Below are 72,025 nucleotides of genomic sequence, written 5' to 3' on the forward strand. Positions count from 1 at the left end.
GACGAAAGATAGTCCTGCTGCCTTCCTGTCTTATCGGAACTGCTTGGAAATGTGTGCAGGCCTTAAGTAACGCCCCACCCTTATGATGGATTTGTATGCTTTTCTCAGGTCAAAAAAGGACCTGTAGAGAGCATGTGTTTGCCGCAACAACGGTGAAACACGAACCTAGAAAACTGATTTCATCATGTATTTGGGGCGAAGACGCATTCCCACAGGAAGTGGTCCAAGAAGTCATTGCCTCTCCAAAAGGTAAGGGCCCAAAAAGAGGATCCTCCGGAAACCCCCAAGGGTGGAGGAGGATGCGGTCACGGAAACAAGTCCTCAGGAACCTCTAAACAATGAGAAGTTTCTGGTAGGAGGCAGACTTTTCCTTTTTCGAGATCGTTGGACCTTTGATCCCTGGTCCACAGCCAAATTACGAATGGACTTGGTTGGGAATAGAACAAAAATCCACCCCACTTTTCCAAAATTCTTCCAACACTCCACCCCCTTAACGGAAGAATATACCTTAGAACTCTTGAATAAGAGGTAATGAGAAAAGTGAAGTCCAATCGAAATTCCAGGGAAGGCTGTTTTGTCTCCACTCAACATGTTCATTGAGAACAAGTTCCGGATGCTTACATTGCAACACATAAGGACCCTTCTACCAAAAAAGGGGCGTACACAGTCTTAATAGACCGGCATATGCTTACTGGCACCTACCAGTCAGTCGCCACCTCTCCTCCTACCTAGGATTCAGGCTACAGAAGACAAAATAGGTCTTCACAGCCATGCCCTTTGGACTAAACATAGCCCCAAAGGTATTCACAAAGCTAGCGGACACGATCGTCCAGCAACTAAGCTCCAAAGGAGTACAAGTAGTAGTATACCTGGACGATTGGCTGGTGCGGGCAGCATTCAAGACTACTTGTCTGCAAGCGGCCGGAAAGGTGATCCAGTTCCTGGAACATCTGGGCTTCATGTCCAATCGCTAGAAGTCTTGCCTTTCTCCAGCTCACAAGTTTCAATGGTTAGGAATCCATGGGAACTTGCAGTCACACCACCTCTCCATTCTATTAAAGAAGAGGAGAGAAATAGCAGCAACTGTCAAGAGACTAATCCAACGCAAGAAGATTTCAAGACGCCAACAGGAAAGAGTACTGGGCTCTCTCCAGTTAGCAGTAGTGACAGACCCGGTGCTAGAAGCACAGCTAAAGGATGCGTCAGGAGTCTGGAGAAGATACGCATCAAATGCTCGAAGAGATCAACAAGGTTGACACCGACCCGATTGCGCACGCTAATAAGGCCGTGGTCAACGAATAAGAGCCTACACAGACAATTCTTTTGCAACCACCACAAACATCAGTGGTGATACACACGGACGCCTCCCTGGAAGAATGGGGAGGCCATTCGCATGAAATGAAAGGCCAAGAAATTGATCAATCCAGTTCAAAAAACTTTCACATCAACATCTTGGAGGCTATGGCAGTCCTCCTGACGTTGAAGAGACTATCCCCTCGCAGAACAGTCCACATCAGACTGGCCCTCAATAACGAGGTGACAGTAACATGTCTAAATCAACAAGGCTTGAGTTCACCTCACAATAATCACGTGATGTTAGCCATCTTCCGCCTGGCAAGGATGAGTAGATGGCATTTATCAGCAGTTCACCTTCAAGGGTTCCCCGATGTGACGGCGGATGCTCTATCCAGGCGAATGCTGATAGAGACAGAATGGTCCCTAGACGCAGACTCATTCTCCTTTATTTTTTATAAAAGTCCCAGAACTGCAGATCGACCTCTTCACAACGAGCGACAAGAAGAAACTACCTCGTTATGTAGCCCCTTACGAGAACCTTAAGCAAAAGCGATAGACATCATGTCTCTCGACTGGAACGGATGGAATCGAATTTACCTGTTTCCACCAACCAATCTACTGCTAAAAGTCCTCGACAAGCTAAGATCCTTCAGAGGAACAGCTCCTGTAGTGGCCCCCAAATGGCCCAAAAACAATTGGTTTCCTCTAGTTCTAGAATTGAAACTGTAGCTGTTTCCTCTGCCGCACCAAGTTTTATCCAAACTGGTGCAGAGGTCGACTGTTACATTTCACCCTCGAGAACTAACAACCTACATCGCATGATTTTTTCGCCCTAGCAGCGAACAAAAAGTTTGGGATCTCGAAGAATGAAGCCGACTTCATTGTAGAGTACAAGTAAAGTCCAACCAGGAGACAATGTGAATTGTATTGGAAGAAAGGGGTAACCCTTGTGAAAACAAGGGGACCAACAGAAATTTCAACAGGTTTCTGTCTCTCTTCTTTTACCTACTTGAACAAGGCCTGACTTCCACTACGATAATCGCGTGTAAGTCAGCCCTGACTAGACCTCTTCTATATGCCTTTGAGACGGACCTCATAAGCGAAACCTTCTTTAAGGTGCCAAAGCATGCACTAGACCCAAGCCGGCAACCCCTCCAAAGCCCATTACATGGTCGTTGGTCAAAGTCTTGCACTATGCTTCGAACCTAAACAATGAGGATTGTACTCTAAAGGAATTAACACAGAAAGTCAATTTTCTGTTTGCAGTAGCCTCAGGGGCTAGGGTTAGTGAAATATTGGCCCTATCAGGGATGTAGGCCATATTCAGTTCACAGAAGAGGGAGAACTGAACCTTTTCCCCGATCCTACTTTTCTCGCCAAAAACGAGCTGCCCACCAAAAGGTGGGGTCCTTGGAGAATCTTCCCACTGAAGGAAGATGTCTCTCTATGCCCAGTAGAGTGTCTTAGGTCTATCTTCGTAGAACTTCAGACTTCAAGGAAGGACAGCTCTTCCGAGGTGAAACCTCAGGATCAAAATCTATCCCTTAAATAATTGAGAGCAATGCTCACCTACTTATTCGGAGAGCGGATCCTGACAGCTCACACGCAGGTCATAATCCTAAGAAAATTGCTTCTTCACAGAACTTCTTCCAACACTATATGAAGCAAGTACATGAAGTAAAACATGTTGTAGTGGCGGCGGGTAGTATTGAAAAACCCGTCGTCTAAGCACTGCGATGAACAGTGAACTGCTTTGGGACTTACCAGTGCATCGGGTGCATGGGTACATTTACCCTCAAGTGCAAATCACAACGATGATGAACACTGTTCCATACAGGTGCATATCTGACCGATAACACCAGGGCCGAGTGAACGTTGCGTCACGGTGTTCATGCATTTCCTAAATCTGTACGAATCAGTCAGATTTGGTTTCACGTCTCCATTGAGTGGCATCACTTCGATGAAATTACATATTTTTTCGACAAGAGAAAATATGTAATTTCATCGAAGTGATGCCACTCAATGGAGACGTGAAACCAAATCTGACTGATTCGTACAGATTTAGGAAATGCATGAACACCGTGACGCAACGTTCACTCGGCCCCGGTGTTATCGGTCAGATATGCACCTATATGGAACAGTGTGGTAATCATCGTTGTGATTTGCACTCGAGGGTAAATGTACCCATGCACCCGATGCACTGTCAAGTCCCAAAGCAGTTCACTGTTCATCGCAGCGCTAGACGACGGGTGTTTTAACACTACCCGCAGCCACCACAACATGTTTTATTTCATGTACTTGCTTCATACAGTGTTGGAATAAGTTCCGTGAAGAAGCAATTTTCTTAGGATCATGACCTGTGGGTGAGCTGTCAGGATCTGCTCTGCGAATAAGTAGGTGAGCATTGCTCTCAGTTATTTTAGGGATAGATTTTGATCCTGAGGTTTTACCTCGGAAGAGCTGTCCTTCCTTGAAGTCTGAAGTTCTACAAAGATAGACCTCAAGACACTCTATTGGGCATAGAGAGACATCTTCCTTCAGTGGGCAGATTCTCCAAGACCCCACCTTTTGGTGGGCAGCTCGTTTTTGGCGAGAAAAGTATTAATGGCATTTTCATCTCTTACAGGATCTCTAATCAATAACTCCTGGAAGTGTTTCCCGCCAATTAAGGATCTCTATTTCACCCTTGAGGATTCTAGTGCAATCTTCATTTCTTAATGGAGCTAGTCATTGTGAGATGGAACCATACAGTGCTCTTGCAGTGCTGAAAGTCAGAATTTTTTTTGTAGCATTTTTTCAGACTTGCTTATCCGCCACTCATTTTCATTTCTTCTTGTGGATCTTTGAACATCATCTTTCAGTTGTCTATGCTTTTGTCTTTTAGTTTCTGAGGTGAGATTGTTCAGTTGATCAATCAGAGCCTTTCTTTTTACATCTGTTGGCTTTGTGTCTTCCTCATCATTTTCATCAAACCAGTCCTCTTGTTTTTTATCTTTCATCCCAATTGTTTCTGAGCAGCTGTCCCTCACTCTTGTTTTGGGACTCTCTCAGTGTCCTCTAATATCTGGGGATATTCATCTGAAAGATTATTGCTAAGGCCATTCTGATGTAATTGTTTTCCAGAGAAGTCATACAGACATTCGTTCGTAAATCTGGTTCTCTTCATCATTCGTCTCTTCCTGACAGTCTTTTCAAGACTTATTTTTGTCACTGAGTAAACAAGACGATGGTCAGTCCAGCAGTCTGTGAAAGGGGCAGCTCTTGTGATCATTACATCTTTACGGGGTCTTACAATGATATAATCTTGTAAGTCCCAGTGTTTGGACCTTGGATGTTTCCAGTTAGTCTTATATTTGTTCCTTTACATAAAGATAGTATTTGTGATGCATATGTTGAATTCTCAACACTTGGATAGGAGAAGGGTTGCATTTGTATTGATCTTACCTACTCCATGTCTACCGATTGTATTTCACCATAAATGAGAGTCTGTTAACTCTGGTGTTTAAGTCACCAAGGAGGAACACTTTGACGTGGCTAGGGACTAATGTAAGTATTCTATCAAGGTCAGCATAGAAAGACCTACAATATCTTCAGCATCAAGAGTTGGAGCATAAGCACTGATCATTGTGGCATATGGTATTAAGATTCCCCTAATGAAGCCAGTGATAAATGTTGGACATAAACAAAACACTTTTTCAAAATGACTAAGTAAGGTCATCATCATAATCTCCTATTGACACTAGAGGCTTCGGTAAGATTTCACCAGTCGTCTCTATCTTGAGCTTTTAATTCAATCCTTCTCCATTCATCATTTCCTATTTTGCACTTCATAGTCCTCAGCCATGGAGTTCTGGGTCTTCCAACTCTTCTAGTGCCTTGTGGAGCCCAGCTGAACATTTGGTGAACTAATCTCTCTTGGAGTGCAAAGAGCATGCCCAAACCATCTCCATCTACCCCTCATCATTATCTCATCCACATATGGAACTTGAATAATCTCTTATCGTTTTGTTTCTAATCAAGTCCTGCCATTCAACTCCCAATATCCTTCTGAGGGCTTTGTTCACAAATCTACTAAATCTATTGGAGATTGTATCATTGTCATACCGTGACTCATGTCAATATAGTAACTCCAATCTCACTAAACTGATATATAGTCTGGTTTTTATATGTAATTTCAGGCGATTTGATTTCCAAATTTTACCTAACGTAGCCATTGTCCAATTTGCTCTTTTTTTTTTTTTAATTTCACTAAACTAATTCTAAAGACCCTGTATTGCAGATCATAGTTCCTAAATACTTAAATGATTCTACCTCATCAATCCTTTCTCCTTCCAATGATATTCCATCTTCTATTGCATTCTCAATTCTCATCATCTATGTCTTTCTTCTATTCATCTTCAGCCCTACCACATTTGATATTTCATGCATTCTGGTAAGCAAGCATTGCAAATCTTGTGGTGTTCTGCTAACAAGGACAGCATCATCTGCATACTCTAGGTCTGTTCAATTCCTATCTCCAATCCAGTCCAATCCTTCTCCACCATCTCAGACTGTTCTATGCATTATAAAATCCATGAGGGGGATAAACAACATAGATTGTTGTACAATCTAAGTAATGTGTTAATATTAATTCTTATGATTCTTTGTAACTTATTACATAATGAATATTGAAAAATTAACAATGATATCAGTGGGAAATCAAAAATTTTTATACAAATTAAAATATTAAAATGTAATTCACCAATTTGTTACTAAGCAATAAAGTAAATGAAAATATGAAGAAATATTTGGTATGCAGTATCTATAAAATCATCTTCATTGTATCGTTTCTGGTGTAAAAATTATATTGTTACATAGCTCCTCATTCCCTTCCTATACTCACAGATCTGCATGTGGTAAATCATGTGCTAAGCATTTGCATGGGGGATTACTGACTAAGGATATTAGGAGCACAAAACAGACACTTGGCAGTGTGTGTCCATTAATTATGTCCCATTCATGACCAATGGGGGAAGGTAGTGTTTGTTTTGCCTCAATAACCTTAATCCACATCATGACCTGATAATTTACTAAAGTAAAGGTTCTACAGCACTTTGTGTGCAGTAGCCTCTCCCTTGGTATTTGTTTCTTTGAAAACATACATCATTGAAGTTCTGCTAGTTTATCTATACTTGACCGTTGTTTGTAGATTTGACAAAAAAAATTTCAAGTTCCTTTTGAACTCCATCAGAGATTTCTTCACTTGTTCCAAGTATCACCAATTCTTCCAAGGGTTATTTACCTGCCATATTAAATGCCTTCCCGTAAGAGTGTGGCCCTACTGACCAAGGCACCAGGTGTGTCACAGCCTGAAAGACCGTGAATTGCAGGTAATGTAGATGCTTTCAAAGGGCTCAATGATTAAAATATCAGCAATGGAAATTTCAGCCCAAAATTTGGCTTAAAGAATGACAGATGTTAGTTTTGGTCATCGTCTTACTGCAAGTACCAGAACACCAGTGTCTGGAGTGAAGATAGCTTGTTAGCACCTCTTTCTGTAGCATTAACTTCATGAAGAATAATTTTTGTATCAGCTTTTTGTGTACTTTTAAGAACTAGGTCACAATGGACAGAAGTTACTTCTTTACGCCATGCTACCACAAGGTTTACATGTTTCTCTTCTGCATGGTGGATGACTTTTTGAGAAATATAGGCTAATAATTCATCTTTAGTATGAGAGATTAGTTCACCAAACATTTATGTGGGCTCCACAAGGCACTAGAGGAGTTGGAAGACCAAAGCCTACATGGCTGAGGACAATGAAAAGGGAAATAGGAGGTTGGGGGAATGTAGAAGTATTGAATTAAAAGCTCAAGATAGACACAACTGGCGAAATCTAACTGAGGCCCTTTGCGTCAATAGGCGTTGGAGGTGATGATGATGAGAGTGAGATAGTAACTTTTTTCATAGTCACATTTGTGATGACAATGGTGTTCATAATTTTTAGTTGCACTGGTGCAATACCATGAAGTCTCTTTTCTTGTTCAATGCTGTTTGTGGATTTTCCACACAACTATTAAAGACTTTCTGGAAATCGTATCGGTCTCTCGCACATTTGGAATGACAAATTTCCTGGTAACATTTTTCTTCGTTCTTCATTGTGACAACTTTCCCTGACTGTAAAGCTTCCAAAAAAGAATCAATAAATTCTACCTGCCATTCTTGGCAAATCCTCAGCTATTTTTTGTTTTTCTAATTACATTGCCGACATTTCTGCTTAAGCACTCCTTGTGGTGTGCAAAATCAGGCATGACAGTCTCTTGGGTCAATACATCCATTTGATTTAAGTTTCTTTTCTGTATTAGTCCCCTGGTTCACAGCATCATCCACCTTTTTCCTACTGATGATGTAGAAACTATGTAATGGATGGTTTCTAGTTTTAGGTTAAAAAAGAAACAAGTCATACTCTGAAATTGTGAGTGAAATATGGATCAAGTTGTGGGTCTTTTGTTCAAACTCTGAGGCAATACTGCTGTCATTCTCTTCATTTAATTTATTTTCCTTTTTACTGTATTGGAGTTTTTCTAGCATTCCTTTGTAGGTACATTTTTTATTGCAAGAAAGTTGCCCTTTTACATTGCTCTTCGGTAAGTCTTCATTGGATTCGTCCTTCAGATATTGAGAAACATGCATTTAATTTTCACCACCACAGTCACTTCGAATCTTTATACTGCCAACAAGTTTTGCTGCACATTTTGAATTCTCAACCAAGGTTTCTTTTGTTTGAGACTGACATAGTAAACATGAATTAACATTAAGACTGATTGTTTTCTTTTCTGATGAGGGTACACTTGCATCATCCAAATGTTCCATTTCCCTTCTATCAGAATTTCCTTCATTCACAATTCATTTCTAGCACAAAACAAAATTGAAGCTTCATTAGAAGAGGAGTAATTATGTTGTTTGTTATTTAAAAGTGATATCATGATGTATATTGTTTGAATTTAAAAAAATCATGTGTAAATATTTTTAAAGTTTTTCAATTGAAAAACACTTCACTATACAAAAAAAATTTTTAAACCATTTTCTATGTACTGTATATGAAATTTTTAAAAAAATGATTTAGATAATTGAAATTGGACCAAAAATAAGAAACTTCAATTGAATTATTTTTGCTAAGTGGCCATTTTAATGACATCATTATTATATACAACAGAATCGAGTTTTCTTTTAACTCCAAACTTGGTATTTGTATGATAAACTGGTTTTCAATCATTTCGCTTCGTAGAAGTTTCTGAACATTCTAGGGCTCTTTCTGTATATAGTATTTTGACTAGGTTAAGTTCTTCTTTTTTTTTTTTATTGTGATTAAAGAAGAGAAAGGAAAGTACAGTTGTTATAAATCTTTGACAGGAGTTTGCCATCAACCCAAAATGAAGACTAGACAGAAGAACTCTATAATTCTAAAGACCCTGTATTGGAGATCATAGTTTCTAAATACTTAAATGATTCTACCCTATTAATCCTTTCTCCTTCCAGCGATATTTCATCTTCCTTTGCATACTCCATTCTCATCATCCCGTGGGACGTGGCTCTGGAGCAAGCTGAGCAGCAGGAGTTAAACTGGCAGCGGTCTCAGGAAAAGAATTCAGCATACATCTGACGCAAGGGCTGATGTTTTCCGGCATCATCAACAAACAGCTAGAAGGATGGACCTCAAGAAATCTGATTAGTCAATCTGATTAGTCATTACTCTCACTGTCCCCTTCTCCTTGGTGAGTATCCTTAATCACTCATGTTATAACAAAGCCTTATTTACAGGAGGCAAATCCCAAGTTCTTATTTCATTGTCGTTTGATGAGGGGCAATAGGGGACAAACAACAGTACAGGTGTTATAGGTATTTCAGAAGTGTTTGCCTTTGGTTAAAGTAATTTAACCAAATTGGGTAATATTATTCCTAATCATGTTGTTGAATCGGTAAAAGTTCAAACTTGCAGCAAATGTTTTTATGTTGAACAGGCTGATATGTCTCTTTATAGTTTATATATGAAATTTGTTTTAATGTTGTTATTGTTTTTAAAATATTTTATTTTAATTGTTCATTACTTCTCATATTGTTTATTAAAGTCCTTATTTCCTTTCCTCACTGGGCTATTCTTCCCTGTTGGAGCCCTTGGGCTTGTAGCATCTTGTTTTTCCAACTTGGGTTGTAGCTTAGCTAGTAATAAAGATAATAATAATAATAATAATAACAACAACCAGATAAAAGTGATAATGCTCTGATAGTTTAACATTTTCCTTTTCTATTCTATTACAGAATGGTGGGTAAGGGAGGAACAATAGTACAGCGTAAGTTAGAGGTCTCTGCTGTCGCAGCTAACAATAAGGACAGAGCTCAAGAAGTCCTATTTCTCATTACTGCCACTGACCCTGTATTGGTGAGTTCTCATTAATGTTTGCGTAATAACACAGCTGTTTTTGCACAAAGTCCTCAACCTACAAACTTAATAGGTTCCAAGAAACTTTGAGTCATATTTTGTTAGATTTGTGCCTAGGGTAAGCATCATCTAACTCGCAAGCCTACAATTTTCAGCTGAATAGGTCAACAAATAGTCCTGTTTTATATTGCAAATGTCGACTTGCATAATTTATTAAATTATATTTTTCAATATTAAACTTAGCCGGTGATCATATAAGCTGCAACTCTGTTGCTCGACAGAAAAAACCTACGGTCAAAATACGCCAGCGATCGCTATGCAGGTGGGGGTGTACATCAACAGCGCCATCTGTCGAGCAGGTACTTAGTACTCCAAGCAAACAAAGAACCAATTTTCTCTCTGTCAGGCTACCGGCAAGACCTACTAATACGCTGTTACTAACTGGATTTGTTTTCACAACTATTTGGTGAAGTACACTACAGTATTCTAGTTTTGAGCTTTCGCTATGCAGGGGTTTTATCTTCATCTCAAAACTTGAACTCGTTTTGGATAGATTTAATTATGGTGACAAAGAGAGTATGGACTCTCTTTCACTTTTAAATGGCCGATCCTTCCCTTAGACGGAAGTGTGTTTAGGCTTTTAGTAATTTTGCTTAACACGTTATAGATCTATATATTTTATATCTCTCCGCCTTTATTAGGCCTCTTCGATTAACTTTCCATTTATTATAAACATATAAATAAATTTTTATGTTTTGTTTATATGCGACCTTTCCTGATAGTAGGCGGTCCTAACTTGGAACCGAAGTTAATCAACGTTGAGCCCGTTATATCGTATTTAGCCTTTAAAGAATTTAAAACTTTTTAAATTTAATGTTTTATGAAAGAATTTCTTTGATAGTCTTCGTACTGTTTTCAAAGATGAACTAACGTTTAGTTTTTTAGACTACGCAGTTGTTGACGTTCAGGACGTTCAACATGCGCTCTATCGTTACGATAGAGAGAGAGTATATCACAGTTTCACTTTGCAGTAAGAGTAAATCGATTTTGACGTTTTGTTCATTCTTTCTTAGCTTAAATGTTTTAAATTCTAAATTAAAGGAACTTTTTATTTGGAAAACCTTTCAGTTTTTTCCTTTAGTCAAATAACATGTTTTTTTGACGATATATAATTGGGCTCTTCTCTTAGGTGCGAAATCAAGAGAGAAAGAGAGAGAGAGATAGAGACGGAGGGAGAGAGAGGAGAAAAAACGTTCCGTTCAAGCGGGTAACGTTTTTCTCGTGTTAGGCCTACTCTCTTCCCTAGTCGCTGTACGGGGAAGAAGGTAAAACGTTTCTAGGGTTTTATTCTTGTCCCCAGGCTATGTGCGGTGAGAGATTGTAAACGTAGTTTATTTGAACTAGTGTTTAGTCTCTTTCCCAGCCACTGAATTCTTTATCTTTATATATGTTTTCTGTTTTTTGCTAGTATTAATGAGCTGCATTATACGACTGTTTTCGCAATTACTACCTTTTAATGAAGGGTAGAATTGCGTGTTTCAGGTAGAAATCAGTAAAAGTTTCGATTTCAGTGAAATAAGTGCAAAACAGAAAATCGAAGTGATAAAGTGATATGCGCAAAGTGTTACAGTGTTGCGTCCGAGGGTTCGTCTGTTCGTGCCTGTCGTTCACCTAGTCTGGGACCTCTTGCAAGCTCCCAAGCCCAGGGGAGAAGTAATGTCGAACGACTTATGGGTTCGTCAGGCCTTGATCAACGAACAGACGTTTCCCTCCGTGGTTTCGGGCGTATCTACCCAAGATCGCCCCACCCACACAAAGACGAGAGAGCCCATTTATTTCTCGTCTGCGGAAGAGGTTTCTCGTAAGAAACCATGGACCAAGGTCTCGCAGCTTATTAAGCGCAAGTCGGTCCCTTCCGCGCAAGTCCAACGGCCCAGTTGTAGCCACTGGGTCAGTTCGGACTCGCTGCAGTCTTCCGACGACTGCTCACCTCCTAAGAGAGGCAAAGCGGTACCGCATCAGGCAGTCACACCGTCTGTTGCCGCACCTGCTCCTGTAGACCCTAAGTGGTCTTTGCTGCAGACCATGCAGTCTCAGTTAACGTCATTGATGCGGGACTTTCGTGCGGAGAAGGTTGACACTGCACCAACCTCTAGCCTACAACCAACACGGTTGTGCGTCCTGTGGACGCTGAGGCGACCTTCTGCCGCACTCCAGCTGAGAGAGTCCCGCCACCCATGCGTTCCAGTGTACCCTGCCAGCCGCATGTTGACGTTCAGTAACGCACGGAACCTTCCGTTGACGTTCGCGAGGTACAACAACAGTCTAAGTTGTTTTGTTTTGACGCGGTGCGTCAACCTCCGCATTCTAGAGTTGTTTTGACTGCTCAGTATAGACAGTCAAAGCAGTCTCGAGTGAACACTGTATGTCCTCACGCACCTGTTGTGGTTGACAGTTCAGTTGTTGACAGTTCACAGACTGTCAAGCAGTTACATGACGTTGCCTTCTGGTCTGCTACTAATGCACCAGTGCTGTATGTCCTCACACACTTGTTGTGGTTGACAGTTCAGTTGTTGACAGTTCACAGACTGTCAAGCAGTTACATGACGTTGCCTTCTGGTCTGCTACTAATGCACCAGTGAGAGACTCACTGAGCTAACCTAGCTTTTATCGGACAAGGTTCCTGTAGATGAGAAAGTGCTGTTCTCCCTCCTACTGATATTCCCTTGAGGACTCTGTCATTTGGAGAGGAGCCTTAAGCTGCTTAGCCTCCTATGGACTTTAATTAAATCATGATGATATTTTAAGGATCTTCGTCCGGATCTTGTAACTGCTGCTCCTCGTTCGCCTAAACGTCAGAACTTACACTAGGCCTAGCTACTTCGAAGCCGTTGTTTTTAAGCTAGTGCTCTCTCGCTCTCCTAGAGAGCGTTACGTTGGCTAGGCGACTGGTTTTTGCACCAGGAGGAGTTTTAGGGATACAGCCTTTGATTTCCCTTCTTTTAAACTGGCTTATAGAGCGAGAGTCTGATAGGACACGAGAGAAGTTCTCGGCTTGGGAGTTCATGCCTCTGCCCAGATAGACTTCTCAATTCTGGTAGACTCGCCCTGGCGCCTAGCCAGGAGACGCTCCAAGTTGTTTACGGGTCAACTTCTCAACTTTTGTCGAGCCTTTGAAGTTTTGCTGTACTATTATGTCACACATAACAAGGCTTTCAGGGATGGTAAATGGTTCCGCCTCAGTCGCTAACCCCGTCTGTTGCCACACCTGCTCCCGTAGACCCTAATGGGCTTTGCTGCAAGACATGCAGTCCAAGCTTGCGTCCTTGATAGAGGACTTAAATGCGGAGAAGAACCTTCTGGCCAACAACCTTCCAACCGGTTGGTTGTGCGCCCTGTTGACGCTGAGGTAACCTACTCGCGTCTGCCAGTTGAGGTGGTTCCTCCTTCTGGCCAACAACCTTCCAACCGGTCGGTTGTGCGCCCTGTTGACGCTGAGGTAACCTACTCGCGTCTGCCAGTTGAGGTGGTTCCTCCACCGATGCGACCCAGTGTGGGTTGCCAGTCGCACGTTGACGTTAAGCGACGCTCGGAGGTGGTTGTTGACGTTCAGGACATTCAACAACCAGCAGAGGTGACTTGTTGTGACGCAGTGCGTCAACCTCAGCAACTCGGTAGGGTGTTGACTGCACAACCCAGACAGTCTAGACAGTTTCGGGTTGACGCTGTACTTCCTCGCGCACCCATGGTTGTTGACAGTTCACAGACTGTGCAGCAGTGCCATGATATTGCGTCCGGCTCCGTCACGCATCCACCAGTGCGACCGGATTCAGCGAGTCAGACGTTGCCCACTCCGTTGCCGTTTCCTCATCAGTTTCGGATGAGGAACCCTCTGATGAGGACGTTGCTGAACAAGACGATCAGCCCCCAGCCCTGCTATCCATCCAGAAGATGCTGAAGAAGGAACGCTGCCCAGTCAGGCTGTGGATGAGTCTGGTAGGGACACTGTCATCCGTGGATCAATTTGTGTCACTAGGAAGACTACTCCTCCGTCCTCTTCTATACCATCTAGCTTTTCACTGGAAAAAGGACAAGACGCTAGAAGCGGTCTCGATCCCGGTTTCCGGAAAGATAAAGTCTTGTCTGACTTGGTGAAAGGACTATATCAACCTTAGAGAGGGTCTTCCCCTGACTGTTCAGACTCCCAACCATGTTCTCTTCTCGGACGCATCGGACGTAGGCTGGGGTGCGACATTAGACGGTAGGGAATGCTCGGGATTATGGAACTCGAGTCAAAGGACAATGCATTTCAACTGCAAGGAGCTACTGGCAGTACGTCTGACCTGGAAAAGCTTCAGGTCTCTCCTTCAAGGCAAAGTGGTGGAGGTGAACTCGGACAACACCACGGCTTTGGCGTACATCTCCAAGCAAGGAGGGACCTACTCTCTGACATTGTACGAGATCGCAAGGGACCTCCTCACCTGGTCAAAAGGTCTAGACATATCACTAGTAACGAGGTTCATCCAAGGCAACTTGAATGTCATGGCAGATTGTCTCATTCGGAAGGGACAAATAATTCCAACAGAATGGACCCTCCACAAGGATGTATGCAAGAGACTTTGGGCCACCTGGGGCCAGCCAACCATAGATCTCTTCGCAACCTCGATGACCAAGAGGCTCCCAATATTTTGCTCACCAATCCCGGACCCAGCAGCAGTTCATATAGATGCCTTTCTACTAGATTGGTCACATCTAGATCTATATGCATTCCCTCCGTTCAAGATTGTCAACAAGGTACTGCAGAAGTTCGCCTCTCACGAAGGGACAAGGTTGACGCTAGTTGCTTCCCTCTGGCCCGTGAGAGAATGGCTCACCGAGGTACTTCGATGGCTAGTAGACGTTCCCAGAACACTTCCCCTAAGGGTGGACCTTCTACGTCAGCCACGCGTAAAGAAGGTACACCAAGGCCTCCACGCTCTTCGTCTGACTGCCTTCAGACTATCGGAAGACTCTCGAGAGCTAGAGGCTTTTCGAAGGAGGCAGCCAGAGCGTTTGCTAGAGCAAGGAGAACATCCACCCTTAGAGTCTACCAATCGAAGTGGGAAATCTTCCGAAACTGGTGCAAGTCAGTATCCGTATCCTCGACCAGTACCTCTGTAACTCAAATAGCTGACTTTCTCTTATATCTGAGGAAAGAACGATCTCTTTCAGCTCCCACTATCAAGGGTTACAGAAGCATGTTGGCATCAGTCTTCCGTCACAGAGGCTTAGATCTTTCCAACAATAAAGATCTACAGGACCTCCTTAAGTCTTTTGAGACCACGAAGGAGCGTCGTTTGGTTACACCTGGTTGGAATTTAGACGTGGTACTAAGATTCCTTATGTCAGACAGGTTCGAACCGCTACAATCAGCCTCCCTGAAAGATCTCACCTTAAAGACTCTTTTCCTGATATGCTTAGCCACAGCTAAAAGAGTCAGTGAGATTCATGCCTTCAGCAAGAACATCGGATTCTCATCCGAAACGGCTACATGTTCTACAACTTGGTTTTCTAGCGAAACACGAGCTGCCTTCTCGGCCTTGACCAATATCGTTCGATATTCCAAACTTATCGTATGGTTGGAAATGAACTAGAAAGAGTCTTATGTCCTGTAAGAGCTCTTAAGTTCTATTTTAAAAACCTTTACGAGGCCCGTCTGAAGCTTTATGGTGTTCAGTTAAGAATCCATCTTTGCCTATGTCAAAGAATGCTTTATCCTATTTTATCAGACTGTTAATACGAGAAGCTCATTCCCATCTGAATGAGGAAGACCAAGCTTTGCTGAAGGTAAGGACACACGAAGTTAGAGCTGTCGCAACTTCCGTGGCCTTTAAACAAAATAGATCTCTGCAAAGTATAATCGACGCAACCTATTGGAAAAGCAAATCAGTGTTCGCGTCTTTTTATCTTAAGAATGTCCAGTCTCTTTACGAGAACTGCTACACTCTGGGACCATTCGTAGCAACGAGTGCAGTAGTGGGTGAGGGCTCAACCACTACAATTCCCTAATTCCATAACCTTTTTAATCTTTCTCTTGAAATGTTTTATTATTGTTTTTGGGTTGTCCGGAAGGCTAAGAAGCCTTTCGCATCCTACTTGATTTGGCGGGTGGTTAAAGTCATTTCTTGAGAAGCGCCTAGATTAGAGGTTTTGATGAGGTCCTGTTGTATGGGTTGCAACCCTTGATACTTCAGATCCTAGGGGTCGCTCAGCATCCTAAGAGGATCGCGAGGCTCCGTAAGGAAGACGTACTTAAAAAGGCAGAGTAATTGTTCAAGTCGACTTCCTTACCAGGTACTTATTTATTTTATGTTTGTTATTTTGAATAACTGCTAAAATGAAATACAAAATACTTAGCTCATAATAATGTAAACATGTAATGCTGGTCTCTACCCACCCCCCTGGGTGTGAATCAGCTTATATGATCACCGGCTAAGTTTAATATTGAAAAATTTTATTTTTATTAATAAAATAAATTTTTGAATATACTTACCCGGTGATCATATATTAAAGGACCCTCCCTTCCTCCCCAATAGAGACCCAGTGGACCGAGGAGAAAATTGGTTCTTTGTTTGCTTGGAGTACTAAGTACCTGCTCGACAGATGGCGCTGTTGATGTACACCCCCACCTGCATAGCGATCGCTGGCGTATTTTGACCGTAGGTTTTTTCTGTCGAGCAACAGAGTTGCAGCTTATATGATCACCGGGTAAGTATATTCAAAAATTTATTTTATTAATAAAAATAACATATTGTTTTATTACAGTATTTCTTTATGAGTTTTTGATACAATAACTGAAATTTATGATTTCAGTTGGATTTGTGTTTGTATCACTGAATTTTTTTAAGTTGAGAACCTCCTGTAAGTTAGGTTTTTTGAGTAGCAATTTTTTTATAATGTTTTCTTATCTGGAATATTTTTTTTTTTAAACTAAAGCTTGGTAATAATTAGAAGCGCTAGTAATTAAGCCTTTGTGCTTTCTAGAAATTGTTTAAACAATTCTTCTTTGCTCAAGTCGTTAACTACAGCACTGCAATTGTTCAGTGGCTACTTTCCTCTTGGTAAGGGTATAAGAGACTCTTTAACTATGGTAAGCAGCTCTTCTAGGAAGAGGACACCCCAAAATCAAACTATTGTTCTCTAGTCTTGAGTAGTGCTATAGCCTCTGTCCCATGGTCTTCAACTGTCTTGGATTAGAGTTGTCTTGCATGAGAGCGCACTTCTATCTCCTTTCTCTTCCTCTTTTTAAGTTTTTATAGTTTTTATATGAAAGATTTATTTTAATGTTACTGTACTTGAAATATTTCATTTAATTGTTAATTACTTATCTTGTAGTTTATTCATTTCATTATTTCCTTTCTGCACTGGGCTATTTTCCCTAATGAAATGCTTGGGCTTATAGCATCTTGCATATCCAACCATGGTTGTAGTCTAGCAAGTAATAATAATAATAATAATAATAATAATAATAATAATAATAATAATAATAATGATAGTATTGTTGATAATGATATTATTATTCTGGAGTGGAACATCAAGCAGTTTTAACTAAGGTAAAATAGGCTTTCTGAATTGACAATTGGGGTGATATTCTCGTCATTGTTTATATATTAAATTTCTTATTCTTGATCTAGACAATCTCTGTCACTGTCGTTCAGGTAGTCCTTTATGCATGTTGCATAAGATTTTTCATAATTCTGACCATCCTCTACATTTTGATCTTCATGGACAGTTCTATCCTGTTCGTAATACTAGGCATGCAGTTAATTCTAATAGTCAGGCCTTCTTTATAATGAGGTTCAATACTACACAGTACTCTAGAAGTTTTATTCTAGCTATGACCAAGTTGTGGAATGATCTTCCTAATTGGATAGTTGAATTGGTAGAACTTCAAAAGCAAAAACGTGCAACAAATGTTTTTATGTTGAACAGGCTGACATAAGTCTTTTTTATAGAAAATGTATGAAATATGTTTTAGTATTAATATTCTTGAAATATTTTATTTTAATTGAGCATTACTTCTTATATCGTTTATTTATTTCGTTATTTCCTGTCCTTACTGGGCTGTTTTTCCCTGATGGAGCTCTTGGGCTTATAGCATTTTGCTTTTCCAACTAGGGCTGTAGCTTAGCTAATAATAATAATAATAATAATAATAATAATAATAATAATAATAATAATAATAATAATAATAATAAGTTACTTTGTTTTGCATGATATCTGAGGAAACTTGATCAATCTGAGTTCAAACTTTGCCTCTACTGTAATGCATAATATGCCAGTGGTGGACAAACGTCTTGATGTTAGTCATCTCTGTTACAATATCACCTCTAAGTTCAACAGAGGAGACATGAAAGGGAATCTTACAGTGTATGATGTACAGTATTGCTATTGGTATTTGAAGTTTCAAATGCCTCTGGCTCTTGTAAGCAGTCAGTGTGCTTATCACTTGTAGGTTAATTGGGTATGATTTTATTTGGATAGTAGTCTGAAATTGAGAGTACAGTATTAATTTTCTTATAACTACCACGATTTTATTTCTGTCAGCTATCATCATCATTTTTACCATATCAATTAATTCTGTACTGATGATTGCGATTAAAGCTTTTTTTCCCTTTGCCTCTTTGCTAGTTACCCTTTCATTTGAAGATAATCTATTGCTGTCTTTGAAATGAATTATCTATTGCTTGAGGGTACACTCGGGCACACTATTCTATCTTATTTCTCTTCCTATTGATTTTTTTAAGTTTTTATAGTTTATATATGAAAGATCTATTTTAATGTTGTTAATGTTCATAAGATATATTATTTAATTGTTCATTACTTCTCGTAGTTTATTAATTTCATTGTTTCCTTTCCTCACAGGGCTATTTTTTCCTGTTGGAGCCCTTATGGGGCTTATCGCATCCTGCTTATCTTATTAGGATTGTAGCTGCCATTATAGTACAATCCAGAACTTTTTATAGATTTGTTTACTAGGTTTCAATCAATCAATTTTGAGTGCTCTTGTTTATAGAGAATTTTGATTTTGTAGTACAGGTATAGGAACAGATGGTATTGTCAAAGTGATAGCATATTTTAAGAACTTGGCATGAAACCATAAGAAAATATTTGGGAATATGGTTAGATTGCAAGGCAAGTTTGTGATTTGATTTTAATGAATGATTTGGGATTTACCTGATATCAGTTATTAATAATTAAAGAAATTCAAATATTTGAATTATAAACTAATTTTACATGAAAAAGTTAAACCTTCAAATTACTAAGTGAGATTAATCTTCAGTCATTTCTACAATGAAAGATTTCATTGATTATTTTTACTACAGGACTAATGTTGAAATTTCTATTTCAGGTAGAAGTAGTCTGGTTAAAGAAACTATTACTGCATTCCTGATTTTATTTCCCTTCTGAAATAACCAAGAACAGTATTCATCAAGTTGACAAGATCCTCAGTGCTAGCAAGATTTATACATTTGGCAGCTTGTAAACGTACATTTGCCAAAATCGAAGAGCGGAGTATTGGGAAATGTGAATATATTTTACATTCAAATCAATGAAGTAGAATTTTTTTTTTAAACTATTGTCAAATATGTTTTAGAGGTAGACCTACCAAAGTGTTTTGTAAGAAAAATTGTTCCTCAAAAGGTATTCAATAAACTTAATAAAAATTTAATTTAAATGATATCCTGCATTTAATTCAATGTGATGGCTTATATCTATAAATTTTGTTTTAAGTGAATAGAAATTTTACTCATTGTGCACTGCACCTACTTGCCAATTTCATATCAATTTTGTATTATTTGTATGAACTTCCCCTGATGTTCATATTTGCTTCTTTCATTTCTATGAACTTCCCCTGATGTTCATATTTGCTTCTCTCATTTCTATGAAGTTTCCCTGATGTTCATATTTGCTTCTCTCATTTCTATGAACTTCCCCTGATGTTCATATTTGCTTCTCTCATTTCTATGAAGTTTCCCTGATGTTCATATTTGCTTCTCTCATTTCTATGAACTTCCCCTGATGTTCATATTTGCTTCTCTCATTTCTATGAAGTTTCCCTGATGTTCATATTTGCTTCTCTCATTTCTATGCAGTTTCCCTGATGTTCATATTTGCTTCTCTCATTTCTATGAAGTTTCCCTGATGTTCATATTTGCTTCTCTCATTTCTATGAAGTTCCCCTGATGTTCATATTTGCTTCTCTCATTTCTATGAAGTTCCCCTGATGTTCATATTTGCTTCTCTCATTTCTATGAAGTTCCCCTGATGTTCATATTTGCTTCTCTCATTTCTATGAACTTCCCCAGATGTTCATATTTGCTTCTCTCATTTCTATTAACTTCCCCTGATGTTCATATTTGTTTTTCTTAATGCATGCTTGCTTTTATAGATATTAACCCAAAAGCTGAAAAATTTCTAGTTTTCTTAACGTTGAATGGGCTTATATCTCTGATATGGTATAGAGACAAATAGGCAGCTTAGGGCAATAACTGCAGTGTGGGTTGGCACAGTCATCTCTAACTATGTCGAGCTAAAAGAAAATTAACGTAGTCTCCAATTCAGGGTGCAGATATCTATGGTTATCTTAGGATATGTCCCTGATTATACACAATATCTTCGGATAGTCGTTCCGGGGGTTAAAACCCCGTGATACCTGACGGTAATTCTCTTATAATATCAATCGCAGAAATATTATACAGTAGGAAGCTGCTGGAGGGAACTCCCATCAGGGCGACATGACTTGAGCCCCCCCAAAAATTAACATAGTGTCCAGATGGTTTATTTTTGTATTATTAACATTTGCCACAAATACAGGAAATGCAGTCCAGCCAAAGCTCATGATGGTTTTGTTGGTCATTTGATATTGTTTACTCTAACGCAGGGTAGAAAAGATGTTTAAAAGACTCAATTTTGCTCTTCGAAGGGTTGAAGATGAGATAAAAGAGTACAGTGGAATTTTTTTTTTTTTTTACTATGCCAAAGGGTCAGGACCAAATCAAATAGAATGAAAGTCCCGTACCAACTCATTATATTGTGGCAGTTATAGATGAATTAAAGAAAATATTTCCCAATTTTTATCTAGATGTAACTGAATGGCATATCTTGGAATTTTTGTGATGTGGTGTTCTTATGTTAGATAAATATATATACATTTGGTGTGATGCACCAGATTGTTCTTTACTGTATTGAGTTTTATTAAGATTTTTATTTATTTGTATTACTGTAATCCTTTATTAATTTGGTCTGACTGCCCTGATGCTGAGCATGAGTGCTTTTCTATAAATATTCTATATTTGGTACAGGTTTTGCTAGTTTGCCATTCAGAGCATCTTCATTTTTGGCCAAGTCAGTTGATCTAAATCACTCTAAAAGGAATAGATATCCTTTGAAATGTCTTGATAGAACTTGAATAAAACTAAAGAATTTTACTGTATCTTTCTTTTACTGATTGTAGGATATCAAGGATCTTATGTTCATGATTCTCCTTGCTTAATCACAGCAACGTCTCTGCCTGGTGATTGCCTGTCGGGGGTTCGAGTCTCGCTCAAACTCGTTAGTGCCATTAGTGTCTGCAACCTTACCATCCTTGTGAGCTAAGGTTGGGGGGTTTGGGGGAGCCTATAGGTCTATCTGCTGAGTCGTCATCAGCACCCACTGCCTGGCCCTCCCTGGTCCTAGCTTGGGTGGAGAGGAGGCTTGGGCACTGATCATATACTATACGGTCAGTCTCTAGGGCATTGTCCTGCTTGCTATGCCAATGTCACTGTCCCTTGCCTTTGCCATTCATGAGCGACCTTTAAACCTTAAACCTTGTGTTAATGTGGGTTATCCTCCCCGTAAATTTTAAAAATGGGTTTTGGTTTAGTGAACTGAATAAATCAGATGTACTCTTGGTTCAGGCATTTTCCTTATATTCAGATAGGAATTTCAGGAAAGTATTTCTTAAACTTCCCCATAAGAATTTAGTTTTATTCTGTTAATCTGATTAAAGAAATGAGGCTGAAGTTTCCACATCTAATTTATCTTTATTCTCCTCATGGGGTTAGAGGTAAGTTTTGAAGTAGTATTGCTGAAGTAATTTCAAGGTATTGAGGAAATGTTTAGACAAATATAACACTTGACAACATAACTAAGTGGGACATACCATTTCAGTGCTTTTATCTGACCTATGGTTCATGTTAATGTTGAGGGAGGGATATTGGTTGCCAGTTATAAAGTCCTATCCTTCATATGTTCATAATCTGGAAAACTTTGGATCCTACGAAAAATTATCAAAAGTAGCAATAGAAATAGTTCTAGTTCTTTTTCCAGGCTTTTATAATTTTCTGTTTCTTATTCGAAAAGCTTTAGGGTCTATGATACTAGTTCTAAATGTTTCTAGTCTTAATTAACTAGCTTTGACAAGGTTGTACAGTGAGAGACCTAAAATTATAGCTAGAAGACAAACAAATTTGGTAATTTCAATAGATACACTCATTTTCTTGCTGATCTGGTATCAAGATTTGAGGTTGTAGTCAATTTCGAGATGTATATTTCTCATATTGGATTAACATTAACCTGTTCCCTTTCAGGCGTATGTTGGTAAGAATTTGTGCTTTTGGTCAAAATTTTTAACAGTAAATTTATTTCCCAAAAAATAATCCTTGAAATTTGTGCTTTTGGTCAAAATTATTAAAAATAAGTTTGTCCAAAAGTAGATGAATTCTTGAACTATTTATAAATCCCTCCTGTTCTTTTTAGGTTGAATCCTTCCAATTTCATTTGAAGCTAGTTTTGGACAGGCCAGGAAAGATAAAAAAACTGATGGAAGGGAAGAAAAAAAAGTTTATGCTAGGAAAGATCCAAAAACAGTTTGTGCTCTGATTAAGAAGTCTACAAAACTTTTGGTTGGTGGGATGCTTATCAATATCTTTGAGTTGTAGGCTAAATTTTTTTGTGATGCTGACAGGATGGAATGAAACTAGGGGAACTGTGTTGATTGAGATCACAGATGTTAATAATGCTGTTCAAGGCATTAGTTCTTACAGAGGATCTACTGAAGGAGTGGTGATTGATATACGCTGGCAACATCGCAACTTGAACATATATAACATCAAGAAACAAGATGATCAGGTCATGAGCTTATTAATTTTTCTGACTGAAGAACTTTTTATGCAAGACATAGGATAAGATCATCTGCTTCCTGTCCCATTTTACATCTTTGGGATTGAAAATGATCAGTGAATTGACTAAGCAATAAGATTAGTTGTTTCTCATAGAATGGCCTTACATCAAATGTATCTGAACATAAGGAAAGGTCAGAGATGGCAACTTGGTGAACAAGAAAATACTATCTGATTCTTAAGCTCAACACCATCAAGTTGGGGCAGTGGATGGAATTTTTCAGTAATGGTGCAATATAGATATGTGATACACCTATTTGCCAAGATTTATTTTGTAAAATAAATTCTATCTACCATGGCATATTCTCCAATTTTGTGAGGTAGCCTGGCAAGGGACTTAGCTGAGTTTGGTTGATATTCTTAAGGTTTCTACAGCCCACCTTTCCTTGTTTTCCAATGCAAATGTAGCTTCATATGCTGACTCCTGTACTGCCGCTACCTCAACGGCCCCCAAGGTGACCCGAGATAGCAGCGGTGCCTATCGGAACTGTGGCACAGTCAGTCACCATTCATGTCTAGAAAAGAAATATTCCCCTATTAATTTGAACCTACAGAGAGGATCTCCTTTCAGACATTGATACTATCTTGATCTTAGCATCAATTTAAAGAGAAGGCGAATTTTACTTTACCTCAGTCCCCATGGTCTTCAATATAAGGGTATCATGATTTCACTGTTACCGGGTTTCAGAACCAAAATTGTTCTTGAGTAATGTTACCCATTTCATATCTTCATACTCCTGTGTTCTGAGAGGCAAATCAAAGGGAGAGATGGGATATTTACAGTTGACCTGTTTGATGTAACATACCTCAAGTATGTTACAGGACTGAGTTTATCAGTGCAATTTTTTTTTCTGCTTGAGCAGTTTCTTAAATCTTTGGGAAAATGGTGGCACCAGTAGCAAAGGTGTTAAATCTGCGTGTAAGTAGTTTTCTTCATGGAGACTATAGAGTGGTCTTCAACAAGCTTTTGAGAGTTTTCTTCAATGACTGGTTCTGTTGAAATTTTTATCAAGTCTAGGGATTGTAGTCTGTTTCAAAAAGTTCTGACTGATTCAGTCTCAATTAGGGTTTCATCTTGAAATGATGATAGCCCCTTCCTTTTGGGTTTTTGTTTTTTTTGTTGAAGAGAGTTCCGAACTTTCTGCTTACGGTTAAGTATTCTAGAAATAAAAGTTCTTTTGGTCCACATTTGGATGAGCTTGAAGAGAACTAAAGCCTTTGGGAATACAGGTATAAGTGTTTAATGCTCGACTTAAGTTGAATAATTATCAAATTTATCCGAAGTTTGTTTGGGATAGATCAATAAACATTTAAGAGATATACTGGGGAAGAATTGTGATACCCTGAACTTGAAAAAAAGTATATGTATTGGGTTTTATCACAAGCTTTAATCAATTTGAATGAATTTATTCAGTCTTTTAATCCCTTCTTATTTCACATTTGTATGTAATCACACAAAAGAGTTGTGATTGATTATTTAGGTTGAACTGATACTAAATGGTGTAAGCGTACAGATACAGTTGATTATTTTGTATCATATAGCGCTGAATGGCCTTTGATGCCCCAGTGCTTGGCTTGCGGCCCAAATTTTATAATCCAATCAAATAGACCTGGAAACCATATTCTGTATCAACCATCGAGAATCAGAGGAAACCTTTTGGATTGTGGATTTTTTGTCGACTACCTCAATCTATGTCTTGAGGTAGTTGTTCTGGGTGAACTTGGTACAGTACACTATTCCATCTTATTTCACTTCTTCCTGTTTTTTTTAAAGTTTGAAAGATATTTTTTAATGTTGTTAATGTTCTGAAAACATTTTATTTTAATTGTTCATTAATTCTTTTGTAGACAGTAGATTACTTATTTCCTTGTTTCCTTTCCTCTATGGGCTGATTTTTCCTGTTGTAGCCCTTAGCCTTAAACCATTCTACTTTTCCTATTAGTATTGTAGCGTAACTAATAATAATAATAATAATAATAATAATAATAATAATAATAATGTGATGTCTTTGCTTGAATGGAGTGCTACTTTCAAGATTACTGTAATTAGTTCTCAGGAACTTGTCCAGTTGTTTAGTCACAGATGTTCCTAAATTTCCTAGAAATACTAGCTGTGCTGGAGGCTCTAGTTCTGTTGCACAATCTAGCTAACAAAGGAGAATGTACACTCAGACCTCACAGCAATTTTGGCATATGTGAAACAAGGTGTCACAATGTCGAGAACTTTATTTTTTTCATAACAGAAGAACTATCATGTTATGAAGAAGAAAGGCACATCTGCCTTCTTCCTCATTCTGTATAGATATATTTTATCCTTCGATCGATGCTCTCTTCATTTCACCTTGTTGTTAAAATTTGGACGCTCATATTGTGAATACCTCATCAATGTATAGAAAGTGTAACCCTTTTTAGGTGATCAAAAGCCAGTGAAATTTTACATAGGCATTAAAATGGAAGAGCATGATTAAATCTTAATGAATTACAGGTTGTATAGAGTATTATTTGTATTATCCCTTCTTAATGTACTGTTATATTTCCCCTCTTTCCTTGGTCTTGAAAATTGTATTACAGTGCTTTTTAAATATAAAATGAAGATTATACAGTACTGCTTTTTGATTGTTAATAATTGGTATCTAAGTTTCTAAGGCTTCTGGAGAAAAAAGTAATTCTTCATTGATAGACCTGAGCTGGTTGTATTGGTGTTGATTTCGTGGTTGAGGTTAGGCTGGGTTAGGTCTAGTTGTGTTGTTGTATTGTGGGGTTGTTTTCTGTAGTGCTAATGTGTTAGGTGAACGGAATTTTCTTTTTATGATTTAGGCGAACTGGGCTTGACTGTATTATTGTGTTGAGATGACAACTGGTAAAATTCCACTTCCACAATTTAGGAGAGATAAAAATAATTCTCTGTTTAAGAAAGAAGTAGAGGCTTGGCAAGTGGTGACAGATGTTAAAGAGGAGAAACGGGGTATTGTGTTGGCTTTGAGTTTGCCTGAGACTGATGATTTTAATTTGAAGGAGAAAGTTTTTGAGAATCCAAGCTTGGATATGCTGAAGGGTGTTGATGGTGTTAGGGATTTGATTACATTTCTAGATGAGCAGTTTGGGATGGATGAGTTGGAGGATAATTTGCAAAAGTTTGAAGATTTCGAGGACTATTGCAGAGGTTCTAGTGAGGATATTGGTTAATTTATTATTAATTTTGATCTCAAGTACAACAGAACTAAAAATGACACTCTTAAATTACCATCTGAAATTCTTGCATTCAAATTGCTGAGGAAGGCAAGGTTGAATAAAGCAGAGAAATTGCTAGTCATCTCTCATATGAATTATCAAGAGAAAAGCACACTGTATGAGCAAGCCAAGAGATCTCTAAAAAATTCATAGGAGAAGAAACATGTGGAGGAAACAGACTCAGCCAGGATTCATAGGTTATTAAGTTAGAACCGACCTATGTAGCTTCTGAACAGAGGAATTTTAGATCATGGTATGGTGACTCAAAAACTGGGCATGGCAGGGGTGGAGGTAGATATTCTGGTTTTGGCAAGCGTGGGGAGAAGCCTGTGAACCCAACTAGACCAGATGGTCGACCTTTATCTTGCAAGAGTTACGGTTCTTTTAGACATTTTGTGAAAGACTACCCAGATAGTTGGGAAAGATTAAACCGTGTACACATAACTAGTCAGGGTATAGGGTCTGATGAAGGAAGTAATGAGTGTGGAGTCGGTGCTAGTGCTGATGAGAGTATAGTGTTATTCACAGGATTCGATAAGTCCAAGATCGCAAGATTTGGGATTGAGGCTGGTAGGTGTGCTATTTTAGACAGTGCATGTTCAAGTACCGTTTGTTAAAAAACATGGCTTCAGGGTTATTTGAGTACATTGAGTGAGGATGATAGGTTGTTAGTCAAGACCACAGATAGTAATAGGGTTTTCAAATTTGCGGAGGAGGGTACTCAGTTGAAGTCTCTTGGGGAGTGTAGTTTACCGGCTTCCTTAGTTGGGAATAAGGTAACAATTGAAACTGACATAGTTGATTCTGACATTCCTTTGTCAAGGCAGGCTATGAAAACTGCCAATGTGAAGATGGATATCGAAAACGACCATGCGATTTTAGGCAAACCAGTATTTTGAATATTATTTTTGTGGACATTATTGTATTCCTCTTGATAATGATGTCAATGTTGAGAAGCAGGAAAACGCTGCGAACAAAGGAATCACTCATCAGATGACGAACGAGGGCACCATAGGGGGACAGAATATGTAACGGTTCCTCACGATACGTCCCTAATTATACACGATATCTTCGGATAATCGTTCTGGGGGTTAGAACCCTGTGATACCTGACAGTAATTCTCTTGTAACATCACTCGCAGAAATATTATACAGTAGGAAGCTGCTGAAGGGACCTTCCATCAGGACGACATGGCTATCTCACCCAAAAATAGATTTTTCCTAGGACAAAATCCTTTTGTTGAGGGATTCTGGGATTTGGCGGGAACAGTATGCCCATGATTTGGAGAGAATTGAGAATAACTGTGTTTTGTATAAGCAATTTAAGAGAACTCCACCTAGACCAGTGGTTGGTTTGCCCATGGCAACAAAATTTAATCCGGTTGTTGCTATGGATTTGTAACATCGGCAGGAGGGAACATGAATTCTTCATCTTATAGATATGTGGTCTCGATACAAACAGTCGGCTTTCATAGATAGGAAGAAAACCACTAATGTGATTGATCAGATAATGAAACTTTGGGTGGGAACTTTTGGGGTTATGGGGTATTGCATGATAATGGTGGAGAATTCAGTTCAGATGAAATGAAGGATGTAGCTTCAGTTTTAAATGTGATGATTAACACAACAGCTGCTGAAAGTCCGTTTCAGAATGGGTTGTGTGAGCGAATACATGCAGTCACTGACATGATGCTTGTTAAATTAAAAGTTCAATATCCTCGAACTCCTATAGATGTGTTGTTGAAGTGGTCAAATATGGCAAGAAATTCCCTCCAGATGTGGAATGGCTTTAGCAGCCACCAGTTGGTTTTGGGGGAAACCCCAACCTTCTTGACATCATAACCTGATAAGGTTCCTGCATTGGAGAGCAAGACCACCAGTGAGGTTTTTGCTAGGCATCTTAGTGCTCTACATTCATCTAGTGAAGCCTTCATACAGACAAAAGCCGAGGAGAGAGTGAGGAGGGCTCTGAAGAGTAAGGTTAGGGTAGCAGAGCAAATTTTCCAGCCTGGTGATTATGTGTTTTATAAACGGGAGAGTCATGATCGATGGCTTGGGCCTGGGAAGGTGATTTGTCAGGATGGTAGGTTGATCTTTGTAAGGCATGGGGGTGCAATTGTTAGAGTATCACCAAATAGACCTATTAAGCAGGAGTTGGAGTTCAGTGGGGAATTTAAACCTGGCGGTGCTGGGAACAAGTAATAAAGCTGCGGGGTTAAATGGTGATGGTGATGTGGATTGGGACTTGACATCGTTTGCTCAGTCAGATTTGAGGGAAGCCGATACTACTGGTAATGGGGTTGAAAGAAGTGAGGTGCAGTCAGAAGTGCCAGTTGGAGCAGAAAATGAAAGTGAAAATCGTTCAGTTCCTAAAATTAGACTTCAAATGCAAGAGAATGATTGTTGGAAAATATATGGTACAACTCTTACCAAAGCAGAACAGAACACGTCGGAGTGTCAGGAAGCAAAACAAGCAGAGCTGAAAAATCTATGTGACTTTGGCACTTATGAGGAGGTACCTTTTTGGGGTCAGAAGTGTTTAAACCAGGTGGGTTCTGACTAGGAAAGATTCTGGGATAAAAACACGTTTGGTGGCGAGGGGTTTTGAGGAAGAAAGTACTTTTCAGAGTGATTCCCCAAGAGTGGGTAAGAGTGGCATCAGATTGTTTTTGACAGTGGTAGCTAGTTTGGGGTGGGAAATAAGAACTACGGATATTAAATCAGCTTTTCTTCAGGGAAAGGACCTTTAGAGGGATATATACATTCATCCTCCTTGTGAGGTAAGAGTGGAGGGTGTGGTGTGGAAACTAAAAAAGTGCCTCTATGGCTTGGGAGATGCTTCCAGACAATTTTATTTGAGTGTTAGGGAGGAGATGCAAGAATTAGGATGTCAACAGTGTGTTACTGAGCCATGTTTATTTTACAAATTGTCTGGGAAGGGAAAACTTGAGGTCATTTTGGTCACTCACATAGATGACTTTTTGCATGCAGGTACGAGTATTTTTAGGGAGGAAGTTGTGGAGCCATTGAGAGAAAGGTTTCTTGCCGGTAGGGTGGAGGGAGGTAATTTTTCTTATGTCGGTTTTAGAACAGTGCAAAGTAAACAGGATGTTTTGCTTGATCAAAGTAGTTATGTAGATATTGTGGAGATGGAGCAATTAGATCCAGAAAGGCTTTCGCAAAGGGGTTCGAAACTTTCAGCACTTGAGAAGACAAGTTATCAGTCTATTTAGGTGCAATCAATTGAAGTGTGTTGGGTCCAAGACCGGATATGCCTTTCGATATGGTGGAGCTTTCAACTAGAGTCGAGCTTTCAACTAGAGTAAATCATGCAACCGTGGAGGATTTAGTTAAGGCTAGAAAGGTTTTGAGAAGGCTACAAGAGTACGAGTCTTATATTCTGCGCCCATACATAGATAATTCTTGGTCTTTGTATGTTTTTACTATTTCATCATCAGCTAATTTACCTGATGGGGTTAGTAGTTCTTTGGGTATTGTTATTTTTATTACTGATGGGAATAGATCAAGTCCTCTTACCTGGTATGCAAATAAGATAAAGAGGGTAGTTAGATCAACCTTGGCAGCTGAGACTTTAGCATTGTTGGAAGGATTGGAGGAGGCACTTTATCTTAGATCAATGTTGATGAAAATTGACACCAGTGCCGTGGTTGCTGTTGTCGGTTATGTGGATAATAAGAGTTTTGTGGAGGCTATTTATTCTACCAAACTGGTAAGTGTTAGAAGATTGAGAATTGATCTTTGGGCTATAATGAAGATGTTAAAAAAATGACGTAAAACAAGACAAATGTTTACCAGGATCATCCCAGCTTGCTAATTGCCAGACAAAAAGGGGGTTATCAGGTGATCAGTTGCTTCCTGTATTTCGTACAGGTCGGTTTGGGAATATTGAAATCTAAAGTTTGTTGCTTGGTTGAGTGTTGTCTTGTGTGGACAAGGGAGTCTAGGTTTTAAACTTTGCTGATTTTCAGTCTTGAAATTTTATGGAATTGTAGCTAAAGGTTTTGGTCTTAGATATTGCTGGTTTTGAGGGCCCTTTTGGATGTGACATTGTATAATTTACTGGAATAAAATAAAAGAGAGAGGTTGTGGAGAGGTGAGGCTGGAGGGTGGAGTGCAGGTGATCTATCTTTAGCGTGGATCAAGATGTCACAGCGGGAGCTCTCCCAGGACAGGTTGACGAGCAACATACTGTGAGTATACCCTCAATCAGAAGGGTAGTTACTTAACATCTCCCTTTATTTAAAAGGTAATATTTGTAAACATAGCAAAACAAACATAAGCTAATACGGGTTTATCTCAAGTCTATAGCCTAGATCTTAAAATGCTAGCTACTTTCAGTGTATGATGATATTTTTATTATTCTCAGGTAAATCTTACTCATTTTATATCACACCATTATATAAACTATGTAAAATAATATTCTTAAAGGCATTAATGTATGAAATTTGTTAAGATGACTTCCTATATATATATATATATATATATATATATATATATATGTAAATATATATATATATATATATATATATATATATATATATATATGTGTAAAATATATATATATATATATATATATATATATATATATATATATATATATATGTATATATATATATATATATATATATATATATATATATATATATATATATATGTATATATATACATATATATATATATATATATATATATATATATATATATATATATATATATATATATATATATATATATATATATAAATATCCGGTTTCATTGTATATTAATACATCTCAATGTATCCTGGTATTCCAACTACTTTTTCTTATAGGAAAAATTACGCTCCCTTCGAAAATAACACTCGTTCCCGTCGCAAATGAATAGTTACAGAAATATATATACATCTATATCCGCCGATAATGGGGGACCCCCAGTGGGAACTCGGGGTTTTGGGTGGGGAAAACATACTGGGGAATCGATATATAACCGTAATTCAGTCCTTTTCTTCTCTATACATTTCTTTCTGGTATTTATTATAACCGTAGAAAAAGACAAATCAGTATACCTGGATATATTTGGGAGGAGCCGTTTCAAAGGTTATTTCTTGTAGTAATACAGTAACCAGCGCTGCCAACGCCTGATGTAGATTAAATGTTAGCATTCCATACCTGATGTAGATCAAATGTTATCGTTTCATGCTAACATTAGCACCCATTTGTTCGTTTGTTCGTTCGCCCCTCCTTCCGTCCTTCGTTTCTCTCCATTATTACTCTTTTTATTACCGTATTATTTTCTCATTTTATATTCCCATTCAATATAATTTATCATACATTCCATTTTACCTTCCTATATTGGGTTTATGTGTTTTGTTAATTCCTTTCCCATTTGTACATACGTTCGTTTCATCAGTTTCCGATCTGCGCATATATCCCCCCGCCCCCTGCGCAGGAGTTTCCTCTCCCCCTTTTACTCTTTTTATTAGTGTTATTTTTTCATTTTTTATTCCCATTCAATATTATTCCATTTTACCTTCCTATATTGGTTTTATTTGTTGGGTTATTTCTTTATCCCTTCCCGGTTTCACATAAATTCTTACCCTGGGCTAGTTTTTTTATCCTGTTAATTCTCGGTATGATCTCCTCATTTTATATTCCCATTCACTATTATTTAACGTTCATTCCATTTTATCTTCCTATATTGTTTGTAATTATTTTTGTTGGTTAGTTCCTTTTCTCTCTGTCTTATAAAACTTTTCTTTCGTCTTGTTTCCGTATTTAGTTCATACATGTTTTCTCTTTTGTTCGTTGTTTTTCCCTTAACCAATCATCTCTCTAGGCCTATTGAGATATCTCCCTACCCCCCCATTCCTTTATCTCTGTATGCTCTGGTTTCCGACCCATTGTTCCCCTGCCTTTCCCGTTTTAACCTTTGACCTAGTTACTCGTCCTTCGTTACTAGTGCGTTTTTTTTCCCGTATTTTGAGATGGAACATATAGAAACTTGTACCGGTTGCAGCATTCCGTATCTAAAAGCAGTTGCTCAATTCCATGGTGATTTTGGTGATAATCCAGGTTATGTTGATCATTTTCTTAAATCTCACAATGTTATCCCTCAAAGTTTAAACTGCCCCAAGTGTCATTCGCTTTTATCTTATAGGGCAGACATTCACGGGTTTTATTGCTCTACTGTAACCACCATCCGTAAAACTAAGAAGAAACGTCGTTGTGGGTATACTGTTTCGGCCTATAAAGGTACTTTTTTGGACCAAAGTCGGCTACCCCCATGGAAGATAATATTATGTGCGAACCAGTTTTTGCATAAACATTCGGACCATGAGACCCTCATGGAAGGTATAGACATATCTTCAAAGACTAGTGTGGATTGGAGAAGTTTCTGTTCGGAGGTTACCGAATACTTCTTCGATAACCAAGAGGCGATTGGTGGTGATGGAGTTACTGTTGAAATAGACGAAACTCATTTTGGTAAATGTAAATACAACCGTGGTAGACCGTTAAGTGCCATATGGGTCTTTGGGGGTATTGAACGTGTGACCAAGAAATTTTTCATTATCCCTTTAGTTCCCCCCCTTTCTACTAAACGAGATGCTGCTACTCTAATTCCCCTCATCCAGAAGTATATTAAACGTGGTAGTATTATTATCAGTGATAAGTGGGCTGCATACAACTCTTTATCGGAAATTGGTTACGTTCATAAGTCGATTAATCATTCGGAGAATTTCGTTGACCCCCTAGACCCAACCATCCATACTCAAAATATAGAACGTCTCTGGAGAGAAGTGAAGGAGTGGGTTCAGAGGCCTGGAATCATACCTGGACATTTCAAGCAATATTTTTCCAGGTTCTTTTTCACCCACTACTATCCCCGTCATTCGTTGCTGCACCACTTTTTCATTACTGCCAGTCGCCTCTACCCTCCTTTACAACATCAGCCAATCGACCCCCCCTACCCTCAAGACCCCGATGACCCCCAACCATCCACATCCCAGTCATAGAAGTTAATCCGTCATCCTCTTCCTTCCGAGTCCACCAAGTTTCGACGTTTCCTTCATAAAAGTAAGTCATTCCTCAATAGTCATTATTCGTGTTTTGTGACCGGGGTACTTCTAGGCAAGGTTAGGTGGGTTTGTTAGGTTCTGTGGCCTTTCTGTACTTTTTATATATTTCGTACCAGTTATATGGAGAAATTATTGAATATATCTGAGGAGATATTTAGCAGTTCTATCTCTAGTAATGACATCGTGTCGTTGGTAGTTCTGTGTACCATTCGTCTCCGTTGGTAGTACTGTGTATCAAGGTAAGTTATTCCCTCATTCTTATTATATATGTTTTGTGACCGGGGTACTTCTAGGCAAGGTTAGGTGGGTTTGTTAGGTTCTGTGGCCTTTTGGTACTCTTTATTTATTGTGTAATATTTTTATGGTAGTATTATTTAGTTTACGTATGGAAAAATTTATTTCTACCTCTAGTAATGACATCGTGCCGTTGGTAACACTGTGTACCATTCGGCATCGTTGGTAGTCCTGTCAATCATTGGTAACGTTGCTTATGTTATCGTCCCCGTCATCTGTTGTTTATATATTTTAACTCAGTATATGTGTTAATATTTATATGGTTCATTTGTATTGTATTTCATTGTGTGATTTCGTACAGGAAATATATGATTTCTTATAGTAGATATCGTGGTTTAACTGCTTTTCTCATTCATTTCATCCGTAATAACATCACAACCAATTCGTCAACTTATATCTAACCGAATTGGTTGATCTGTTTGTTTGCGATTGAAATGGATATCAAAACCTGTTAAATCTCGTTATTTGCTATAGGAAATCATATATTTCTTGTGCGTAGTCACTAGATGTAATAATATACAAAATTACCAAATATCCTGGGGGTCGTTGAATATATTAGTTACCCTTAAATAAAGTTTTCTCTAAATAATACTTGTACCGTTTTCTTTTTCTTAAGGCTTCTGTTCTAGAGGTAACTTGCTTATAAATTTCACTCGTTTATTGTATATCATTTAAATATTAAATTAAATTAATAGAAATATCTTCTGAACTCTTATTATAATTCAATTAATCTATTAGAAGAATATTTAAATACATCTTAAGCAAAATACTATAATTTAGGCTGATGAAAAGGCTATAGAAAGCAGACAATGGTGGAGGTCCCTGATTGGTTGAAACACTTCCTTAACTAAGGGGACAACTTTTTGGAATTTATCCCCAAATCTGGTAACTGAAAATCACTCTCTAAATACTCTTGAGTAATTCAGTCTTCAATGAGATATATAATGAATAAGAATGACTTAAATACGTTTTATTGTTTTCCTTTGGCATGACCTTCATTACAATTATGATTTGATTAATATATCTTTCAGAGCACAACTGTAATCGGAACAAGAGTTCATGATTAAAAAAATTATATCTAACTGTTTGTGAATTAAAAAATACCATAATTAAAAGAAGACACGGGGTGTACACAATACAGCATTTTATAAGCTACAGATTTAATTGCGTTGTAAAACGCCTGATAAAATTATTTCTGGTCTGGGGAACTTTTAGGAACCGTCTAGGGATCTCCCTGACATAGAGAGAGGAAGAAGGAAGTCTTGTAATTTAACTTGTGATTTGTGAACAATGGAGGCTTAAAAGGGTAAGGAGGGACACACTCCACAAGGTTTTATTTCTTATTATGTTTTCGCTGATGTTTTATTACTCAAAATACTGGACATTCGAATATCTTGTAGGTGCTGTAGGTTTCCAAGTGTGATAGTAAACCATCGAATTTCTATAAGGGTCTTTCATTGGCGAAGAATTTTTATGAAGGGACATTTCCCAAAAATGCTCTTTTTAGCGTGTGGTGGTGATCCAATAGTCAGTGAAAATGTGAAAAGTTATTAAATGGGTTTTTTTCTTTATAGCCTATAGATGTGGCTTTAACTTTTCGATTAACAATAGGATGGTGTATAATTGTAGCTGTGTGGTTTGAGTTCCAATTGGGCACTGTAATCACGTATAATCGTATTTGTTACTATAGGAATGAATTGAGATAATACTAATAACTGTAGCCATAGGCCTAGAATTTAGAATACAAATGAAATGTCGATAATATCTACTTTCTATGGATATTTTGTTCCCTTGCTTGAAAGAGGTTTGTATCATCGTAAAGTCTGCGTAATGTTTTGTTAGAAAATGGCAGAACTGTTTTTAATCACATACTTGGATTTAATCTGTCAAGAAATTTGATTAAAGATTGTTTTCACATTTTTCAATTTGTGAATGTGAGGATTAGATATTGTGAAAACTGTGCAATTTATGCAGATTGTTTTCATTACAAAAGTGTAAGGAGGAAACGAGAGTTTAAGGTGATGTTAGAAAATTGTTTGTTGATTAACTAAAATAAATTCTATTGAACAACTCGACATTTACACATTCATATTTTATTTTACTAATACAGAAAATAAATGCTTTGATATAATTTTGCATACACATACTGTATGAATGCACATATATCATTCATTTGAATGAAAATACATACAATCCTTATGTCAAATATATATAATTATTTTGCTTTAAGGAACAATCGTCTCACTTCCATTAGTTTGAAAGTCTTTGGCCAGCCACGCCCACCAATTAGGCTCTCTCTCTCTCTCTCTCTCTCTCTCTCTCTCTCTCTCTCTCTCTCTCTCTCTCTCTCTCTCTCTCTCTCAAGTAAATACTGGAAGGCAGTAAGCATCAAATCCGTGGAAATATTAAATATTCGGAAGTGTATCCCAAGATATAAGTTATTTGTAAGTTTAGATTTAAGTCAGCTCAGCACATGCACTTACACAGAAGTAAGTGGTTGGTAGAATAAAGGCTTAATTTTGATCTTTAAGGGACTCTATACCACCAATGCATTGAAATTTCAATTTAAATCAAAGTAGGAAATTACGTGATAAAAGCGAAAGTAGAAACACGACTTTTTACTTAGATTTTTAGAAAAATATTCTTGGGAAAACCTTTGTAAAAACGATTTATTTTGTATGCAACTCTTTTTTTTTCTTATATTCCATTAGCGTATGTATAATGACCTAATTGTCTCATTAGTAATGACTAGACTCTTACCCTAAGTTTTTCGACCAACCAGACAGAACTGGTTTTCTGCATATTTGTTCTTCTTCTAAAAGGGTGACCTACTCGTTGTCAGTGAACTTTCAAAAAGTCCGTTTATAATCTGAAAATGGGAAGCCTTATTCCAAGGCCAATCATTCAGTCATTAATACCAACAGTCTTCGTTCAGTATCACGGTAAACGGTTGTATTTATTTTGCATGAAATAGTTTTGTTACTAAGTGATGATTACCTTCAGGGGGAAATTACTGGCGACATTTTTATGAAAAAAAAAAAAAACCTTAGTTTCTCATACATTTGGTTCCATTAAGGAACTTTATTTAAAGGGCTGTTTTTTATGGCCCTGTCACACACACAGGACACCTACTACCTGCAGAGACTACAAGGTCAGTTTATCGTGTACATTCTAAGGTATTTTACATATCATACATTTCGTGTTTGTCAAATGCTTTCGTTTTCAAGCTGAGGTACTATTTAGGTTTAGCATTTATCCTCGCCTTATTTGCAATGACATATTTACTATTAGTTTTCATGTTGGTTCTGGCAGAATATTAATAAGTTAGGACGATTTTCTTGTGTAATTTTGATATTTGAGAAAATTTTCTTTGGAAAGCATTTATTGATATGCCTTGTGTATTGAACAGTCATCAATATTTTCCTATCATTCACTAGTGGGCAGGCGTAATCAAAGCATTAGTTAGTAACTAAACTCTTACTGTAACTGGGGCGGGGTGGCCCTAGTCTTTTTTTTCGACCAGTCAGGCAAAAGTGGTGTTCAACGCAGGCCTATTTGCTCTTCGTTAAGAAGACGGGCATACTCATTGTCAGCTAATATTTTTTAGATCAGTTTGTAATCTGAAAATAGGAAGTCTTATTTAGTTTAATGTAAAGGTAATAAGTTATTTTTTTTTTAATGTATTAAGTTTTGAATTAATAAATGATGAATAGTTTCATGTAGAAATTTCCGAAGGCAATATCATTTTGATGGAATAAAGCTGGTTATTAGTGATGCACAAGATTGAATAAAGCGTCAATACTGTCTTTGATACTTCGTGGACGAAGCAACTTGAATCGAAGGCTTGACTATAAACTCTATTGATTTTTGCCTTTTCATACCTTAAGGGCAAATTGTCCTCAAAACATCAGGGCAATAAAATTAGCTCTATCCTCGGTCAGGTGAGTTAAGTTGTCTTAACGCTGTGTGCAGGTTACGTAACATAAGGTTTTGATGAGAACCAGAGTTCTATGAGCCTGGTGTGGACCATATAATCAATTATTAGCATCTTTGTGACCTTATGATTAGCCGTGCTTTGTCTGAAAGGGCTTTAATAAACGTGACTGTTCTAGCGCTTTTTTGCTGGCTGTTTTGCAGTTGCTTTGCTTGTGAACGTGGCCCTTCAGTGTAAAGCAGTGATAGGCTTGGAATCTCTCTCTCTCTCTCTCTCTCTCTCTCTCTCTCTCTCTCTCTCAGAAAATAGCAAATACTTGGAATAGACTTCGTCCGGATGTAGTAAACAGTAACACGGTAAACAAGTTCAAGAATAAATTAGACAAGATCATAAAAACTTTCTAAATGCTTAAACCAAATCGCTCTACCAAAGCAAATGGAGTCTCCATGGATTGACTAAAAAGTCTTTTGAGACATCCGAAATCCTTGTAACTCCTTGAAACACTCGCTCGTATATTCTATTACCTTTCAACACACAGAAGTGACCTCATCATGACTACTTATCTCAAAATTACCCTTTTCTAAGAATTTGCTATGGTGACCCCCTTTAGGTATTCTACTAGTAATCCTTCCAGCCATGTGGATTCAAATCCATCTTGCAGTCGATATCCATCAGTCCCTACTGGTGGCTTATTTCCTTGATTTCAAATGGTACAAAATATCCCATTTAATTTTCTATACAGTTTTCGGCTATATACTGGTTGATTAATTTGGTAGTTAAGATCCAATTTGTCTAAAGCTGTTGAAGAGAGAGAGAGAGAGAGAGAGAGAGAGAGAGAGAGAGAGAGAGAGAGAGAGAGGAGAGAGAGAGAGAGAGAGAGAGATAATTTGGTAGTTAAGATCCAATTTGTCTAAAGCTGTTGAAGAGAGAGAGAGAGAGAGAGAGAGAGAGAGAGAGAGAGAGAGAGAGAGAGAGAGAGAGAGAGAGAGAGAGAGAGAGAGTGGCAACAAGTCTTCACAATAATTCTTTCATGCAATCAAGTAAATGTTAACCGTGCCCCCCCCCCTCTCTCTCTCTCTCTCTCTCTCTCTCTCTCTCTCTCTCTCTCTCTCTCTCTCTCTCTCTCTCAAAGAAAATATTTGCTAAATCACCGGAAGCTTATTCAGTCTCTAAACCTATTCGAATAAACTATTTTTTTTCCCCTAAAACACCATCGCTGATCAAATTCATTTGAATGAAATAATTATATTAGTTGATTTTTCATAATCCAGTCAACAAACAAATGTAATCACCTCATTAGTTATGGCAAAACTCTTTTTATAAGTACTATTAGTTCCTCGTCAGTGTTTTCGGTCTGCCAAGCAAAGTTCGTTACTTGCAGTTTTGAGCAAGGTGGGAAGACAGAGAAACACGTCTTCGGTGTTACCTAATTATAAAGATAATTGTTAACTTGCTTTCATGTCCAAAAGGACGATAAATACTTTCATGTGTAAATTACCTTCGACATTTTGTGAAGCAAAACTGGTTATAAGTAATAAATGTGTTTCTTCAGTGCACAAAATCTAGGTTAATGATGATCTGCGAACTACGAATTTGTGTCCATGATTCAGACCAGGATCCACATCTAGTTGGGTTCTGATTTAAACTATTTGTGCTTTGTTTTTTGGCACGTATGTTCATTTTCATGTTCGGTGGTGAATTGTTTTTTCGTATAGTGATAAGTTAAATTGTGTACCATCTCATAGAGGGAATTGAGATTGAAATTTTGTCGAATTTATTCATGTAACTTATTGAGAAAAAAAGTTTTTATGTATGTATGTGTATGTATGTATGTATGTACCAACTCCTATCAAGTTTGAATGCATATTGCGTGCTTAATTATTTGTTGATTATCATAATAAGTTTCAACATATTTGCAACCAGGTATGAACCGTGGTAACGTCAAAGGGGGTGGGGGGATACTGTGGGTGGTTTCTTGTGAGGGTGGGGGGGGGGGGGGCGTTACTGTATTTGTTAAAGGGAAATATTTTTGGAGGATATAAATTATGAATCAAATTAATGTACATTATGTAAATTAACAGTCGAAAAAAAATGATAGTTACCCCATATTTAGCTTGCCTTCTTAATAGGCCCCACGTTTATTGAATTGTGCTACGACCTTTTTATCTAATAACTAAGTGTATTAGCTCAAAGCAAATATACATAGTTTGCTTAACCATATTGATACATTAGGTCCCTTACTTTACTTTAAGGGCTGTTTTCATGGTCCTATCACACAGAGGAACACTTAAGCCCTGCAGGGCCTACAAGATCTGTTTGTCATATACATTATTAGGTATTTATCGTATCATACATCGTATTCCGTGTTTATTGTCATATCCACATATTATTGAAACTGGAAACGAAAACGTCTTCAGTTTCTTTTTGAAAGCCTTAATATCTCCAGTCTTTCGAATGTATAGTGGGAGCTTATTGTATAGTCATGGGACCGCTTATTTGAAAGCTGTAGAATCTACAGTAAAAGTTTAAAGGTTTAAATGCCGATTATGAATGGAAGAGGCTAGGGACAGTGGCATTGCCCTATTGAGCAGGACAATTCCCTAGAGGCTAACCATATGTACATATGATCAGCGCCCAAGTCCCCTCTCCACCTAAGCTAGGACCAAGGAGGGCCAGGCAATGGGTGTTGATGACTCACCAGATAGACCTATAGGCTCTCCCAAACCCCCTATCCTTAGCTCACAAAGATGGTGAGGTTGCAGCGACCGAACGAAATTGACAGGTATCTTGGTTCCATTAAATTAACTCGAAACTATCTAACTATTCTCGTGTCAGCACAATATGTAGCAATTCTCTTAGATGTTTTGGACGTCCGATTCTGATAACTAGAGTCATTGCACAAAGACCTTAGTCTAGTTTAAATAGGTAGCCAGTGTAATTTATTAAGTATTGGAGTGATCCTTTCTTGAGGTGTGGCCCCTTTTTATCAATCATGCAGCTATGTTTATTATGTTTTGTAATATCTTAAGTTGTCATTTGAGATCGTAACAGAGCGAGTTTCAATAGTCAATTCCGGAAATAACACAGGACTTATCATAATCTCAGTTTGCCTTACTTCTGGAGTGACGTAATTATGACGTCATTATAACAAAACAGAAAATGACGAGTGGACTTGTCCATTGTAGTTATAATATAAACTGGAAAGAAATTATTTTCACACATCAAGGCCCGCTTGAACAGACTCTTAGTGTCTGATGGAGGGCGAGAAGTAGACCCCTAAAAGTAATACCAGGGAAGTCGGACAATCGTTTAGCGGTTGTCCAAAGTTATTTCGGTTTGGTTTTGGAAAGAGACAGATTCGACCGGCGTTGTCCTCATTAGCCGAACTTACAACTTAAGGTAAAGTTTATTTGATTTTGAGATCCCAGAAGGTCCCTCACCCCAAATTTTCTCATCCAAAGATCTGTCACCCTGAGCGAGGATCTTTAAGTGTTAGTTTATACCAATAAAACAATCATAAAATAAAAGTAATTTATTGAAACGTACGATAATACCCAAAATGTGAATATAGATATTGTGCAACGATATGTTCACATAACTTCTCAAAATGTGGCATGAATTACTGCAGGTATGAGTTTAACAATTCTTGCAGCCACACATTGGCTTTATATAGCATGATATATCGATTTCTTTAGTAATCCCAGGACCGCCTAACGTTACTATATTTGCTTAGAAGTATGAAACACACACTTCCCACCAAAAAGCTGTTGCAGTCAATCATAATTTTTTTTCCAGATAGGTTTACTTGACGTCTTGTTTTTGTTCCTCCAATTCGTTCATCCCAGCAATACGTTATGAAGTATGAACTCACTTCTGCAGTCACAGTCTATAACTATAACTATTATACTGTAGTTTAACAATCTTTGTTATTTGTGAAATTTTACTTAAATTTTAACTAGTAAAGCAATGCAAAATCTCTTCAGCTGGTATGTTCCTGTGTACTAGTTCCCTGTCATTTGTGGCCAATAGTTTGAGGTGTGGTGGTTTTTGACAATTTTATTAATACAACCAATGGATTGTGACTTGTTCAATAAATAAACCTCTTGTATTTGTTAGGGCTATCATGGATATCTTGTAACTAAATAATTTTTTGTTTTATTTATGCCTGGCAGTAAACTCGGCTGTTAACATTAGATAGTCAATAAGAAATAAGTGTCTTAAGCTTGGAATGAATCTTGATCTAATTTGGGGAGAATTTAGTCTAAGTTTAGAAGTAGGCAAAAGTGAAAATGTTGCTAAAATGTCCTTTCCAATTCTTTCCAGATTTGTACTCCAGTTTACTTGTGACACTGAGGACTGAATGAGGACACAAAGGCTGTGATGCAACAAGTTGAGAAATTGCAAGATCTTGAATCCTTTGTCTTCTGTAATTGCCAAGTTAAGTATGACGTCATCAAAGATGAACTGATTATGTAAACTTCGCTTGAATAGTGAAATTGTATTTAGGTTCTATGCTTTTTAGAAGGCAGGTTAGATTTTGTGGCATTTAGTGCTGGTATGAAGTTCCTCAATCACGTACAGAACAATATCAGATTGTGATAAGTAAATAACAGATATTTAAAATCTTTATACTGGTGTCCTATTTAGTGATAGGCCTCGTAGGATTCATGGATTTATTTAAGCTGTGTTTGATCAAATTTTTTTTTTTTTTAACTAATTCCTGGTAGATGGTAGGCTTTGATTAAATTAATGCATTTTTGTAAAGAAAAATTCAAATGCAAGTATAGTTTAATTCTACATCTCCATATAGACATTGAATAATACTTACCTAATTTTTCGACAACAAAACTTAAGTTTACTTTTTGGCAAAATTGTTTCAGGAAAAATTAGTTACGTACACTAGGTAAAAGCAAAAATTTTGTGGAAATGTCCTTTTCAACTCTAACCGATTTTGTTCCAGTTTGCTTATGGTATGCATGAGCACTGAAGCCTGAAGGAGGTGCAGACGTTGATGTTCAAGAAGTTGAAAAAGGTCTTTGATATCCTGTCTTCGTATGAGCCGAGATGAAGTATGATATCTTCAATAATTTAATTCTGTAAACTTCGTTTGGATGGTAAGTTTAGTTTGAAAGTTGTCTGCTTTTCAGAACCTAGGTTAGATTTTGTGGCATTTAGTGCTAGAGTGAAGTTAGACTAGACTAGATTGAGTGAATATCTGCCATTGAAGAAATGTATTTGTAGGTATTGGTTTTTCATTTTATAATATTATTTTTTTTTAGTAGTGCAGTCTTTAGATTAAAATTTCAGTGATAGGATCCTCCAAACTGTATTAGATCAAAGAATCGTGCATAATTTTTGCTGGATGATTTTTCTTTTTAGTAAATCCCGTCAGTTGGAGAGCTCGCATTAAATTAATGCTCTTTTTGTTAAAAATAATTGTTTTAAACTCTAGTAACTTTAAGAGTTTAGTTCTATATTTCTGTTTAGTTGTGAGATAGGTCAGCTGCTTAAAATAAACATTTTAGATATAAAAAAAAACTTAAATCAACCTGATTTTGGCAAAAGTTTTCAGGTTATTGTGTGAAGCTGTAAATCGGTTAACAAGTTAAATTCTTATTGTAAGTGGGTAGTGATGTCAGTACGCCATGTGTAGTGCACTGTTGATATTAATTCAACCAAGTTTAATTTTTGTTTAGCAAAGGATTTTTTACTCATAATTGTGTGAATTTAGTGTTGAAAACTTTACATAGGAACTCGAGCACATCTTTTTATTAGTTCTTAAAGTATCCTGGATTTTTTTTTTTGGGGGGGGGGGGTGGTCCTGAAATATTCTAATTTCTTCATCAAATTATCAAAATATTTTGGTCTTTAGAATATCATAGTTTTTGTTGCTTAAATCATCCTAATCCTTTTGGAGCTTGGAATATTTTGCTTTTGGGTGCTTAAAATATCCTACTTTTGGGGGCCTAAAATATACTTTTGGGGGCTTAAAATATCCTATTTTTGGAGGCTTAAAATATCCGACTTTTGGGGCCTAAAATATCTTACTTTTGGAGACTTAAAATGTCTTACCTTTGGGGGCTTAAAATATCTTACTTTTGGGGGCTTGAAATATCTTACTTTTGGCGGCTTAAAATATCTTACTTTTGGCTGCTTAAAGTATCTTACTTTTAGTGGCTTAAAATATCTTACTTTTGGCGGCTTAAAATATCTTTCTTTTGAGGCTTGAAATATCTTACTTTTGGAGGGCTTAAAATATTTTACTTTTGGGGGCTTAGAACATCCTACTTTTGGGGGCTTAAAATATCCTACTTTTGGGGGTTTAAAATATCCTACTTTTGGGGACTAAATATCCTACTTTGGGAGCATAAGGTATCATAATTTGTTTTCGATTGAACTGATTTATTAAACATATATTATTGCTTAAAAATTACTGAGAACAGTATTTAATTTTTTGTTTACAAATCTTGATTAGTAATTTTCTGAGTTCCTATTAACACTTTTGTCTTTCAGGTTAATGTGGCTTAAAACAATTTAACCAAAAGTATGATGACCATTAAGAGTTATCCTGGATCAGTCAACTCTCCTGGTAAAGTTCTTCAGTGGGAGAAGATCAAGTGGAACTTCAAGAATACCTTTTTGGGCATTTGTAGGAATGCCCCTATTTAGATTAATTTTTCACAATAAGGATTTGATTATCTAGTTCAAGTATTAAATCTTGAACAATGTGCTCAGTTATATTGCTAGCTGAGTAATTTTCTTAAATTCTTTCATTTTTAGTTCCATGAATCTAGCTTTTATACATTGAATTTCCATTAAAAAATTCTTTAATGAATAGTTGATGACTTAAATTTGGTTATGAATCAATTTAGGCCTTTTTAAAACCGTGTCAATAACTAAGATTGCAATCTTGCGTAAACTAACCTGAAGTTTTTAGAGTTATTTCAGGCAGGAGTTATTTCAGGCAGGAGTTATTTCAGGCAGGAGTTATTTCAGGCAGGAGTTATTTCAGGCAGGAGTTATTTCAGGCAGGAGTTATTTCAGGCAGGAGTTATTTCAGGCAGGAGTTATTTCAGGCAGGAGTTATTTCAGGCAGGAGTTATTTCAGGCAGGAGTTATTTCAGGCAGGAGTTATTTCAGGCAGGAGTTATTTCAGGCAGGAGTTATTTTATTTCGGGTTGGAATCATTTGAAGTAGAGTTTTTTTCAGGTAGAGGGTGGGCTATTCCCGGTAGGAGTTTTTTCAGGTAGGAGTTATTTCATTTCAGGTTGGAGTAATTTCAAGTAGGAGTAATTTCAGGTAGAGGGTGGGTTATTTCAGGTAGGAGTTATTTCAGGTAGAGGGTTAGCTATTTCACGTAGGAGTTATTTCAGGTAGGAGTTATTTCAGGTAGAGCCGGGGCTATTTCAAGTAGGAGTCATTTAAGGTATGTGTTATTTTTCAGGTAGAGGGCAGACTATTTTAGGAAGAGACTGGGATATTTCAAGTTATTATTATTTCAAGTAGTACTTTCACATAGAGGCTAGGATAGTCGGGTAGGAGTTCTTTCAGGTGGAGAGCTGGGCTGTTTCAGGTAGAGGCTGAGCTATTTCCGGTAGAGACTGAGCTAATTCCGTTAAATTTTAGTCTAGTGATATCTTCAGTATCTATTTATTTAATACAGTGGGATTGAACATTCAAATCATGAGATCCTAGAAGCAAAATTTTCCCAAGGTTTTTTATTTGTCAATTTTGACTTTCAAGAATTGAGTATTTCTAGTAAGAATTTGAAAACCTTTATGAGTATTAAAGCAGTTTTTAGTTTGTAATCTATATCTCTTTTAAATTTCAGGGAAAGGGAACTGATAGTAAATTAGTTGGGAAAATTTTAAACTAGTGTTATTGTATTAGGAATGAATAGTTATATAAGAGTACTAGATTATCCGGTGCCAAAACTTTGTTGATGGAAATAAGGTTTTTGTTTTTAATTGTACATAATTTATCTCTTTTTGCGGCATTTGAATTGGGCTGCTTTTAATGCTTATTTCAAGGTGTGTTCGTGTTTAGCCTTTCAATTTTTCCTTCTGTCCTATAAGCTTAAGTTTCCTTAACACAAAACCCTTTCTAGTTTCAATAGTATACCTTGGATAGTTGATCCCCCATATCATGTTTTAGATTTTATAAAGGGTAATCACTAACAAATGGATTTGAAGCAATCTAAACTTTAAATACACTATTGGTCCTAATTTTAAAAATCTAGACTAAATATTCTAATGTCCGTAATTTGTATAAAAACTTATCCATCTTTTATTCTTAAATTTGTAAGATTCAGTATTTGATTAAATGTCCATCCTCCCCATGTTAAATCTCTCTCTCTCTCTCTCTCTCTCTCTCTCTCTCTCTCTCTCTCTCTCTCTCAATATATATAAGTTAGTAACTAGAGTAGTTTATAGAAGATTCTAGGAGTATACTTTGAAATAAAAAGTTATATAATATAGGTAAAGGAAAGGTTATTGTACATGTTTTTCATATTTTAATTAGATATTGTTAGAGAAGCTTAAATTTAAGTTTAGGAAAGATGGTTTTAAAACTTTGTGCTTTTGGGAAGGTCGAAAGGCTGATTTGTTGATTGGTATAGATTTAAATACTAAGAATTAAAGTAGAAATTGAACATTGCTGGATAATACAGAATAGTGAATAGATTTAGGTGATCATTGACAGACGAGATGGTTAGATTTCATGTGAAATGACTAGGAGGACTTTGGTGTGAAATAGCGAGGAAGGCTTTGGTGTGAAATGGCTATGAGGGCTTTAGTGTGAAATGGCTATGAGGGCTTTGGTGTGCAATGGCTAGGAGGGCTTTGGTGTGCAATGGCTAGGAGGGCTTTGATGTGAAATGGCTAGGAGGGCTTTGGTGTGAAATGGCTATGAGGGCTTTGGCGTGCAATGGCTAGGAGGGCTTTGGTGTGAAATGCTTAAGAAAGTTTTGGTGTGAAATGGCTAGGAGGACTTTGGTGTGAAATGGCTATGAGGGCTTTGGTGTGAAATGGCTATGAGGGCTTTGGTGTGAAATGGCTATGAGGGCTTTGGTGTGCAATGGCTATGAGGGCTTTGGTGTGCAATGGCTAGGAGGGCTTTGGTGTGAAATGGCTAGGAGGGCTTTGGTGTGCAATGGCTAGGAGGGCTTTGGTGTGAAATGGCTATGAGGGCTTTGGTGTGAAATGGCTATGAGGGCTTTGGTGTGCAATGGCTAGGAGGGCTTTGGTGTGAAATGCTTAAGAAAGTTTTGGTGTGAAATGGCTAGGAGGACTTTGGTGTGAAATGGCTATGAGGGCTTTGGTGTGAAATGGCTATGAGGGCTTTGGTGTGCAATGGCTATGAGGGCTTTGGTGTGCAATGGCTATGAGGGCTTTGGTGTGCAATGGCTATGAGGGCTTTGGTGTGAAATGGCTAGGAGGGCTTTGGTGTGAAATGGCTAGGAGGGCTTTGGTGTGCAATGGCTAGGAGGGCTTTGGTGTGCAATGGCTAGGAGGGCTTTGGTGTGAAATGCTTAAGAAAGTTTTGGTGTGAAATGGCTAGGAGGACTTTGGTGCGAAATGACTAGGGGAGCTTTGATGCGTAATGGCTAGTAGGGCTTTGGTGTGAAATGGCCAGGAAGACTGGTGTGAAATGGCTAGGAGGGCTTTGGTGTGAAATGGATAAGAGGGCTTTGGTGTGAAAGGGCTAGGAAGACTTTGGTGTGCAAAAGGCTAGGAAGGCTTTGGTGTGAAGTGGCTAGGAAGTCTTTGGTGTGAAATGGCTATTAGAGCTAGAAAGTGGGAAGGCTAGTATGTGAGTGTGTGAAATGGCTAGTAGAGCTAGAAAGTGGGGGGGGGGGCTAGTATGTGAGTGTGTGAAATGGCTAGTAGAGCTAGAAAGGGGGGGGGGGCTAGTATGTGAGTGTGTGAAATGGCTAGTAGAGCTAGAAAGTGGGAGGGCTAGTATGTGAGTGTGTGAAATGGCTAGTAGAGCTAGAAAGTGGGGGAGCTAGTATGTGAGTGTGTGAAATGGCTAGTAGAGCTAGAAAGTGGGAGGGCTAGTATGTGAGTGTGTGAAATGGCTAGTAGAGCTAGAAAGTGGGAGGGCTAGTATGTGAGTGTGTGAAATGGCTAGTAGAGCTAGAAAGTGGGGGGGGCTAGTATGTGAGTGTGTGAAATGGCTAGTAGAGCTAGAAAGTGGGAGGGCTAGTATGTGAGTGTGTGAAATGGCTAGTAGAGCTAGAAAGTGGGGGGGGGGGCTAGTATGTGAGTGTGTGAAATGGCTAGTAGAGCTGGAAAGTGGGAGGGCTAGTATGTGAGTGTGTGAAATGGTAGGCCTTTGGCTAATATTAGTAATATTCCTCATCTTATCTTAAGCTACATGAACATACCTTGAAATTAACTTCGATTTTTTTAAATCAGATTGTTCCTTGTAATACATAGCTAAAGTTTCAGAACTCCCATTCCCACTCCTTGATCCTTCCCCCTCCTAATTTGGAAAGATTTAAAAAAAAAAGATAAAGGGAACGTTCATATGACTGAGCCTCCCTCCCCATCCGGGCCCCTCCCTCTTCTGGTATCAGTATTTGCCATGTTCCTCACCACTGAAAGGCCAGAGGGCCCATGAAGTATATATCTTGCTTTTGACTAGAACCACTGTTCATTTAGGCTGTTATGAGCTTTCCATGTACGGGACTCTTTCATTCTTTTGCTGGTTTAATGAGAGGAGGAGACTGTTAACTTCGTTATGTTGTATTGTCAAAATGCTAGACTGTGTGCTATGGTGAACATATTTAGTCCAATTTGATTTCCCTGAAATCTTGTCAGTGTAGATTCTGACTTGTCAATTCTAGTCATGATTAATAATTCAGTCAGGTTAAAGGATCTTTAAAGCCTCAAATGATTTTAGATATTGGTATTTCGTGCTTTTAAATATTTTTTAAATTTAGTTTAAAAATTTTCAAAATTTTAATCTTGAATTGTAGGAGATTGTAATGTCAAATTGAACAGGTTTCTATTGTGTATACACTGTAATTTGTTTAAAACTAGATCAAATTTGTCATGTATTGTGTAAATTGAGTTATGAAAAACTTTTTTGTCAAGATAGTGATTTAAATTGTCCAAGAATGTGTGAGTTTTCTATGTTAATGTGAAATTAGTAACTGTATTGCTAAATTTTTCAGTTTTATCTGTCAATGAAAATCAAAAAATTGGAAAGATTAATTTAGTTTTAAATTTTGAGATAACTTTCTTTAAAAAAGTGTTGACTTTGTAAGTCTTGCGATCCAGTGCTTTCCATTACACTGAGATACCCGAGCTCTCTGAAAAGGGGTCCAGCTGGGACTATAAATGTCCCAAGATATCTGATTCCTACTGTTTCTGTTCATGACATAAAGGAGGGTTAAAGAACTGCTGTAAATCATTTTAGAAGAAATGTGTAATACATTCTTGAATATATTGTTGTTGCTATAGCTTTAGTTGTTAGTGGGGAGTTACTGCCAATGTTGATTGGGGGAATTAAGGCCTTATTAAAGTCTCTTTTTTTTGTGTAATTCAGGATCAGGTAACCTGGTTTAGGGAATGTTTATACCGGATTAAGTTATTTGGCTTCAATTTTATTTAGTTTGATGTGCTCTTGGTTAAGTATTTTTAAAATTTATGCAGGATTAGGCAAAGGATCCAAACTGAAGTTTGACATTTTGAGGTTAGATTTTGTATACGTACTTTGATACTGATGTACAGGAATGTATCTTGTGTAGTAATTTACAAAAATTACCTGCTCTAAAGTTATACTTTTTTGTGTGCAAGGAAACTTTATAATTCATAAATGTTAGACATAATCTGATAAGCCTCTGAAGCTTGTACAAAACATCAAGTCAGAGCATTAGTGTTATATTGTAATAAACTATATAACTTGCCAATTTCTTTTAATTTTAATGACTTAAGATTTGAATGCACAATTTAAGTTGCTCACATGTAACAAGATCATAATTTCTACGCTAATATTTCTAGACAACTAAAGCCAAAATATGTTAGATTAACTGAAAGCTTGATAAAAGTCCGATCTACTTATGCTAAAGTCCCTTACGTTTAAATGCTAATATAATTAATATTAACGTCATAAACTGTTGATTAAACTGTTCAAATCTTTAGTTAACTTACGTCTATAGTGAGTAAATGTTTAGTAACTTAAGGTAATCTAAAATTAGAAGTTAGTGCATTAATTTTCAAAGTACTTTATCACAATATATAAGTACTATAAGAAAAATCCTGCAAAATAAGTTTTTAGAGATTTTAATATCTTGATATTTAATGTACCCAGCGTTTCAATTACATACAAATTAGCCACTAAATCTGTATTCGAAACTTGCAACTTTTCGAGTTATGTTGAGCGTTTCAACATTTTCATATCGAAGCGAAGTACAGAAAACCTTAACTGATTTGGTGGGAAAGTTTTGAATTTCAGTCGATTGCTTTAGATTTAGTTAATACATTATTCGGTACAGTAATACAGTAAAGATTATTTAAGAGAAATTGTAGTTTTCTCATAATAGAGTACAATACACTTTTCAAATGTCCGCCTTTGGATTAATTTCTATGTAGATATTAGCGTAATCTCTAAGTAACTTGAGGGGATAAGCAAAAGGCCAGTTTGTCACTGTGTAACAACGCAAAAGTTTTATAAATGTAATTTTTATCATTGGTTCATGACAGTAAGCTCAGAGAGTGCACTACTTATGTTGCTGCTCTACCACTTAAAATCAAACCTTGGGATTAAATTTAGGAATTAATTGATGCCGGACAATGCATTCCTTGTACATCAGTGAATTTGTAACGAGCAATGAACGAATGGTTGGATGATGTCTGGTGTAAGTGTTACGAGGAGGATCTAGTCTATAGAAAAGTTAGTCTTGTACAAGTGTTGTCTTTAGTGAAAATTAGTTTAATTGGGTACTGATTTTAATAGATCTGTGTCAAGTTTACCTTGGAGAGACACTTAAATTAGTTTTTCTCGGGTTAAATCAATTTTAGCAAGTGTCCATACCCTAGGTTAACACCAAAAGTTTAATCTAGATTTATACTAAATCATAGGAGATTGAGTTTAAACATTGAAATTAGAGCAAACTTTGTTTAGTAGGCAGCTCTAAAAAAATTATTTTATTTCACGAAGGACAATATTAGTTAGTTTCCTTGCATAATTGGCCGAACGGGAGTCTCAAATCAAAGGGTTTTGAGAATGATTTAAATAATTATTATGCCTAAACTAATTTCATACTTGAATTGTAGATTTCTAAGATTTTTATAATGAGTAATTTAATGCATATATGAAAAAGCAAATTCACCCATCAATCAATCTAAAGTAATTTCACTTGTTTTTTGCATTAATTTCTTAAAGATTAAATCTAAAGATTTTTTTTTCAATAGTAGCTTAATCAGTTGCTCACTTTACCAGATTGATATATCCTAATCGCTTTTATCTATAGATTGCCAAAATTATAATAAGTTATTTTATGAATCTTTTGATATATTAACTTTTTACGTGGCCACATTAAGATGAGGCGATAGGCAAGGTGGTGAGTATTAGATATGCAGATATAAAAATATTCTTTATTGATATTAAGGACAAGCTTAAGGTTTTTGATAATATTAGTTTCTAAGGGACAAATTTCAGGCTTGTGCTTTTACCTTACGCAATCAAATTTACAAATGATACCTAATGAATAAGATACTTTATAAATCCTATTTTTCATAAAGTTCTTTTAATAAATCGAATTAATATTTGATGAAAGAGTAAAGCCATTAGTTCCACCCTATTGGAATATAGACACTTCGTAAGTCTGGGATTAATTCTTTTCAAATCAAATTTGTTATCTTCACTATTTATGATAGTCCAAATGCAGATAATTTGGTTAGAAGCCAACCAGTTGGGCTACATCTAGAATAACTGGAGATCATCCTCTATTACGAAGAATTTAACAGTTAAATTATTATTATCATACCCATAGATGTTTTTTAACATTGCTAATAACCGTTTCAAACCATATAATGGCCTAATATAATTCAGTTTCCCAAGTTTTAACTTTGACATTAATTTCATGATGAATTTCTGATACTTAGACTCAAATTCAAAATATATTTAGTTCACAAAATACGTTTTAATGTAACTATGGTGATTTTCCAAATTTATTTAAAAATCTATCGACTATTAAGATCGTAAATACGAAGTTTACAATGCCAAAGATATTTCGTTGAAGGTAGACTGACTTAAGTATTCATATAAAAGAGGATGATTCCGAATAATTTAAAACCTCCTTAAGCTTGTCCATGGTTTATGGTTTAATGAAAGATGTTCAAGAGCATGAAATATCAATAAAATGTATTCAGGGCTGGGCATCATGTGTGTGTCATACTAAAGACTAATTTTCATCAACTAGGCCTAATTTTAGATTAGTATGTGTGCCTGTGTGATAGGAATAAATACTATGCAATATGACACTTAGGTAAAATATATTTGGTCATTAGCAACGTTTAGTAGGTAGGCCTACTGTTAGATTAAGTGTTGGTCGGCTTTGTAGGTAGATCTACTGTTAGTTTAAGGGTTGTTCAGCTATGTACGTAGGGCTAGTGTTAGTTTTAAGTTTTTTTTTTTAGCTTTGTAGGTAGGCCTACTGGTAGTTTAAGGGTTGTTCAGCTTTGTAGGTAGGCCTACTGTTAGTTTAAGGGTTGTTCAGCTTTGTAGGTAGGCCTACTGTTAGTTTAAGGGTTGTTCAGCTTTGTATGTAGGCCTACTGTTAGTTTAAGGGTGGTTCAGCTTTGTAGGTAGGCCTACTGTTAGTTTACGGGTTGTTCAGCTTTGTAGGTAGGCCTACTGTTAGGTTAAGGGTTGATCAGCTTTGTAGGTAGGCTGACTGTTAGTTTAAGGGTTGATCAGCTTTGTAGGTAGGCTTACTATTAGTTTAAGGGTTGATCAGCTTTGCAGGTAGGCCTACTGTTAGTTTACGGGTTGTTCAGCTTTGTAGGTAGGCCTACTGTTAGTTTAAGGGTTGTTCAGCTTTGTAGGTAGGCCTACTGTTAGTTCAAGGGTTGTTCAGCTTTTTAGGTAGGCCTACTGTTAGTTTAAGGGTTGATCAGCTTTGTGGGTAGGCTTACTGTTAGGTTAAGGGTTGTTTAGCTTTTAAGAAAATCTTAAATTAGACTTTCTCTACGTAACTTTCAAAAGGGGTCTTATTTGAAAATGTGTTACACATGGAACTGAATTGAGTTTTGTGGTCCACGTGCAAGGTTAATGTGTACTTCGGTCCGATCTGCCTATCTGCTAGGAGGAGTAGTAAGGATAGTCAGGGCAGTGGTTTGCACGTGTCTTCTCCTTTACCCGACTCCATCCTGCACATGAAATGGGACGGATGAGAGATGCCTTTGGGCAGTTGTGGTTCCTGTCTGCTTTTGAGAGAGCAAAAGGTTTCTGGAGTAATTGATTGCGGTGGAATTGCACTATAAGACTGATGAGGTTTTCACTCCCACCCATTTTTTTCATTTAATGATAGTTTCTAAATGAAAATTTAGATTTGAAAAGATAAACCCCTTGCTCTGTTTACAATCTAAAATGTAATCATTTGAAATTTTCTAAGTTTCTATTTATGACTTGCTATTTTCATTAAAATCTAAAGTATCAACTAACTAGAATACTATAACATTATCCTGAAAAGACATAATATTCTTGGCATATTTAACTCACAATCATTGCATTAATGTCTGTAAGATTTTCAATAAAACATTTCAAAAGAGAAGGAAATAGAAAGCATTCAAGGGCCTGGTGACTTTGTTCGTTCAAAAACAAAATGCCTAATCAATTTTCTGTTACCAGGTGGGAAGGGGCGGGCCTTGGTGGGCTTTCCATTTCCTTCTCTTTTTTTTTTATTGAAAACTTAACTAATTTATACAATCATGACACTTGTAACCTCAAATGTTTAACTTCAAAACTCTTCCAATGTTCAGAAAAATCAAAGATAACTAATTAATTCAGTGTCCCATGTTATGAGATCTGAAATATTCGTTTTCTGTGGTTTTCTGTAGTTGGTTGAGTTTGTTGTTAGAAAACGGGATTAAAGAAGAGTTTGATATAGTTTGTCTTTGACTGCAGTGTATTCATATTTATACTTAATACTGCTATTGAGTGTATTGAAACCTGTCCTGTGTATGACACCCAATCTTCTACAATAAAAGACTTGATCGAAACTTATTTTTCTTAATTCATAATCTATAAACTTAATTTTACCACAGAATAATAGTCGACACAGTCGACAATGCTTAAACCCAGAGTAAAAGTAATTGAATTTTAAAAACTGTATTTGAGGCTATGAATTATCATCATATGACTTAGAGTTGTCAGGAATGAATATACTTTGAGAATTGGACTAAACATGAATACCATAGTAGAAAGTCCTCATTTTCTATAATACTAACATACCAAGAGACAATATTTATTTCTCTCATATCACCAGTGGAAGAGTGAACGAGCTCTGTACATGGGAAGGGAATAAAACCAGTCTTATAATGAACACTTGTGGTTTATGATAGTCAAAAGCAAGGTTTTATACTTCATGAGGTCTCTGGTCTTTCAGAGGAGAGAGAATGCAGGCATTTTACTGGTACCAGAAGAGGGAGGGGGGCGACTGGGGAGAACACTCGAGTCATATGAACATTAGATTAAGGAGAACACTCCAGGTTACTGAAATTTTTATATTTTTTTTTTTATATTTTTTCTAATATATTTCTATTAGGGATGTTATATTAGGGATGTTATATTAGGGATGTAATGAAAATAAATAAATTTTATATAAGTTTTTATTTCTTTTATTCACATCTTTAGTTTTACAATTTATATACATTGCAACAAATTTTATCAAATTTGGTCAAAGTTTTCCTGCTCTCCTAAACATAACTACTGTAACTTCTATTTTATACATTACTGAATCTTCTATTCATACATTACAATTATATATTCTATTCATACATTACTACTGTATATTCTATTCATACATTACTACTGTATATTCTATTCATACATTACTACTGTATATTCTATTCATACATTACTACTGTATATTCTATTCATACATTACTACTGTATATTCTATTCATACATTACTACTGTATATTCTATTCATATATTACTACTGTATCTTCTGTTTATAAATTGCTACTGTATCTTTTAATTTTGATATGGAAATACAGCCTTTTTAACAATAAAAAAACGCAGAAAAGACATTAGCCATGTAAAGTGCAAGAGACTTGTAATCGTAAAGTAAAATACATTATAGAAGACATCTTAAGGCATTCAAGGCAAAGCCATGGATGTTCATTATGTCTTCGATAATGTATTTTACTTTCCAATTACAAATCTCTTGCACTTTACATGGCTAATGTCTTTTCTGCGTTTTTTTATTGTTAAAATAGCTGTATTTTCAGTTCAAAATAACATAATACAGTAGAAATTCATAAACAAAAGATACAGTAGTACTGTATGACTAGAAGATGGAGTAGTAATGTATGAATAGAAGATACAGTAATAACGTATGGATAGAAATAGTAGTAATGCATAAATTGAAGATACAGTAATAATGCATAAATAGAAGATACAGTAATAATGTAATAATAGATGATACAGGAAGCAATATATAAAACAGAAGTCAGAAGCAATGCATAAGCAGACAATACAATCTCAATATAAAAAGATTACTGATAAGTTGAAATATTATTCAAACTTTAAATACAACTTTACTATGTATATAAGAGTACAATAGCCATATAAAGACCACTTGCCTGACTTATTTTCCTTGAATCTAAACCATCTTAGAATGACAACTGAAAGTGCAAAAGATTTTTTGATCATGTTGATTCTAAGCAATGTCTGCATGATTTGATTTCCACCACAAGGAAAATAAAAGTTTTAAATCCCTAATGCTTCAAGCACCAATGTTTTTAGAAGTTACCTAATAGTGACATACTTCAAACCAGCAAGATATAAACTCCTCCCCTCATTTCGTATACTTTATTCAACCCTTCCTCCAAACAGCTTGAAAATTTCGTGCAGTCATTAAAGTTTATGAATATTGTCCACCTAAGGAAACAATCTGGAAGCTACCCTCTCCAATAAGATGAAATTTAAGTTATTTCCTAAATATTTCCTCAATTTAAATATAAAATATTTTATCAATGAAATAATTTTTCTAAATCTTTCTCAAAGACTACCAAGAAGTATGTCTTAGCTAGACTGCCTTTCTAAATGAATCTACTCGTATAAACTATCCCCTTGAGTCTCATTAAAAGCTATTTCTACATCAATCACTATTACTTACGTTATGAAAGCACAAATTATTCAAAGTCATTTGTAAATATAAATTCCTTAAAACTGGTCCCTGAACTTTTCATCTTAAAATCCTGACCTGATAAACATCTGCATTTGCTTTCCTATAATTCATATGGAGTCCCATTTAATAATAAAATGAATCAAAATATTCTACCTATAAGCCTGTCTTAATTATTTTAATTTAAACTAATAAATTTCTGTACTTTACCTTCTGTCATACTTCATTGACGCCATGACATTTTTTCTTATCTATTCCTTCAAAACCACTGAACCTTTTATTTCTAGTTTTATAGCAACTCTTTCCTTAAATCTTCCAATCAATACGTTCTTTGAGGTTTTTGAACAAATAGTTCTTACATACATTCTTTCCTAGACCTTAAATCCAACAACTATCCTTAAGAATCTATAATTAATCTGATAATATTTCTTAATTTTTATCAACCCATTCTCTTAACTCTACCATTAATTTATAAATCAGTCCTAACTTCAAACCTTTTGAAAACTAAAGACTTTAACAATTTATTCCCAGATACCTAAACTGAAGCTTTAATCTTCCTTATGCCTCTCCATCAAGTTATTTGACCTACATTATGTAATTAGTGATGGGAAGCAGAGCACATAAGGTCATTACAAGTAATATAGGAATAAAAACATTGCTTGAAATAAGACTTACTATCCAAAACTAATAATTCTAAGAACATTGAGTTTAGGACAATTTCTCAGCTACTTTGAACAAGGAACTGACGTGTGACTACTGTAATGTTCCACAAATGATTTTCTTTTAGAAATTTAAGAGAGTTTCTTTTGAAAGTAAAATTTTAGAAGAATATAAGTGGAGAATGATGGATAAAAAATGACGTCTTAACTTTATTGAAATTAAGATACATTACATCCATTTTTTCTTCAACAGAACGGGAACTTACTGAAAACCTGAATGTGAGAGAGAGAGAGAGAGAGAGAGAGAGAGAGAGAGAGAGAGAGAGAGAGAGAGAGAGAGAATTTAATATGCAATTTCTATCTAGTAATAGTAATTTAACAGATCTCCATCAGATACTATCATGTATACAGGATTTCAAAATTGCTATGATAATTTTAAACCACTTTACTTTAATTCTCACTGGCTTATGGCATTGCATTTCAAAACTTATCAAAATAAGAACTATCTCAATCTTAATGTTATATTTTAAACTGTAAAATCATAAATGAAAAACACTGAAGACAAATATTCATGCAGAAACTTAATCAATTTCTTAATGAATCAAATAGATGGATTCGACAAGATTCTCTTTAGCAATTATTTAAATAAAAATAGCTATGGTATCAATGCTTGTACTACAGTATAGGAGTAGATAGTATAAGATGAAATTCAGTAAGATTTTAGCCTATTTTGAATGACTTTCAACATGGGGACCAACTTCGATATCACAAACTCTCCAGTCATTAGTTAGGGCAACTAAAAGTTATCGAATAGAATGATAATGTAATATTAAAGAAATAAGCTTGATTTCAAAATGAAAGAAGATACATTTAAACTTTAAGATAAACTATTAACCAAGTCTAAATGGGATGAGGTACGAAAGCAGACGAATAGTTAAGGAATGGTATGAAGTTACAGTTCAAAGAATTTGAAGCAATGCATATAATAGGTTTTAGATGTTAGAGCGTGGAAAACAAAGCTAATAACCCAGCAGTCACACGTACTGATAACTTGCTTAAAATAGTTACACAAATTCACAGATATTACTCATTGACTTAACACTCCAGAACAGGAATGTCAAACTCAAATCCTTTTGAGGGCCAATTATGCACATGACTACATTCTCAAGGACCATAAAAAATTAGGTAATTATTTATTGACAAGACTGAGATTAAAAGTTTTATGCAAGTCATCGTACTTTACCAAAAATGCATTTTGGTTCATTTTAACAGTTTATTGACACTTTCTCAGTTATAACAATTATAGCTAGTTGAAAAATCTAGTCATCTTGAGGGCCACTTTTGGCCCGCCGGCCTCAGGTTTGACATTTCTGTTCTAGAGAAAACTCTAGACCTTAAATTGATAAAGCTAATGGGGAATAATTTCAATGATCTTTATAGTATATTTTCTTAAAGTTCCTAAGCATAACATGTTTCCCTGCTTCACAGGACATGTTTAAAGAATACCTTTAGTGATCAAATTGATTTTCATGACTAATCAAGGTTTTAAATTATTTCACACCTTTCTGCAAAGTCAATTACTAACCTTATTATGAAAAATAATTACTTTCAAATACTGTAGCTTATATCAATATTGTTCATTGTAGGTTTGAACAACCTTAAAACCTCAAACTATTTCTTTGCTCTAAGGCTAATTAGTTGAGAGACTTCGTATGAATATTTAGATGGTCTTAAATTACAGAGAAGCTTAAATATCAAAACTTTAAATTTTTTCAGTGCTTAAAAAAGGAAAATACTTCAAATGTTCATGCCATTAAAACCAATTTTGAAAATGTTTGACCATATGACTAAAATATGACTGGTCAAAAGTAAATGTTCGGAGTGGAAATTCAATTCTTGTATGAAAAGTTTTAAGATTTAACTAATCTAAATAAATTTGGTCAAGAACAAGAAATATTTCTACATATAAGACTTTTAAACGGAAGTTGAAGATTCGGCTTGTTGACAGCAGCAGTTTTAGAAGGTCTATAAATTTCTATTTTTCTTGAAGAATTCCTCTCTTCTTGCCATGGGTTCTTTAATCCTGTGAAAAGAAAATTGAAATATCAGTTTGACATATGAATGGTTATTTTTTCTACAAAAAAATTTCTGGACACAAATACAGCTAGAGATCTATAGCATAAATTGCCCACTTATTCCAATAAAATAATCATTTGCATGAACCACTCAACAAATCTATCTATTTACCAAGGCACTTCCCCCAATTCTGGGGGGTAGCCGACATCAAACAAATGAAACAAAAAAGGGGACCCTCCTCTCTACGTTCCTCCCAGCCTGACAAGGGACTCAACCGACTTCGGCTGGTACTGGTAGGGTGCCACAGCCCACCCTCCCCCGTTATACACCACAGATGAAGCTTCATAACGCTGAATCCCCTACTGCTGCTACCTCCGCGGTCATCTAAGGCACCGGAGGAAGCAGAAGGGCCTATCGGAACTGTATTTACAATCCTGTGAGACATCAGCTCTTACAATCCTGTGAGACATCAGCTCAACAAATACCCAAAATAAAGTCCTAAATCGAAGTAGTTTCAAATTTTCATCTAACCACAGAATTACTCCAATCATCTTTACAACAAATCTCTTAAAACCTATACATTGATCCCCTACACATTTACTGTCCAAATCCACTGAATTACATCCTAAGATGTAAAGCTGTTCAGCTTCATTGCAAGGTTGAACTATGGGTTAAGATCTCTTGCCTAACCGTAACATTAATCCTTTAGCGAATCTGTCCTATATCAAGCCATAAGCCTCTTCCAGTAAAAAACAAGGGACATCTATTATCTAAATCTATTGAGCTTACAGCAATTCAGTGTAACATTTATATTTATCCAATAGATAATCTACCATAGTTAAGAGTGTGACTAAAGTGTCACACCCTAAACACATGGTTTTAACACAGCCAATATAAACACTGTTTTCATTGGATTACCCAAGCAGCAGCAGCATCAAAATATTCAACCTATCCTTCCATAACGCCTTGACTTTGTTACTCTACTAACCAAAAAGCTTCCTACATTATCATCATTAAAGTAATAACAATGATAATGATTATTATTATTATTATTATTATTATTATTATTATTATTATTATTATTTACTTGCTAAGGTACAACCCTAGTAGGAAACGCGGGATGCTATAAGCCCGAGGGATCCACCAGGGAAAATAGCCCAGTGAGGAAAGTTAATAAGTTGAATACAAGAGAAGTAATTAACAAGCAACTATGTACGTCGTAGACTAAGTAACTTTATATGAATAATATGTATAGCAAAATTATATCTTATCTTTCTACTTCTTACTCGTATTCATGATCATGTTCATGACGTCACCATTGAAGTCTACTATGTTTATCTTGATACTTCTCTTAAGTCAATTATGATAAATACACCAATTCTGTTTAAGAATTCAATAAATTGAGCAGTATTCAACCTAGAGACCAAATGGAAACCATTATCTAATTCTCGCATTTAAAATAAGGGAAATTTAGTTCTTCTTTCACCAGCATATTACCATATCACAAAAAAACACAAACAATCGTGCCTACATATATTTGTTCGTTCACAATCAGGGCTCATGAGCTGTCCAACTCTAGTCTCTAGGTCAGTGGTTCCCAAACTGGGGGAAATTTCCCCCTGGGGGGAAATTTGAAGCCTCCATGGGGGAAATAGTTAAACTACCTACCAACTAAACCAAGTGGAAAATGTGCACAAGAAGCAGCCTCACCCTTCTCTGTAATTTAATTCTAAAGTAGAAGAGCAAACTAAAGTCCTTTTATTTGTTATTAACCGGCTCTATGGCTATGCTTAGTTGTTACTAACAGCTCTCTATCCAATTTACTCTGTAATCATATGTTTATCATTATATTTGCACATTTGATAATTAAATTAGTAAAGTCTCAAGTGTGTTTTCACTATTTTCCTCATACACATGAAGGGGGAAATCTGGATGGATGAACTGGGTGCAGGGGGGAAATGACAGAAAAAAGTTTGGGAACCACTGCTCTAGGTTGTGAGGGGTGGGGGGTGAGGGGGGGGTTACATGTGAGGGGTATATATACCAAACATATGCCGAAAAACTACCTGTTCATAATTAGAATTTATCAAATAATTCAACAAAAATTTTTCATCAGGCAACCACAATGTAGCAAAAGGTTAGCAACCACAATATAGCAAAAGGTTAGGCAACTCCAATATAGCAAAATATTAGGCAATTACAATATAGCAAAATATTAGGCAATTACAATATAGCAAAAGGTTACGCAACTCCAATATAGCAAAATGTTACGCAACCACAAGATAGCAAAAGGTTAGGCAACTCCAATATAGCAAAATGTTAGGCAGCCACAATGTAACAAAAGGTTAGGCAACTACAAAATAGCAAAAGGTTAGGCAACCACAATATAACAAAAGGTTAGGCAACCACAATATAGCAAAAGGTTAGGCAACCACAATATAGCAAAAGGTTAGGCAACCACAATATAGCAAAAGGTTAGGCAACTACAATATAGCAAAAGGTTAGGCAACCACAATATAACAAAAGGTTAGGTAATTACAATATAGCAAAAGGTTAGGCAACCACAATATAGCAAAATGTTAGGCAACTACAATATAGCAAAATGTTAGGCAACCACAATATAGCATAAGGTTAGGCAACTACAATATATCAAAAGGTTAGGCAACCACAATATAGCCTAAGGTTAGGCAGCCACAATATAACAAAAGGTTAGGCAACTAAAAAATAGCAAAAGGTTAGGCAACCACAATATAGCAAAAGGTTAGGCAACCACAATATAGCAAAAGGTTAGGCAACCACAATATAGCAAAAGGTTAGGCAACCACAATATAGCAAAAGGTTAGGCAACCACAATATAGCAAAAGGTTAGGCAACTACAATATAGCAAAAGGTTAGGCAACCACAATATAACAAAAGGTTAGGTAATTACAATATAGCAAAAGGTTAGGCAACCACAATATAGCAAAATGTTAGGCAACTACAATATAGCAAAATGTTAGGCAACCACAATATAGCATAAGGTTAGGCAACTACAATATATCAAAAGGTTAGGCAACCACAATATAGCCTAAGGTTAGGCAGCCACAATATAACAAAAGGTTAGGCAACTAAAAAATAGCAAAAGGTTAGGCAACCACAATATAGCAAAAGGTTAGGCAACCACAATATAGCAAAAGGTTAGGCAACCACAATATAGCAAAAGATTAGGCGATTTATATGATTTATATTCAACGTAGATTTATGGATTCTTCCAAATATTATCTTTTATAATTAGCATTAAGGATTCTAGTGGAATGTTAGTTTAGGACTTTGAACTGTATCGTGATCTTCCACTGCCTTGGGCTAGAGTTCTCTTGCTTGAGGGTACAGTCGGGCGCACTTTTCTATCTTACTCCTCTTCTTCTGTTTTAAGTTTTTATAATTTATATATGAAAGATCTATTTTAGTGTTTTTACGGTTCTTAGAATATTTCATATTGTTCATTATTTCTCTTGTATTTGTTTATTTCCTTTCCTCACTGGGCTATTTTCCCCTGTTGGAGCCCTTGGTTATATAGAATCCTGCTTTTCAAACTAGGGTTGTAGCTTAAGTAAGTAAGTAAGTAAGTAAGTAATAACAACAACAACACCAACAACAACAACAATAATAATAATAATAATACGTTGTCGGGAACTATTCCGCGCGTTAACGAGTAAACTAACAAACTTCAAATATTCCCTTTATTTGCATCATTATGCTTATCAAAATTCGATTACCTTATTAGTAGCTTGCTTTAAACCTGACTTTACTTAAAACACTATGGAAAAAAAAAAACAATCTTATCCAGTTATTTAGTTCAACTATGAGTTCTTGGGGCTGCTCTCGTTGAGTAAGAACGTCCAAATTAAACTAATCTCTCAACAAAGGGTTCCTTTGAAACTTTTTAGCTCAATTCGAAAAAGTACCAATATCCCTGCATTTTTTCCCATCATGAAAATCAATGTCACTTAGTGATAAGAGACGAAACATCTTGGCACTAAAACGTTCACATTCATTAAATCAAGGGAATTATTTAGTTAACGGAAAACTTGTCTATTTCTCCAACAGAATACTGAAAGATGCCTGCACATTCCTTTACAAAATGTGTGCCTACATGTTTTGCCATTTAGATAACTAATAAGTTACCAATGCATAATATAATCTATACATTCCAAGGACAATCAATGCATTATTACTGGCTACATATTAGGTCATTCAAATTAAACTATAAATATCACAGATGTAAGTACAAATGAGGAACTTAATATCCTTGGCCTTCAATCATAGGTCTCAATACTACATAATATGGCCATCATAAGGCACAATATTACACAGTATGGCCACCATAAAGCAAAATATTATACAGTATGGCCACCATAAAGCAAAATATTATACAGTATGGCCACCATAAAGCAAAATATTACACAGTATGGCCACCATAAAGCACAATACTACACAGAATGGCCACTATAAGGCAAAATACTACACAGAATGGCCACTATAAGGCAAAATACTACACAGTATGGCCAGAATAAAGCACAATACTACACAGTATGGCCACCATAAAGCACAATACTATGCAGTATGGCCGCCATAAGGCACAATACTACATAGCATGGCCACCATAAAGCACGATACTACACAGTATGGCCACCATAAAGCACAGTGCTCCACAGTATGGCCACCATAAAGCACAGTGCTCCACAGTATGGCCACCATAAAGCACATTACTGCATAGTATGGCCACCATAAAGCACAATACTACACAGTATGGCCACCATACAGCACAATACTACACAGTATGGCCACCATACAGCACAGTACTACACAGTATAGCCACCATAAAGCACAATACTACACAGTATGGCCACCATAAAGCACAATAATACACAGTATGGCCACCATAAGGCACAATACTACACAGTATGGCCACCATAAAGCACAATACTACACAGTATGGCCACCATAAAGCACAGTACTACATAGTATGGCCACCATAAGGCACAATACTACACAGTATGGCCACCATAAGACACAATACTACACAGTATGGCCACCATAAAGCACAGTACTACACAGTATGGCCACCATAAGGCACAATACTACATAGTATGGCCACCATAAGGCACAATACTACACAGTATGGCCACCATAAGACACAATACTACACAGTATGGTCACCATAAAGCACAATAATACACAGTATGGCCACCATAAAGCACAATAATACACAGTATGGCCACCATAAGGCACAATACTACCAATATGGCCTACATAAGGCACAATACAGCACAGTATGGACTACATAAGGCATAATACTGCACAGTATAGCCACCATAAGGCACAATACTGCACAGTATGGCCATCATATGTAGGGTAACCATTCATTTGCGATGTGAAAGGGGGACATCAGCCTAAATTAACAAGTAAATACATGATACCATAATCTTGTCATTGGAAAGTACTCGCTCCATTTCCTATCCTAACACATGCTTTACTGCCTATGTATAAACTTTTCACTGCTTGCAGAAACCTTCCACTAATTCCATATAACCTTATCACATTCCACATCACTTCCCTAAACCCTATCACACGCTTTTCCCATGTCCATAAACGCAACATACACCTTCCTTTTACCAAATATTTCTCCCATATCTGCCCAACTGTTAAAAATCTGATCCACACATCTCTTACCTCTTCTTAAAACCACCCTGCACTTCTTCGATTGCTCTTCGTCTTTTATCCTTGATTCTCTTAATTGATACTCTACTATACACTTTTCCAACCACACTCAAGCTGATACCCTGTGAATTACAACACGCACACACATCTCCCTTACCTTTGTATAGCGGAACAATACCTGCATACACCCAGTACACCGATACCAATGATAACATATACCTATAGTAAACATTCTCACCCACCATTCAAGTACAGTCACACAACTTTCCGTTAACAACTCGGCCTTCAAGCCATCCATACCAGGTGCTTTTCATGACGAGGTTCTATCTAGGGTGACTGATATTGGATTAAATAATTGGGTCAGTTATTTAAACGACAGTTGTCAAATTGAAAGGGAAAAATGTATGTAAGCAATCCCAAAGCATCTCCTATTACAGCCCTCTCTCTCTCTCTCTCTCTCTCTCTCTCTCTCTCTCTCTCTCTCTCTCTCTCTCTCTCTCTCTTTTCAGAAAATAACCTACCATTAAAGGAATGTTACGAGATTATATAATTACAAAATATATAAAATATTCCTTAAACGCTTGAAATATTTACACCTTGCACTTTTGACCAATTCTAAACAACTGTATAGAAAAGTGATAAATCCTACAGAATAAAAATCATAAAATGCTAAAGTTTTATCAATTTCTTATTAGTTTCAACCCAGAATATCAGAAGGAAATTAGAGGGGCACTCAGTAGAGTGCAGACCTCTTCCGCAACAGCTTATTTCTCGACCTTTTCTTCAACTTTGACCTTTGACCTTAACATGTATTTACTGGCGTTGATTTTCATACACTCAAATATGAACCAAGTTTGAAGTCTCTGTAATAACGATGTCCAAACTTGTGGCTGATTACGCGAATTGGACATTTTGCTTGACCGTGACCTTGAATTTTGACCTTGACCTTCCAAAAGTTAATAATTTCCAGCTTTTTACATAAGTTAATCCATGCGAGTTTCATTACTCTACGACTCGAATTGTGGCCAAGAAGCTGTTAACAAATACACAAACAAACCACCATGAACAGAGGGTAAAACATAACCACCTTCTAACTTCGTTGGTGGAGGTAATAAAAGAAAAAAAACTAAGTATATATAAAAATACCTCTATTCCAACCCCACACCCACAAGAAAGACGACTCCAAATATTTCCACCATAAAAAATTCCCACAGAAGAAAATATTGAATTAAATAATGTGATTTTATGAACTTTAAATTGTCTGAATCCTTATATCCACGCATTGGATATCCCTAAATATACCTCAAATATTTTGATAGTTTATAAAATAATCTAACAGAAAAAATACCTTATAAATACAAATGATTATATTAAAACTTTAGTTTTGAAATTACCTACTGCCAATATTTTGATACGGCTCTTCCCAACACCTGCTGCTGTTACGTGACTCCGCCCCCTTTCATGGTTCTTCCTCTATCTGGGCTGGTATATGAAAGATTATCTGAAAGAAAAATCAAGATGTTAAAAGGGCCAAAAAAGAGATTTTTTTAATAATTAAATTATGACAACAAAATGTTATGAAGAAAATAACCTATCGCTGTGTGTGTTGAGGAAAATGTCTTCACAAAGTAACAATGATGTTCAAACTTAGGCCTCTTCCTCCATGAAGGTATAATTTTGAATTCTCTCTCTCTCTCTCTCTCTCTCTCTCTCTCTCTCTCTCTCTCTCTCTCTCCTTCCTGGAACTCGTCCTGACAACAGGGTACAATTATTGTCCTCATTCAAGTCGTCCCCTGACAACAGGGTACAATAATTGTCTTCATTAAGTCGTCTCCTGACAACAGGGTACCATAATTGTCCTCATTTAAGTCGTCCCCTGACAACAGGGTACAATAATTGTCCTCATTCAAGTCGTCCCCTGACAACAGGGTACAATAATTGTCCTCATTTAAGTCGTCCCCTGACAACAGGGTACAATAATTGTCCTCATTTAAGTCGTCCCCTGACAACAGGGTACAATAATTGTCCTCATTTAAGTCGTCTCCTGACAACAGGGTACAATAATTGTCCTCATTTAAGTCGTCCCCTGACAACAGGGTACAATAATTGTCCTCATTCAAGTCATCCCCTGACAACAGGGTACAATAATTGTCCTCATTCAAGTCATCCCCTGACAACAGGGTACAATAATTGTCCTCATTTAAGTCGTCCCCTGACAACAGGGTACAATTATTGACCTCATTCAAGTCGTCCCATGACAAAAGGGTACAATTATTGACCTCATTCAAGACGTCCCTTGACAAAAGGGTACAATTATTGTCCTCATTCAAGTCGTCCTCTGACAACAGGGTACAATAATTGTCCTCATTCAAGTCGTCCTCTGACAACCGGGTACAATAATTGTCCTCATTTAAGTCGTCCCATGACAACAGGGTACAATTATTGACCTCATTCAAGTCGTCCCATGACAAAAGGGTACAATTATTGACCTCATTCAAGTCGTCCCTTGACAAAAGGGTACAATTATTGTCCTCATTCAAGTCGTCCTCTGACAACAGGGTACAATAATTGTCCTCATTCAAGTCATCCCCTGACAACAGGGTACAATAATTGTCCTCATTTAAGTCGTCCCATGACAAAATGGTACAATAATTGTCCTCATTCCCGTCGTCCTAAGACAAAATGGTACAATTATTTACCTCATTTAAGTCAAACGAGGAACATTGAATGTAGACACGGCAAAATATTTGAACATTCAACTACTCCAATGCCACGAGTATCAAGGAAGACGAGACAGAGTACCAAGAACGAGAAAGCTTGATCAATAATAAGCATATCAGAGTTACTTACGCAACAGCCTCGTTTAGCAATCCTATGGGATATGGTTAGCACAAGAAAGAATTGCGTATTCATGGCAAACGCTTGTCTTGGTCAAGAGAATTTGAGGTTTGAACTATACATTTATCTAATAGAAAAAGGATCAACTGGGCATAACCAAATTCATTTACGAAGCCAAAACGATTTTTTTACCTAGGAGTGCCGGCCAGCAAACTGCGATTTTATAATGCTGAGCCTACGTTAGAGAAATGGGTCTGGATAAGGCAGTCCTTGTAATGAAGGCAAGAGTAAATACGCTCAAGTTGAAAGCAAATTTCAGGGGAAGATACAATGATGATGTGTGTGACCTATGCAAAGATGAAGAGGATACTACAGAACATTTATTTTCATTCCCAAAATTAGGACAGTCAATATAATTATAATCATTATTACTTGTTAAGCTACAACCCTAGTTGGAAAAGCAGGATGCTATAAGCCCTGGGGCTCCAACAGGGAAAATAGCCCAGTGAGGAAAGGAAACAAGGACATCTAGAAAATTTTAAGAACAGTAACAACATTAAAATACAAATTTCCTATACCAACTAAGAACACTTTAACAAAACAAAAGGAAGAGAAATAAGATAAAATGGTGTGCCTGAGTATACCCTCAGCAATTGAACTCAGACCCAAGAGAGTGGAAGACCATAGTACAAAGGCTATGGCACTACCCAACACTAAAATACAAGATATAAGCATAGGTATGTTGCAGAATCAGAGCAGGGATCTGGTTGCATACATAAGTAGGGCAATGTATAGTTAAGAATTTAAAAAGTCCAAACTAACCACAAGTTAAAAGCCAAAACTGATGATATCCGATTTCAAGGTAGGATAAAGTGATAGAAGTAAAGGTTAAGAATTTCATTACTAATTTAGTTATGTACAGGTAAATTAAGCTTGGTTACAATAATAGAAATAATCTTAGCAGCTTTGCACCTATCTATAATGTGAAAGAGTGCCTGCAAACACACACTCTCTCTCTCTCTCTCTCTCTCTCTCTCTCTCTCTCTCTCTCTCTCTCTCTCTCTCTCTCTCTCTCTCTCTCTCTCTCTCAATAATTATTCGCTAATGGCTATAGTCTTTTATACCATCTACTCCAAATATTCTCTTTATTCTGCCTATAAATCAATTTAATTGTAGGTAAAATAAATCTCTTTTAAAAGGTGTCAACACAACTTTGAATAGAGAGAGAGAGAGAGAGAGAGAGAGAGAGAGAGAGAGAGAGAGAGAGAGAGAGAGAGAGATTGGTACTTATCTTCGGTTGTATCTACGAACTGTTGAGAACACGAGAGTAAACAACCTTACTCTACGAAACGAGAATAGTGACAAGTTCATATTTCACTTTAATTGAATTACAAAAGTTTAAAATACGCACTTTTTTTTTCAAAGCAAACGGGTAAAATATGGGAACCAATCATAAATTAGGATCTTGAAAAGTGACTGCCGCTTGTGCCGTATGACTATAGTTCGTTTCAAGTTTTAACAAAGACTGAAGCACCACTCAAAGAGTTGGTATTGTCACTTCAATGAGAGCGTAAATGCTTATATTTTAATAACAAATATCAAATATCTAAAATAACGTATTATATATTTTAATCATTAGTTTTCTCTGTTTAAAAGGTGAGAGGTAGGGTTAATTCCTCTCTCTCTCTCTCTCTCTCTCTCTCTCTCTCTCTCTCTCTCTCTCTCTCTCTCTCTCTCTCTCTCTCTCCTGGACCGTGGTTGGTATATTTCAGTTTTAAAATGAAATCATAGCACCAGCAGAATAAACTTCACTGGTAAAAACTCTATTAATTTTCTGTGTGGAAATTTATTCGTCTTTTATAATTTATGAATAGACTGTCAATCATCAATTGTTGGACTGCCACGGTTGAATGATTGATTGGCTGAGATTTCTCTGGCATTGTAACAGTCTCAAATGTACGTTAGATGTAACGAGAACTCGAGGGATAAATACTGGCTTAATATTTTTTAAGATGACTCCGTACAATTCTCGATAAATTATCGTTTTCAAACTGTTGCTCTCAAATAGCAAACACGAATAGAGCTGATTTTAAGAGCAAGCGTTTATGGTGCTGCATTTTAAATGGTTACGTTTGGATAAAGTTTATTTACATATTGTCCTCATTGACCAAACTATTTAACCAAAAATGTGAAAAGTAACATATTCGGATATATAGAAAATACGCTGTGTAATACTAAGAGCATTACATCCTTACTCTGCGTGGCCAGTTAAAAGATACCCCCAACCTCTCCCCAACTGTGAGCAACGAAGGGGGAGGTGAAGGGGTGATTAATATAGCTCTTTGAGAGGTCATTGGTCACATTAATTCACATCGACCTTTATATCAGAGTGGAAATGTTTAAAAGACAAAAAGGTTATTCTAACAGAGTTAAGGTCATTTACTCAGTAGCCTACAGACCTTAATTACTGATCCAGTACAGACTGGCCCTTCGGCCTTTCTGCTACAGTAAATGCCGTCTCTGCTGAATAATTTAACTTACTTTGTTATTATACTCTTACATTAATCATTCCAAGTAAATGCAATGGAATTAGCCAAATAAGCAACAATTAGACTAAACGAAAATAGAAGGAAATAAACGAAATAATAAAAGAACAGACGACGTTAATTGACCTTATCAGTGAATTAAAAAAGGTTTATGTTAACATTAAAGAACTAGAGGGGCACTCAGTAGAGAGCAGACCTATGCCGCGGCAGCTTATTTCTCTACCTTTAGTTCGACTTTGAATCATTGACCTTTGACCTTAACATGTACTAATTGGAGTGTATTTTCATTCACTCAAATATGAACCAAGTTAAAGTGTGTGATAACGATGTGCAGACTTATGGCTGATTATGTGAATTGGACCATTTGCTTGACCCTGACCTTCGATCTTGGCCTTACAAAATTTAATAATTTCCAGCTTTTTACATAAAAGTTAATCCCTGCAAGTTTCACTACGCTACGATTAAAATTGTTGTACGTGAGCTGTTCCCTCCCTCACACACACTCAGGGATACAACCCAGGACCCTCTTAGTGGGTCCTGGGTAAAACATTATCCCCTTCCAACTTCATAGGCGGAGGTAATAGATTGAATGGAAAAACAATAAGGTGACATTCTTTAGCACATTTCATCAGGCGATTTTCATAATCAAGACATTTAAATGAACGCAAATCTGAAGTTTTATTAACTTTAATTATAAAAAAAACAGGATCTTTAAAATAAATTTTGTCAGTTACAATTGTATGCTGTTACTCGTACTCAAGTACGCCTATTGGTCGCTAACGTTGGAACTTGATTTTAACCAACAGATTTTTAACGAAAACCAAGAACATTCTTTACCTCAAGTTTATTGTTTCCATTGACAATCTTAAAAGATTAAGTCAGTCAACATACTCTCCTCCCGAACCCTGGGTGATTTTCCACAAAATCATCGGGGGATTTATCCACGAATCCTATGGGGATTTTCCGGAAAATCATGGGGGGTTTACCAACATTATCCTGGGAGATTTACCCCAAAATCCTTGGGATTAAATCCCCGAGTCCTGTGGAGGATTTACCCCAAAATCCTTGGGATTAAATCCCCGAGTCCTGTGGAAGATTTACCCCAAAATCCTCGGAATTTGCCCACAAAATCCAGGATGATTGATCCCATAATCCTGTGGTGGATTAAACCACGAATCCTCAGGATTTAAGTGAAAAGGCTTGGGGCAGTTAACCATGAATCCTAGGGTATTTAACTACAAATCCTATGGGGATTTAACTACAAACCCTATGGGGGATTTAACTACAAATCCTATGGGGGATTTAACTACAAATCCTATGGGGGATTTAACTACAAATCCTATGGGGGATTTAACTACAAATCCTATGGGGGATTTAACTACAATTACTTTGGGGATTTAAAAACAAATCCTATAGCGGATTCAACTACAAATCCTATAGGGGATTTAACCACAAATTCCGTGGGGGATTTAACCACAAATTCCGTGGGGGATTTAACCAAAAATCTTGATGAGGGACTTTATCCCGAACTCTTAGGGTTTTCAAGACCGAATCCTTGGGATATTTAATCCACAATCCTTGGAACATTTAACCCAGAATACTTAGGGGATTTAACCCTGAATCCTTGGGGATTTAACTTAGAATACTTTGGAGATTTAACCCAAAATCCTTGGGGATTTAAACCCACAATCTGGGGATTTAACCACGAATCCAGGGGAATTTAATCCCGAATTCTGGAGATTTAACTACGATTTCTGGGGATTTAATAACGAATTCTAGGGGGATTTAATCACGAATTCCGGGGAGATTTACCCACGAATTCCGGGGAGATTTAACCATGAATTCTGGGGAGATTTAACCATGAATTCTGGGGAGATTTAACCATGAAATCTTGGGAGATTTAACCATGAATTCTGGAGAGATTTAACCATGAATTCTGGGGGAGATTTGATCTCGAATTCTGAAGGAATTTAATCACGAATTCTGGGGAATTTAGTCACCTATTCTGAGAGAATGTAACCAAGAATCCTGAGGGAGATTTAACCACGAATTCTGGGGGAGATTTAATCACGCATTCTTGGGGATTAAACACGAATTTTGGTGGATTTAATCCCGAATCATGGGTGATTTAATCACATTCTGGTGGATTTAACCAAAAATCCTGGGAGATTTAACCACGAATTCTGGGATATTTAACCAAGAATTCAGGGGAATTTAACCACGAATTCTTGTGGATTTAACCATGAACCCTGGGGGACTGAAACACGAATTCTGAGGAGATTTACCAACGAATTCTTGTGGATTTAACCATGAACCCTGGGGGACTTAATCACGAATTCTGAGGAGATTTAACAACGAATTCTTGTGGATTTATCCATGAACCCTGGGG

General features: G+C 36.8%; 1 protein-coding gene and 2 long non-coding RNA genes across 3 annotated transcripts in view; 2 read left to right on the forward strand and 1 right to left on the reverse strand.

Annotated features, from left to right (window-relative positions):
* The window catches only part of LOC137633661 (flagellar attachment zone protein 1-like), a 31,768-nt gene extending 27,473 nt beyond the window's left edge, over window positions 1–4,295 (reverse strand). The window contains exon 1 of the mRNA XM_068366188.1: window positions 4,103–4,295. Within this exon, the coding sequence (XP_068222289.1) occupies window positions 4,103–4,295 (193 nt within the window). The remainder of the gene's footprint in view (window positions 1–4,102) is intronic.
* Window positions 4,296–8,993: 4,698 nt separating this feature from the next.
* LOC137641593 (uncharacterized) lies at window positions 8,994–19,259 on the forward strand. The gene is made up of 3 exons (XR_011044554.1): window positions 8,994–9,050; window positions 9,595–9,715; window positions 19,107–19,259. It is a non-coding gene; the product is annotated as an uncharacterized lncRNA (long non-coding RNA).
* A 17,168-nt stretch (window positions 19,260–36,427) lies between these two features.
* On the forward strand, window positions 36,428–47,328 carry LOC137641598 (uncharacterized). Its single transcript, XR_011044556.1, has 4 exons — window positions 36,428–36,670; window positions 41,777–41,890; window positions 42,414–42,567; window positions 43,967–47,328. It is a non-coding gene; the product is annotated as an uncharacterized lncRNA (long non-coding RNA).
* Window positions 47,329–72,025: the final 24,697 nt, after the last annotated feature.

This window comes from Palaemon carinicauda, chromosome 1 (assembly GCF_036898095.1).
Source record: "Palaemon carinicauda isolate YSFRI2023 chromosome 1, ASM3689809v2, whole genome shotgun sequence".
Classification (NCBI taxonomy): domain Eukaryota; kingdom Metazoa; phylum Arthropoda; class Malacostraca; order Decapoda; family Palaemonidae; genus Palaemon; species Palaemon carinicauda.